The sequence below is a fragment of the Erythrolamprus reginae genome, chromosome 2 (assembly GCF_031021105.1).
Source record: "Erythrolamprus reginae isolate rEryReg1 chromosome 2, rEryReg1.hap1, whole genome shotgun sequence".
Classification (NCBI taxonomy): domain Eukaryota; kingdom Metazoa; phylum Chordata; class Lepidosauria; order Squamata; family Dipsadidae; genus Erythrolamprus; species Erythrolamprus reginae.
In genome coordinates, this window is record NC_091951.1 from 38,413,757 (window position 1) to 38,484,888 (window position 71,132).

A 71,132-nucleotide genomic window follows, 5' to 3' on the forward strand; every position below is an offset into this window, starting at 1 on the left:
CCTTCCTTCCCTCCCTCCCTCCCTCCCCCTTCCTTCCTTCCTTCCAAAGGTCTTCCTATTTATTTGATCTGCTTGTATAGATTTTTTTTTTGTCTTCACTTAGGGGCAGATTTTGGATGTTTTGAATGTTTTGAGCCGCGCAATCTAAATCAAGCAGGGACTGACGGTAAAAACAGACACCTTCCTGGAATGCTTTGTAAGCTTGGATGGGGTGGGGTCATAAAAAATCCTAAAAACAGGGTTCTTTTCCCTCCCTTGTTTTGAAAAGAGAAGTTGGATAATTTCTCTCTTTCCTTCCTTCCTTCCGTACTTCGTTCCTTCCTTCCATCATTCCTTCCTTCCCCCATCCCTCCCTTCTTCCCTCCCTCTTCCTTCATTCCTTCCTTCCCTCCCTCCTCCTCTTCCTCCCTACCTCCCTCTTCCTCTCCCTCCCTCTTCCTTTATTGCTTCCTCTTCCTTCTCTTCTTTCCTCCCTCCCTCCTCCTCTCTCCCTCCTTCCCTCCTTCCTTCATTCCTCCCTGAAGTAGACCCAGAGACAGGGTTTTGAGCAATCGGTACTTTTATTCAGCTCAGAGAACAAGTGACAGCTCAGCAAGGTAAAGTGACAATTCAGCGAGTACCGACTGACTCTGCCTGGAGAAACCGCTCCTTTTATATATTTGCGGTTCCCGCCAAAGCTAGAGCCGGCCGCGTCTGAGCCAATCAGGAGCGACTTCCTGCTTGGGCTCAGACAGCGCTGAAAGAGGAACAAACTATTTACAGAGTTACAAGGTAGCCATTACAGGATACAACACCCCTCCCCTCATAGTTGGACACATCCATCAAGAAAGCCATGTGACAAAGTCGTCCAATCGGTGGGGCCTCTGAGGAGCTCGCGCTGACCTGCGCAGTTCAATTTCTCCTTCGCCACTGACTGTGGAGGATGGCTCGCCGCTGTTCTCCCGGTGTGGCGGACTTGGCCTGGCGGGCCCAACGAAGGCTTCGGAGGACGAGGATGGTTCGGCGTCGCTGGATGGTTCCCCCTGGCCCGATAAGTCTCTTTGCGTGTCTCTTATTTCGGGCAATGTACAAAAGTCTGTTGAAGGGGGAGAGTCCATGTCAGCGGTTTGTGGCAATTGATTTTCTGTTCGCTTCCGAATGTGGTCTATGTGTCGTTTCCACAAACGACCATCCTCTAGTTTAACAACATAGGTCTTAGGTGCATTTTGCTTAACAATAATTCCCTTCATCCAGTTTACATTTCCATCAAAACTTTTTACATATACATTTTGTCCCAAATACATTTCTCTTTCAGGTTTTGTACACATTTGGTTATTATTAACACAGAACCTTGGGTTTAACCTGTCTAGTGGTGACCTCAACTTCCTTCCCATCAATAACTCTGCAGGGCTTACATGTGTGTGCGAGTTAGGGGTAATGTGTTGGGTGAGTAAGAATTGGTCCAAGTTCTGTTGCACATCCCCAGGGCCTGACCTGCGCAATGCCTCCTTTGCCACCCGTACGTAACGTTCTGCCAATCCGTTAGCCCAGGGCGAATAAGGCGAGATGAGGGCATGCCTGACCCCTAGGCCATCTAAGAACAATTCGAATTGCCTGGCTGTTAGCTGTGGCCCATTGTCAGACACTAAGAGATCTGGGCAACCATGGGATGCAAACAGTCTGCTCAATACTTTGATAGTGGCACTTGTGGTTATGTTGTTCATTGCTATTATTTCCAACCATTTGGAGAAGGCATCAACCACTATTAAAAAATACTGAGACCCCACTGGGCCAGCAAAATCAATGTGGATTCTAGACCAAGGACCCGCAGGCTGTTCCCACTCAGCCGGAGTTGTTTTGGGGGGACTGGGCCGTGACTCTTGGCACTGATCACACTTTGAAACCCAGCTTTCAATATCAGCATCCAGCCCTGGCCACCATAAATGCCCCCTTGCCAGGCTCTTCATCCTGACAATCCCAGGATGACCCACATGTAACAATTTGAGTACCTTTCCCCTTAGGCTTTTGGGGATGATCACTCTATCCCCCCACAGCAAACAACCTTTTACATATGATAACTCAAGTCTTTTGTTTTTAAAATCACACAATTCAGGTTTCACAACATCATTTTGCCATCCCTTTAGAACACAGTTCACCACTTGTTTAAGGATTTGATCTTGCTGCGTGTGTGCAGCTACCTCTTTTGCTGTGGTTAGTGGGTTTTCCTCGAGTTCTATCATTAACACATCTGTGGAAGGAACAGGGTCTTCCACTAAGTCTGTTATGGGGCATCTGCTGAGACCGTCTGCATGATTGATTTCCTTCCCCCCCTTGTGGGTGAGCTCATACTGATACCCTGAGAGGAAAAGAGCCCATCTGATTAGTCTTGGAGACATAAAGGTGGAGTGGGCTTGTTGGGGGCTAGCAGGCCTAGTAGGGGTTTGTGGTCAGTGACTAGCTCAAAGCTTCTTCCAAAAATGTAATTGTGAAACTTCTTTACCCCTGCCACTAATGCTAGAGCCTCCTTGTCTAACTGGCTATAATTCCTTTCTGTGCTGGTCATGGTTCTTGAAAAAAATGCTATTGGGGCCTCTGTCTTATTAGGTAGAACGTGAGCTAGAACTCCTCCTATGCCGTACGGCGAAGCGTCGCACGTGAGCCTAATGGGTAGTGAAGCACTATATTGGACTACTACACTTTTAGAAGTTAATAAATTTTTTATTTGAGAAAAAGCTTCACGTTCAGTTTTCCCCCATGTCCAGCGGGCTTCCTTCTGGAGTAAACGATGGAGAGGCTCTGCTACTGTTGCCTTCTGTTTTAAAAAAACGGAATAAAAATTAAGGAGGCCCAAAAATGCCTGCAACTCATTCTTATCTCGTGGCTCTGGGGCTTCTCTAATTGCTCTCAGCTTCTCTGTTGTGGGGTGGATACCTTCCTTATCTATTTTATATCCTAGGAATTCTATACTGTTGGTTCCCCAGACACATTTATCAGGCTTGATTCTTAAACCTTTGTCCTGTAACCTCTTAAGTACTTCCCTTATTCTTTTGTTTACTTGTTCCTGGTTTTCCCCTGCAATTAAGATGTCATCAAAGTATGGAATGGCCCCATTTACCCCTGACAATAGGCGTTCCATAATGCTCTGGAATATTCCTGGGGCTATGCTTACCCCAAACTGTAACCTCGTGCATTTGAAAGCCCCCCTGTGCGTTACAATTGTTTGAGCGTTTGCTGTTTGTTCATCGACCGGAAGTTGCTGGTAAGCTTGCGCCAGGTCGATCTTTGCGAACCTTTTCCCCTCCCCCAGGGAGTGTAGCAGTTGTTGCACAACCGGAATGGGGTAGGGGTGGTGTTGGAGTGCCTTGTTCAGGGTCGATTTGTAATCAGCGCAAACTCTTAAAGAGCCATCTGGCTTCAGAGGGGTAACTATGGGAGTTTCCCATGGCCCCTGTTCCACAGGGACCAAAATACCTTGGCTAATGAGTTTGTCCAGCTGTATGTCTAGTTTGGGGAGGAGCGGCAGGGGGACCCTGCGAGGTTTTAGTCTGATCGGTGGGACCTTGGGGTCAATAGAGAAAGATATAGGGGGCCCCTTATACAATCCCAGTGTGGGGCTGAACACTTCAGGGAACTCTTTCACAAAGTTAGGCATATCATAACAGTTTACATTACACACACCCGAAATCTCGATCCCCAGTGGTTCCATCCATGCTAAACCCAGAAGAGAGTGCTTGGCCCCTGTTACAATAAGCATGGGAAGGGTACATTTAACATTCTTGAAAGCGATAGGTACATTTGCTGTTCCCAAGACCGAGATTACTCCCCCCTGAAAGTCTCTAATCACCAAAGAGGTTTGATTTAGGTCAGCCTTAGATACATTAGGCATATACAGTTTAAATTTTTCCCAGGGCATGATGGTATATCTAGAGCCCGTATCCAGCTCCATTGAGCAAGGCTGGTTATTGAGTAACAGTGATATAACAATTTTAGCCCCTTTTTTGGTTGCCGTGTTATTCACGGAAAATTGAGTTACCTCTATAGTAGTCGCGGTTAGCGGTTGAGTAGTTCCTTTGACCCGCGTTGCGGAATGGTCTCCTTTCTCGCGCTTGGGGGGTCTGGTTTTGAGGTCGCTGGTATTGCGGTGTGGCAAATGTTTCCTCTGGCGCTGTTGCTCTGCATGCGATGGCGATGTGGCCTCTCCGGTTGCAACGGCGGCATGTAGCGTCTCGGAAGGGGCATCGATGGCGCTGGTGATTTCCCCGGCAGCCCGCGCAGGGGGCTGGGTGAGTAGCTCTCAGGTGTCTCGGCTGGTCTTGCACCAGGAGGCAGTTGTCTCCGCTGGGAATTTGTTGGCTGTTGTCTGTTTCCACGGCGCTGGGAGACGCGGAGTCGATTTTTGCAATGAGTTCTCGCCTTCCGTGCTCTTTCAATTCTCTCGCCGCTGCGTCGGCTGCTTCTGCGGTTTGCGCCAGTTTAATTACGGTTTGTAGGCTCGGCTCTTCTTCGATGAGGAGTTTATTTCTCACCGTGCTGTTTTTCATGCCGAAAACCAAGGCGTCGGTGAGGCGAGCTTCCGGGTCTTTAAACTTGCATTGAGCAAGTACCGTTCGAAGCCGCGTTGTAAACTGGCTGATCGACTCGGTTTCCCTCTGAGCCATCATGTGGAATTGATGCCGAAAAACCATGGCTGGTTTGGTCGGCTTGAAATGGCTCGCCAGTTTTTGTTGTAGGACGTCCCATGCTGTGGCTCTTGCTTGTTCCGGTTCGGTGAGAGTTTGGGCAAGTCTACGGATTTCTGCGCCGCAGTAGTTAAGGAAAATAGCCCGTCTGCGATCGGCTTCGGCGTCCTGCATTCCCGCCGCCTCGAGGAAGATCTCGAAGGTGGCCATGTACTCGTCCCATGTCGATTTCTCGGGATCGAAGAGTTCCGGAGCCTGGCCGATCTGGATTTTGTCCATGTTGCACGCGAAGTTTCTTCCGTCCGTTCGTCGCCAGTGAAGTAGACCCAGAGACAGGGTTTTGAGCAATCGGTACTTTTATTCAGCTCAGAGAACAAGTGACAGCTCAGCAAGGTAAAGTGACAATTCAGCGAGTACCGACTGACTCTGCCTGGAGAAACCGCTCCTTTTATATATTTGCGGTTCCCGCCAAAGCTAGAGCCGGCCGCGTCTGAGCCAATCAGGAGCGACTTCCTGCTTGGGCTCAGACAGCGCTGAAAGAGGAACAAACTATTTACAGAGTTACAAGGTAGCCATTACAGGATACAACACTCCCTCCTCCTCTGCTTTCTTCCCTCCCTCCCCACCCTCCCACCCCCTCCCTCCCTCCTTCCTTCCAAATGTCTTCCTATTTATTTGATCTGCTTGTATTGATTTTTTTTGCCTTCATTTAGGGTCAGAAGCAGGTTCTGGATGTTCTGAGCCGTGCAATCCAAATCAAGCAGGGAATGAAGGTAAAAACAGACCCTCCCTCCCTTCCTTCCTTCCTTCCTTCCTTCCTTCTGTCTTCCCTCCCTCCCTCCTCCTCTTCCTCCCTCCCTCCTTCTTCCCTCCCTCCTCCAATTCCTTCCTCTCTCCCCTCCTCCTCTTCCTTCCTCCTTCCTCCTCTTCCTCCCTCCCACCTCCCTCCCTCCCACCTCCTCTCCCTCCATCCTTCCTTCTTTCCTCTTCCTTCCTCCCTCCCACCTCCTCTCCCTCCATCCTTCCTTCTTTCCTCTTCCTTCCATCCTTCTTTCCTTCCTCTTCCTTCCCCCCTCCCTCCCTCCCCTCCTCTTTCTGCTTCCCACACTCCCTCCTTCCTTACATCCTTCCTTCCTCTTCCTTCCTCTTCCTTCCTTCTTCCTCTTCCTTCTTTCCTTCCTCCCTCTTCCTCCCTCCTCCAATTCCTTCCTCTCCTCCTCCTCTTCCTTCCTCCTCCCTCCTCTTCCTCCCTCCCTCCCTTCTTCCAAATGTCTTCCTGATAATCTGCTTGCATTGATTTCTGCCCCCTTCCTTCCTTCCTTCCTTCCTTCCTTCCTTCCTTCCTTCCTTCCATCCTTCCTTATTTCCTCTCTCCTCCTCTTCCTCCCTCCCTCCTCCAATTCCTTCCTCCCTCTCTCCTCCTATTCCTCCCTCCCTCCCTCCCCCCTTCTTCCCTCTTCCCTCCCTCCCTCCCAAATGTCTTTCTAACAATCTGCTTGTATTGATTTTTTTTTTGCCTTCATTTAGGGGCAGAAGCAGATTCTGGATGTTTTGGATGTTTTCAGCTGTTGAATCCAAATCAAGAAGGGAATTACGGTAAAAGCAGACACCTTCCTGGAATAATTTGAAAGCTTGGATGGGGTGAGGTCCTAAAAAATCCTAAAACAGGTTTCTTTTCCCTCCCTTGTTTTGAGGAGAAAAGTTGGATAATTTCTCTCTTTCCTTCCTTCCTTGCTTCCTTCCTTTCCTCCTCCACTTCCTTCCGCCCTCCCTCCCACTTTCCTTCCTTCCTCCACCCTCCTCTACCTCCCTCCTTCCTTCCGTCCTTCCTTCCTCCCCTCCCTCTCTCCTTTCTTCATTCCTCCCTCCTCTACTTTCTTCCCTCCCTCCTCTTTCTCCCTCCCTCCCTCCCTTCCTTCAAATGTCTTCCTATAGATTTGATCTGCTTGCATTGATTTTTTTTGCCTTCATTTAGGGTCAGAAGCAGGTTCTGGATGTTCCGAGCCGTGGAATCCAAATCAAGCAGGGAATGACGGTAAAAACAGACACCTTCCTGGAATGCTTTGTAAGCTCGGATGGGGTGGGGTCCTAAAAAATCCTAAAAATAGAGTTCTTTTCCCTCCCTTGTTTTGAGGAGATAAATGTTGGAGAATTTCTCTCTTTCCTTCCTTCCTTCCCTCCCTCCTTCCCTCCCTCCTTCCTTCCTCCCTTACTATCTCCCCTTCCTCCCTCCAACCCCCCCGCCTCTTCCTCCTCTTCCTCCCTCCCTCCCGCCTCTTCCTCCTCTTCCTCCCTCCCTCCCGCCTCTTCCTCCTCTTCCTCCCTCCCTCCCGCCTCTTCCTCCTCTTCCTTCCTCCCTCCCTCCCGCCTCTTCCTCCTCTTCCTTCCTCCCTCCCTCCCGCCTCTTCCTCCTCTTCCTCCCTCCCTCCCGCCTCTTCCTCCTCTTCCTCCCTCCCTCCCGCCTCTTCCTCCTCTTCCTTCCTCCATCCCTCCCGCCTCTTCCTCCTCTTCCTTCCTCCCTCCCTCCCGCCTCTTCCTCCTCTTCCTTCCTCCCTCCCTCCCGCCTCTTCCTCCTCTTCCTCCCTCCCTCCCGCCTCTTCCTCCTCTTCCTCCCTCCCTCCCTCCCGCCTCTTCCTCCTCTTCCTTCCTCCCTCCCGCCTCTTCCTCCTCTTCCTTCCTCCATCCCTCCCGCCTCTTCCTCCTCTTCCTTCCTCCCTCCCTCCCGCCTCTTCCTCCTCTTCCTTCCTCCCTCCCTCCCGCCTCTTCCTCCTCTTCCTCCCTCCCTCCCGCCTCTTCCTCCTCTTCCTCCCTCCCTCCCTCCCGCCTCTTCCTCCTCTTCCTCCCTCCCTCCCTCCCGCCTCTTCCTCCTCTTCCTTCCTCCATCCCTCCCGCCTCTTCCTCCTCTTCCTTCCTCCCTCCCGCCTCTTCCTCCTCTTCCTCCCTCCCTCCCGCCCCTTCCTCCTCTTCCTTCCTCCCTCCCTCCCGCCTCTTCCTCCTCTTCCTTCCTCCATCCCTCCCGCCTCTTCCTCCTCTTCCTTCCTCCATCCCTCCCGCCTCTTCCTCCTCTTCCTCCCTCCCTCCCGCCTCTTCCTCCTCTTCCTTCCTCCCTCCCTCCCGCCTCTTCCTCCTCTTCCTCCCTCCCTCCCGCCTCTTCCTCCTCTTCCTTCCTCCCTCCCTCCCGCCTCTTCCTCCTCTTCCTCCCTCCCTCCCGCCTCTTCCTCCTCTTCCTTCCTCCCTCCCTCCCGCCTCTTCCTCCTCTTCCTTCCTCCCTCCCTCCCGCCTCTTCCTCCTCCTCCTCCCTCCCTCCCGCCTCTTCCTCCTCTTCCTTCCTCCCTCCCTCCTCTTCCTCCTCTTCCTCCCTCCCTCCCGCCTCTTCCTCCTCTTCCTCCCTCCCTCCCTCCCGCCTCTTCCTCCTCTTCCTCCCTCCCTCCCGCCTCTTCCTCCTCTTCCTCCCTCCCTCCCGCCTCTTCCTCCTCTTCCTTCCTCCATCCCTCCCGCCTCTTCCTCCTCTTCCTTCCTCCCTCCCTCCCGCCTCTTCCTCCTCTTCCTTCCTCCCTCCCTCCCGCCTCTTCCTCCTCTTCCTCCCTCCCTCCCGCCTCTTCCTCCTCTTCCTCCCTCCCTCCCTCCCGCCTCTTCCTCCTCTTCCTCCCTCCCTCCCTCCCGCCTCTTCCTCCTCTTCCTTCCTCCATCCCTCCCGCCTCTTCCTCCTCTTCCTTCCTCCCTCCCGCCTCTTCCTCCTCTTCCTCCCTCCCTCCCGCCCCTTCCTCCTCTTCCTTCCTCCCTCCCTCCCGCCTCTTCCTCCTCTTCCTTCCTCCATCCCTCCCGCCTCTTCCTCCTCTTCCTTCCTCCATCCCTCCCGCCTCTTCCTCCTCTTCCTCCCTCCCTCCCGCCTCTTCCTCCTCTTCCTTCCTCCCTCCCTCCCGCCTCTTCCTCCTCTTCCTCCCTCCCTCCCGCCTCTTCCTCCTCTTCCTTCCTCCCTCCCTCCCGCCTCTTCCTCCTCTTCCTCCCTCCCTCCCGCCTCTTCCTCCTCTTCCTTCCTCCCTCCCTCCCGCCTCTTCCTCCTCTTCCTTCCTCCCTCCCTCCCGCCTCTTCCTCCTCCTCCTCCCTCCCTCCCGCCTCTTCCTCCTCTTCCTTCCTCCCTCCCTCCTCTTCCTCCTCTTCCTCCCTCCCTCCCGCCTCTTCCTCCTCTTCCTTCCTCCCTCCCTCCCACCTCTTCCTCCCCTTCCTTCCTCCCTCCCTCCCGCCTCTTCCTCCTCTTCCTCCCTCCCTCCCGCCTCTTCCTCCTCTTCCTTCCTCCCTCCCGCCTCTTCCTCCTCTTCCTTCCTCCCTCCCTCCCGCCTCTTCCTCCTCTTCCTTCCTCCATCCCTCCCGCCTCTTCCTCCTCTTCCTCCCTCCCTCCCTCCCGCCTCTTCCTCCTCTTCCTCCCTCCCTCCCGCCTCTTCCTCCTCTTCCTTCCTCCCTCCTTCCCGCCTCTTCCTCCTCTTCCTTCCTCCATCCCTCCCGCCTCTTCCTCCTCTTCCTTCCTCCATCTCTCCCGCCTCTTCCTCCTCTTCCTTCCTCCCTCCCGCCTCTTCCTCCTCTTCCTCCCTCCCGCCTCTTCCTCCTCTTCCTTCCTCCCTCCCTCCCGCCTCTTCCTCCTCTTCCTTCCTCCCTCCCTCCCGCCTCTTCCTCCTCTTCCTCCCTCCCGCCTCTTCCTCCTCTTCCTTCCTCCCTCCCGCCTCTTCCTCCTCTTCCTTCCTCCATCCCTCCCGCCTCTTCCTCCTCTTCCTCCCTCCCTCCCGCCTCTTCCTCCTCTTCCTTCCTCCCTCCCTCCCGCCTCTTCCTCCTCTTCCTTCCTCCCTCCCGCCTCTTCCTCCTCTTCCTCCCTCCCTCCCGCCTCTTCCTCCTCTTCCTCCCTCCCTCCCGCCTCTTCCTCCTCTTCCTCCCTCCCTCCCGCCTCTTCCTCCTCTTCCTCCCTCCCTCCCTCCCGCCTCTTCCTCCTCTTCCTCCCTCCCTCCCGCCTCTTCCTCCTCTTCCTTCCTCCCTCCCTCCCGCCTCTTCCTCCTCTTCCTTCCTCCCTCCCTCCCGCCTCTTCCTCCTCTTCCTTCCTCCCTCCCTCCCGCCTCTTCCTCCTCTTCCTTCCTCCCTCCCTCCCGCCTCTTCCTCCTCTTCCTCCCTCCCTCCCGCCTCTTCCTCCTCTTCCTTCCTCCCTCCCTCCCGCCTCTTCCTCCTCTTCCTTCCTCCCTCCCTCCCGCCTCTTCCTCCTCTTCCTTCCTCCCTCCCTCCCGCCTCTTCCTCCTCTTCCTTCCTCCCTCCCTCCCGCCTCTTCCTCCTCTTCCTTCCTCCATCCCTCCCGCCTCTTCCTCCTCTTCCTTCCTCCATCCCTCCCGCCTCTTCCTCCTCTTCCTCCCTCCCTCCCTCCCGCCTCTTCCTCCTCTTCCTCCCTCCCTCCCGCCTCTTCCTCCTCTTCCTTCCTCCCTCCCGCCTCTTCCTCCTCTTCCTTCCTCCATCCCTCCCGCCTCTTCCTCCTCTTCCTTCCTCCATCCCTCCCGCCTCTTCCTCCTCTTCCTTCCTCCATCCCTCCCGCCTCTTCCTCCTCTTCCTTCCTCCATCCCTCCCGCCTCTTCCTCCTCTTCCTCCCTCCCTCCCTCCCGCCTCTTCCTCCTCTTCCTTCCTCCCTCCCTCCCGCCTCTTCCTCCTCTTCCTTCCTCCCTCCCTCCCGCCTCTTCCTCCTCTTCCTCCCTCCCTCCCGCCTCTTCATCCTCTTCCTTCCTCCCTCCCTCCCGCCTCTTCCTCCTCTTCCTTCCTCCATCCCTCCCGCCTCTTCCTCCTCTTCCTTCCTCCATCCCTCCCGCCTCTTCCTCCTCTTCCTTCCTCCATCCCTCCCGCCTCTTCCTCCTCTTCCTTCCTCCATCCCTCCCGCCTCTTCCTCCTCTTCCTCCCTCCCTCCCGCCTCTTCCTCCTCTTCCTCCCTCCCTCCCGCCTCTTCCTCCTCTTCCTTCCTCCCTCCCGCCTCTTCCTCCTCTTCCTTCCTCCATCCCTCCCGCCTCTTCCTCCTCTTCCTTCCTCCATCCCTCCCGCCTCTTCCTCCTCTTCCTTCCTCCATCCCTCCCGCCTCTTCCTCCCTCCCTCCCTCCCGCCTCTTCCTCCTCTTCCTCCCTCCCTCCCTCCCGCCTCTTCCTCCTCTTCCTTCCTCCCTCCCTCCCGCCTCTTCCTCCTCTTCCTTCCTCCATCCCTCCCGCCTCTTCCTCCTCTTCCTTCCTCCATCCCTCCCGCCTCTTCCTCCTCTTCCTCCCTCCCTCCCTCCCGCCTCTTCCTCCTCTTCCTCCCTCCCTCCCGCCTCTTCCTCCTCTTCCTTCCTCCCTCCCGCCTCTTCCTCCTCTTCCTTCCTCCATCCCTCCCGCCTCTTCCTCCTCTTCCTTCCTCCATCCCTCCCGCCTCTTCCTCCTCTTCCTTCCTCCCTCCCTCCCGCCTCTTCCTCCTCTTCCTTCCTCCATCCCTCCCGCCTCTTCCTCCTCTTCCTCCCTCCCTCCCTCCCGCCTCTTCCTCCTCTTCCTTCCTCCCTCCCTCCCGCCTCTTCCTCCTCTTCCTTCCTCCCTCCCTCCCGCCTCTTCCTCCTCTTCCTCCCTCCCTCCCGCCTCTTCATCCTCTTCCTTCCTCCCTCCCTCCCGCCTCTTCCTCCTCTTCCTTCCTCCCTCCCTCCCGCCTCTTCCTCCTCTTCCTTCCTCCCTCCCTCCCGCCTCTTCCTCCTCTTCCTCCCTCCCTCCCGCCTCTTCCTCCTCTTCCTTCCTCCCTCCCTCCCGCCTCTTCCTCCTCTTCCTTCCTCCATCCCTCCCGCCTCTTCCTCCTCTTCCTTCCTCCCTCCCTCCTCTTCCTTCCTTCCTCCCTCCCTCCCGCCTCTTCCTCCTCTTCCTTCCTTCCTCCCTCCTCTTCCTTCCTTCCTCCCTCCCTCCTCTTCCTTCCTCCCTCCCTCCCCTCCCTCCCTCCCACCTCTTCCTCCCTCCCTCCTCTTCCTTCCTTCCTCCCTCCCTCCTCTTCCTTCCCTCCCTCCTTCCTTCCTCCCTTACTATCTCCCCTTCCTCCCTCCCTCCCTCCCTCCCGCTTCTTCCTCCTCTTCCTTCCTTCCTCCCTCCCGCCTCTTCCTCCTCTTCCTTCCTCCCTCCCGCCTCTTCCTCCTCTTCCTTCCTCCCTCCCTCCTCTTCCTCCCTCCCTCCCTCCTCTTCCTTCCTTCCTCCCTCCCTCGTCTTCCTTCCTCCCTCCCTCCCTCTCGCCTCTTCCTCCTCTTCCTTCCTTCCTCCCTCCTCTTCCTTCCTTCCTCCCTCCTCTTCCTCCCTCCCTCCCTCCCCTTCCTCCCTCCCTCCCTCCCTCCCTCCCACCTCTTCCTCCCTCCCTCCTCTTCCTTCCTTCCTCCCTCCCTCCTCTTCCTTCCCTCCTTCCTTCCTCCCTTACTATCTCCCCTTCCTCCCTCCCTCCCTCCCGCTTCTTCCTCCTCTTCCTTCCTCCCTCCCGCCTCTTCCTCCTCTTCCTTCCTCCCTCCCTCCCGCCTCTTCCTCCTCTTCCTTCCTCCCTCCCTCCCGCCTCTTCCTCCTCTTCCTCCCTCCTTTTCCTCCCTCCCTCCTCTTCCTTCCTTCCTTCCTCCCGCCTCTTCCTCCTCTTCCTTCCTTCCTCCCTCCTCTTCTTCCCTCCCTCCCTCCCCTTCCTCCCTCCCTCCCACCTCTTCCTCCCTCCCTCCTCTTCCTTCCTCCCTCCCTCCCTCCTCTTCCTCCCTCCCTCCCTCCTCTTCCTCCCTCCCTCCCTCCCTTCCTTCCAAATGTTTTCCTAATAATCTGCTTGTACTGATTTTGTTTGCCTTCATTTAGGGGCAGAAGCAGATTCTGGAGGTTCTGGATGTTCTGAGCCATGGAATCCAAATCAAGCAGAGAATGACGGTAAAAACAGACACCTTCCGGGAATGCTTTCTAAGCTTGAATGGGCTGGGGTATAAACAGTGATGGCAAACCCTTTTTGGTTCATGTGCCAAAAGGGTGTGTGTGCTTGTGCTGGAACACACGCATGTGCTCACTCTCATTCCCTCCCCCACCTGCATACACACAATCCCCCCCCCATTGCTGCGCATGCACCTAGGCCTCACTGAAGCCTGGGACAGTGACAAAATGGCCAAAAGAACAAACCGGATGTTCAGAAAAACGGACTTCCGGTTTGCCCATTGTGCTGTTTTTTGCACTCTAGAGGGTTCAGGGAAGCTTCCCTCAAGGCTGTGGAGGGCAAAAAGTCCTTCCCCAAGGCCAAAAATCAGCTGGCTACTGCGTACATGCACACTGGAGCTGACACAGGGCAACACCTCGCGTGTCCTCCAATATGGCTTCCCGTGCCATCTGTGGCATACTTGCCATAGATTCACCCTCAAGGTGTAGGGACTCCTGCTTGAGAAGGGGGTTGGACTAGATGACTTACAATGTCCCCTTTCCTTCGTTCCTAAAACCTCACTCAAAACCAACATTGCATCTTTGTAGAATTTCCCATGTCACATTCAAGACAGAAACTCTGCCATACAGTTAGAACCGTTATATGGATTTGCTACACATTCGTCCAATTTTCTTTTTAAATGTTTTTGTTTTGTTCTATGTGTTGTCTACATACATGTATTTAAATAAAATTTATTTTTTACTTTTTTTAAAAAAAGGACAGAAACTCTGCCACTGACTTTGGCACTTAGGGAGGAAAAATCCAGATCAGGGAGCCCTAGTATGACCTTTAAAGCCCTACATGGCATTGGACCAGAATACTTCTGGAACCGTCTTCTACCGCATGAATCCCAGCGGCCAATAAGGTTCCACAGAGTTGGCCTTCTCCGGGTCCCGTCAATCAAACAATGTCGTTTGGTGGGGCCCAGGGGAAGAGCCTTCTCTGTGGCGGCCCCGGCCCTCTGGAATCAACTTCCCCCGGAGATTAGAACGAACCCCATCCTCCTTGTCTTTTGCAAGTTACTTAAGACCCAGCTATATCACCAGGCATGGGGGAACTAAGATATCTCCCCCAGGCTTATTATATTTCATGTTTGATGTGCATATGCTGTATGGTTTTTAAATTGTTGAGTTTTTTAATATATTTTATTATTAGATTTGTTCCATTGTTATATTGTTTTTATTACTGTTGTGAGCCGCCCCGAGTCTTTGGAGAGGGGCGGCATACAAATATAATAAATTGAATTGAATTGAATATTAGGTGCAGTATCTGCCTAATAAGAAAACTGGACTATATCTGCTTGTATTGGGTGTGGCTGTGTTTCCTTCCTTTAGCGCCAAAAAGAGATTCTGGATGTTCTGAGCCGTCGAATCCAATGCCTGCAAGGAATTATGGTGAGATCAGATACCTTTCATTCCTAACATCCTTTTCCTCCCACTTAAGACTTAAGACCCAAATTGCATTGAAAGATGTTGAAAGAAAATGTAAGGTCTTGGCCACTCCAGATCCACTTGATTTGTTCTGTGGGGGGAAAAAACCTGACGGCCACATTAAAAAAAGACACCAGAGCTCCTGGGAAGCACCTTGACTGCCTTCTTCTGTGGTTCCTTGTGGGGGGAAGCGGAGATGAAAGATGTTCAGGGTTTATCTGTGGTGGGATCAGCAGGTGTGAGTCAAACCACAATCATGAACAGTCAACAAGTGCAAACACACCTCCCTTCTCCAATACAAAAGCTCTCTGGATGTTTTGGGATTCCTCTCCTAATTCCACTGCCTGATAGTTTTATATGCCAGCTGGAGCATAGAAAGCTGGAAGAAGGCATTTCTAAGATACACAAAAACGTCCTACAAATGAATAACCAATCATTTGGAGTAAATGTACAGCATCTTGTCATAAAGGCCAAATACTGCCATTAGTAGTGGCTGATTCTCTTCCTCTTCTACCTTCCTGTCTGGCTGATGTAGTGTGATATTGTGTGACTACAACCCTAAGGAATGGCAATGAAACCTTGATATTTTCCTGTTTTCTGTTTTGCAGTTCTCGTATCTAAGCGCGTTACAAAAAAGAAATTCATTATACCAGCAACTGTTGTGATCATAGTTTTGATCATTATTATAATTATATTGGCTGGTAAGTAATGAGGGATTCCTATTTCAAGATTTTGGAAGTAGTTTGCCCTTGTCTCTTTTCTAAGGCAGAGGGAGAAGGTCTGGGCCAAGTGTTAATACCACTTGATAAGGTCTTGCTAAGGCCACACCTGGAATACTGCATTCAGTTTTGGTCACCACGATTTATTTATTTATTAATTTATTTATTTGATTTTTATGCCGCCCTTCTCCTTAGACTCAGGGCGGCTTACAACATGTTAGCAATAGCACTTTTTAACAGAGCTAGGCTATTGCCCCCACAATCTGGGTCCTCATTTTACCCACCTCGGAAGGATGGAAGGCTGAGTCAACCTTGAGCCGGTGATGAGATTTGAACTGCTGACCTTCAGATCTACAAGTCAGCTTCAGTGGCCTGCAGTACAGCACTCTACCTGCTGCGCCACCCCGGCTCTTCATGCAAAAAGGATATTAAGACTCTAGAAAATGTGCAGAGAAGAGCAACAAAGATGATTAGGGGACCTGAGGCTAAAACATATGACGAATAGTTGCAGGAACTGGGCATGGCTAGTTTAATGAAAAGAAGGACCGGGGGGACACGATAGCAGTCTTCCAGTATCTCAGGGGTTGCCAGAAAGAAGGAGTCAAGTTATTCTTCAAAGGACCTGAGGGTAGAACAAGAAGCAATGGGTGGAAGCTGAACAAGGAGAGAAGCAACTTAGAACTAAGGAGAAATGTCCTGACAGTGAGAACAATTAATCAGTGGGACAGCTTGCCTCCAGAAGTTGTGAATACTCCAATGCTGGACGTTTTTAAGCAGATGTTGGATAACCATCTGTCTGAAGTAGTGTAGAGTTTCCTGCCTAATCAGGGGTTTGAACTAGAAGCACCGTTCCCCGTAAGCTGCGCCCGTGAGCAGGCGCGTACCCCCAAATACCCACGCGCGCGCCCTTTTCCATGGGTGCACGCTCCCTATCCACCTGCCAGCCCGCGGGGGGGGGGAGGCGCCGGCAGTAAAAGGAAAGGGAGCCGCGGCCGTCCCTGCCTCCCCACCATGCCTCCGGCCTCCTCGCGCCCATGGCTTCTCGGCCTGCTCCCCGCTCGCCCGATCCGCCCCCTCTCCTCCTCCTCCACCTCCTGCCTTGGCGCATGACTTTTCCCACGGCGGCGGTGGCGGCTGCGAGACGAAAGCACTGCCAGCCAGGGGGCTGCGAGAGAGTGCTTTCTCCGCGGGCTTCGGGAATGCCCGCCCCGCCCCTCTCGCAGCCCCTTTGCTGGGAGCGCTTTCATCCCAGACTTCCAGCAAGGGGGCTGCAGTAGAGGCAGGGCAGGTGTTCCCGAAGGGCAGGGTGATCAACTGTGAGGCGGAGCTCCAGAACTGAGGCATCGATGGCGAGGGGGCTGGGAGAAAGCGCTCTCCCAGCCCCCTCGCTGTCGGTGCCTCAGTTCCGGAGCTCCGCCTCACAGCTGATCACCCTGCCGCCGCCCCACAGCTACTGCCCAATGCCGCTGCTAAGAGAGAGAGAGAAAGGGGGGGAGAGATAGCAAGAGAGAGAAGAGAAAGAAAGAAAGCAAGAGAGATAGAAAGAAAGAAAGAAAGAAAGAGTGAGAGAGAAAGAAAGCAATAGAGAGAAAGAGAGAGAGAGAGAGAGAAAGAGGGGGAGAGAGAAAGAGAGAGAAATGACTCTTGATTTAAAGCATATGGTAAAAAGCACCCAAAAAATAACAGAGAAAAAAACCCCCAGCCTTTTGTGTGTGTGTGTGTGTGAACTCTTGAACCATTTCCAATAGCTCACCTCTAATTGGAAATGGTTCAAGAGTTCACACACACACACACACACACACAAGGGGGGAGGAGACAGGGATGGAAAAAGAGAAGATAATAATAGTAATAGATTTTGGTTTTGTTTTATTATTAATTTCTTTTAATAAAAAAGGGGAATTTTTTTCTTATTTATTTATTTATTTTTCTATTTATTTATTTTTCTATGCCGCCCAGTCCCGAAGAGACTGTCGCTCAGACACTATACTTTTCCACCCACACCAAAAAAAAATTAGAGGGAACATTGACTAGAAGACGCTGTTTTTATATTACTACTACTACTACTACTACTACTACTACTACTACTACTACTACTACTGTTGTTTGTTGCTGTTGTTGTTGTTGTTATTATTATTATTATTATTTCTTTGTCAAATACACTCAACAAAGATATTATAGCTTACAAACACATTAGAATCTCAAAGAAAAACACCCCCGATTTGGTGGTGAGGTATGAATGTTTGTCAGGTGGTGGGCACAATTCACAAAACACTTGTTTTATGTTGTGTGAGTCTATATTGTAAAAAAATCAGTAAAAATATTTTATATAAAAAAAGAATTTCAAAGAGAATAACACAGAGATCACTATCGAGTCAAAGAGTCTATCAGAATGAAACAACAGAGAGAATAGCAAAGGCTATCTCTAGCTCCCTCTTATGGCCACTTGCATCATTACAGCCAATCATAACGGCATTCATTTTAAAGCTATATTATATCAATCCATACAACCATACATTGCTGACTTGTTCATATATTACAACCCAACCCTTTATACAGAGTACTAACACACAATGAACTTCTGAAATTGATTGCATTAGCATCTTTCATGCCGCTTTAATTAGAACTCTGCCAGATACTTTCCCCAACTTACTTAACAAGCTCCCTGGTCCACACTTCACACTCGACACCTGCTAGGTCTACATAATACATTTTATCATACATTTGCTCTATGCGGATAAATGTAAAATGAACTTGCATTTACATATTCAGGATAAAAATCTAAAATTACTTTATAAAGTTATATACACGTTTGGTTTTCAGAAGTGCTCAGTTAGTGACCACTTATTTGGCAGCTGTTCCCAGTTATGGCAACCCTGAATATGGAGACTTATGACCAGTCCCTGAGGTTGTGACTATCACAGCAGCCTCACAGTGATTTGATTGCAATTTGTTGCTGGGCACCTAGCCTACATTCACAACTGGCACAGCACTCCACAGTCAACCTGATTGCCGTTTGTGACCTCCATAGCCAGCTTCTAATTAGCAACATTGTTGGGAAGTGAGCCAGAAGTCTCAAGTCGGGTCATAATAAGATTGCACTTAAGAACAGATCATGATTTGCTTAACAAATGCAGCTGAAACTGACAAATTACGTAATTGTTGTCCTAAGTTGAGCATGATCATGTGACACACACCCCTCACACACACTTTGCAACAATGTTGTAGCCATGCAACATTGTTTCCAAATGTAAAATAATGCACTTGGGGAAAAGGAATCCTAAATGTGAGTACGTATTGCATTGGCAGTTCTGTGTTAGCAAAAACTTCAGAAGAGAAGGATTTAGGGGTAGTGATTTCTGACAGTCTCAAAATGGGTGAGCAATGTGGTCGGGCAGTAGGAAAAGCAAGTAGGATGCTTGGCTGCATAGCTAGAGCGATAACAAGCAGGAAGAGGGAGATTGTGATCCCCTTATATAGAGCGCTGGTGAGACCACATTTGGAATACTGTGTTCAGTTCTGGAGACCTCACCTACAAAAAGATATTGACAAAATTGAACGGGTCCAAAGACGGGCTACAAGAATGGTGGAAGGTCTTAAGCATAAAACGTATCAGGAAAGACTTAATGAACTCAATCTGTATAGTCTGGAGAACAGAAGGAAAAGGGGGGACATGATCGAAACATTTAAATATGTTAAAGGGTTAAATAAGGTTCTGGAGGGAAGTGTTTTTAATAGGAAAGTGAACACAAGAAGAAGGGGACACAGTCTGAAGTTAGTTGGGGGAAAGATCAAAAGCAACGTGAGGAAATATTATTTCACTGAAAGAATAGTAGATCCTTGGAACAAACTTCCAGCAGACGTAGTAGATAAATCCACAGTAACTGAATTTAAACATGCCTGGGATAAACATATATCCATCCTAAGATAAAACACAGGAAATAGTATAAGGGCAGACTAGATGGACCATGAGGTTTTTTTCTGCCGTCAGTCTTCTATGTTTCTATGCAATTGCCAGTTGCAACTGGTAGATGAGTTTTACCTCCATTTACAGGTGAATTCACTTGGTTTGCTTAAAAAACTCCTGTAATTTCAGTTTAAGTGATGTAGCTTCATATTAACTATTCAGACTTATTTTTCAGTATTGTAGTTAATTGTTTTTCTTTCAATTGTAGTTAAAAAACCAGAACCTTGTCCGCTTTGTCCTCGCCTTGTAAGCCAAGGGGTTGTCTGCCCAGATTTCTGGATTGGATACAGAGGAAAATGTTTCTATACATCAAAAGAAGAAATGAATTGGTTTCTCAGTTTAACGACCTGTTCTTCATTGAATGCCTCCTTGGCTGTGATTGATACTCAGGAGGAATTGGTAAGGAATAAGGGGACATCATAAAGAATTGCAGAGGTTGCCCTGGCATTCATAAATGTACAGTAAAAAGCAATCCTATTACTTTTACTACTATGATCTATAGCAAGTATGTCAAACTTGATTTCATTGAAGGCCACATCAGGGTTGTGTTTGACCTCAAAGGGCTAGGAGGGGCATATTCATGGTGGGCGTGTCCATGGTGTCCATGACATTGGACTTATGGTAGGGCTCAGGACTTCCCTGAGACCCTCCCCAATGCGTTTGTCATTAAATGCACATGAGGTACCTCATTGTGTGCCAGAAGAGCACGCGTGGCCTAGTGCAGGCCATCCAAGGCCTCCATTTATTTAGTTAGTTATTTAGTTATTTAGTTATTTAGTTATTTAGTTATTAATTAATTAATTAATTAATTCATTCATTCATTCATTCATTCACTTACTCACTTACTCACTTACTTTCTTTCTTTCTTACTTACTTACTTATTTATTATTTTTATTTATTTATTAGATTTGTATGCCGCCCCTCTCTGCAGACTCGGGGCGGCTCACAGCAACAATAAAACAATGTACAACAAATCTAATAATTTAAAAAACACTAAAAACCTTTTATTATAAGCAAACATACACACAAACAAACATACCATGCATAAACTGTATAGGCCCGGGGGAGATGTCTCAATTCCCCCATGCCTGACAGCAGAGATAGGTTTTAAGGAGTTTGTGAAAGGCAAGGAGGGTGGGGGCAGTTCAAATCTCCGGGGGGAGCTGGTTCCAGAGAGTCGGGGCCGACACAGAGAAGGCTCTGTCCCTGGGTCCCGCCAAACGACATTGTTTAGTCGACGGGACCAGAGAAGGCCAACTCTGTGGGACCTAATCGGTCGCTGGGATTCGTGCGGCAGAAGGCGGTCCTGGAGATATTCTGGTCCGATGCCATGAAGGGCTTATTTATTTATTTATTTGTTTGTTTATTTGTTTATTTATTTATTTGTTTGTTTGTTTGTTTGCTTGCTTGCTTGCTTATTCATTCATTCATTCATTCATTCATTCATTCATTCATTCATTCATTCATTCATTTATTTTATTTGCCACTCATTCCAAAACGGATTCAGAGCGGCTAACAACAGTTATAAATACAACAATAGTAAAACAGAAAAACCCAATAGAAATATAACAATTAAAAATCAACAATGTAATAAAAACGATAATATCATTAAAAAAACATGCATACATTACAATCAATCGAGTACTAATTCCAGGCCTGCTGGAAAAGCCAGGTCCTAACAGCTTTCTGGAAGACCGGTAGGGAGGAGATAGTGTGGATTTCTGGAGCCAGTTGATTCCATAGAGTCTGAGCCACCACAGAGAAGGCTCTTCCCCAAGGTCCTGCCAACTGACATTGTTTGGTGGACAGGAACTGGAGAAGGCCGACTCTGTGGGCCCTTACTGGCCGCAGCGAGGCATGAGGATGGAAGCGGTCCCATAAATAGTCTGGCTCTGAGCCATTTAGGACAACTGAGATACTTCATGTTTCCCTGAGGTCTCCACAATTGGTTCCCCCCACCAACCCGCCCTGCCAGGTCTTCACAGACTGGGCTTGTTTGCTATCCTGCCAGATTCCACTTACTCCTCCCACCCCATTCCCCATGGATTATTTACATTTGAAGAGCTCCAATCCCTCCAGAAGAGGATGATCCACTAGGCAAGAAGTCAGTCTTTTATTTAGATGATGGCAAAGCTGTAAGAATATGTAATCTAAGGAAAACATTTTCACCAGCTTCTGAGTAAAAGACTTTGACTTGGGGCCCCAACTTCAGTGATTGAGGTAGCTGCAGCAGCCAATCAACGAGGAGCTTGCTTCCTTTGTCTTCTGACTGAGATGAGACAATATCTATCTATCTATCTATCTATCTATCTATCTATCTATCTATCTATCTATCTATCTATCTATCTATCTATCTACCTACCTACCTACCTACCTACCTATCTATCATCCTAAATCCAACTAATTTAATTTAATAGTCTTAAAAAATATATTTAAAAAGCAGTATTTATTTATTTAATTGCATTTGTATGCCGTCCCTCTCCGAAGACTCCGAGTATATAAGTGCAAGTGCTATTGCTATTGCTAAAGAGAAAAATTATAATTGCGGTCCTTTTAAAAAATCTTATCATGACATCCAACTTAATTGGCTCTCACTTTTGTGATTGTTGTGTTTTTTCTGAATTTTAATAGTCAAACGTGGCTAACTGTTTTGTAATCTTTGACTCCCTCCTGTGGCCAAAGATCAGATCTTTTAAATAACACACTTGCAGGTCTGAAGATGCATCTTAGCCAATCAGGCTCAATCAAAGTCAAAAACCTTTTATTCATTTCATTGAATTTCATTTCAAAGTCTTGGGTAGGGTACATTTCTTGTGGTCCCATGCATCCCACCCTGACTCAGTTGCAATGGCAGCCTGGCTGCTTCCCTTAGGAACATAGAAACATAGAAGACTGACGGCAGAAAAAGACTTCATGGTCCATCTAGTCTGCCCTTATACTATTTCCTGTATTTTATCTTACAATGGATATATGTTTATCCCAGGCATGTTTAAATTCAGTTACTGTGGATTTACCAACCACGTCTGCTGGAAGTTTGTTCCAAGGATCTACTACTCTTTCAGTAAAATAATATTTTCTCATGTTGCTTTTGATCTTTCCCCAACTAACTTCAGATTGTGTCCCCTTGTTCTTGTGTTCACTTTCCTATTAAAAACACTTCCCTCCTGGATCTTGTTTAACCCCTTAACATATTTAAATGTTTCGATCACGTCCCCCCTTTTCCTTCTGTCCTCCAGACTATACAGATTGAGTTCATTAAGTCTTTCCTGATACGTTTTATGCTTAAGACCTTCTACCATTCTTGTAGCCCATCTTTGGACCCGTTCAATTTTGTCAATTTTGTCAATTTTTCTTTTCACCAGGCTCCCTTGCACGAAGTTTGCCAGCCAAATACCGGGGAGAGGCTGTAGTTTTAATTTTATGATCTTGTACTGATAACATAATTTGACAAAATGATTAATTTTGGCATTTAATAGTCGGGCTGAAATAACGGAAACCTTTATCTCCAATATTAAATGAGGATTTTATTATATCTTATTTCTCTTCTCCTAGGATTTTTGGGTACGCCATTTCCAAACATTTCATTATTGGATGGGTCTGTCAAGAGAGGTTAACGAGGTCTGGAAGTGGTCCAATGGCACAGAGTTTAAAAATCAGTAAGTGTGTTTTATTTGTTTGTTTGTTTATGGGACTTATAGAATTAATAATATTAACAACAACAACAACAATAATAATAATAATAATCATAACAAACTCAGCTGCTTCAAAAAGATCACACAGACTGACTACAAGCATAGACATGGTGTTGTGGCACAGATGATCCACTGGAACTTGTGCCGGAACTGCCATTTACCAATGGCAAAGAAGTGGTGGGATCATAAGCCCGAAAAAGTGGTCGAAAATGAGCAAGCAAAACTACTGTGGGACTTCCGACTTCAGACTGACCAAATTCTGAAGCATAACACACCAGACATTGTGATTGTGGAGAAAGAGAAAGTATGGATAATCGACATCGCAATCCCAGGAGACAGCAGAATTGAGGAGAAGCATCTAGAGAAATTAGTGAAATACGAAGATCTGAAAATCGAGCTGCAACGACTCTGGCATAAGCCAGTGAAAGTGGTCCCAGTGGTACTTGGCACGCTGGGCGCAGTACCAAAGGATCTCAGCGGACATTTGAAAACCATCGGAATTGACAAAATCTCCATCTGTCAATTGCAAAAGGCCGCTTTACTGGGATCGGCAAACATAATTCGCCGCTACATCACGCACTCCTAGGTGCTTGGGAAGCGCCCGACTGGTGATGAAATACGAAATCCAGCATAGTGATCTCGTTTGCTGTGTTGTACTGATATAATAATAATAATAATAATAATAATAATAATAATAATAATAATAATAATAATAATAATTTATTAGATTTGTATGCCGCCCCTCTCCGCAGACTCGGGGCGCCTCACAACAATAATAATAGCAATGTGCAATGTAACAAATCTAATATATAAAAGAAAGTATCTAAAAACCCAACATTTAAAAATCATGCAACAGAAGCATACCATACATAAAAATATATAAGCCTGGGAGAAATATCTCAATTCCCCCATGCCTGGCGATACAGGTGGGTCTTAAGCAATTTACAAAAGACAAGGAGGGTGGGGGCAGTTCTGATCTCTGGGGGGGGAGTTAATTCCAGAGGGCCGGGGCCACCACAGAGAAGGCTCTTCCCTTGGGGCCCGCCAAATGACATTATTTAGTCGACGGGACCCGGAGAAGGCCAACTCTGTGGGACCTTATCGGCCACTGGGATTCGTGCGGCAGAAGACGGTCCCGAAGGTATTCTGGTCCGATTTATAGGCTTTATAGGTCATTACCAACACTTTGAATTGTGACCAGAAACTGATCGGCAGCCAATGCAAACCATGGAGTTTTGGAGAGACGTGGGCGAACCTAGGTAACCCCATAGTAGCTCTCGCGGCCGCATTCTGCATGATCTGAAGTTTTTGAACATTCTTCAAATGTAGCCCCTTTTAGAGAGCGTTGCAGTAATCGAACCTTGAGGTGATGAGGGCATGAGCGACTGTGAGCAGTGACTCCCGGTCCAAATAGGGCTGCAACTGGTGCACCAGGAGAACCTGTGCAAACGCCCTCCTTGCCACAGCTGAAAGATGATGTTCTAATGTCAGCTGTGGATCAAGGAGGATGCCCAAGTTGCGGACCCTGTCCGAGGGGGGCAATAATGGACGGACAGATGGGATTGTCCTTGGGAGGCAAAACCCACAGCCACTCCATCTTGTTGGGGTTGAGTTTGAGCTTGTTGACACCCATCCAGATCCCAACAGCCTTCAGGCACTGGCACATCACTTTCACTCCTTCGCTGACTGGACATGGGGTGGAGATATATAACTGGGTATCATCTGCATACTAATGATTCCTCACCCCATGCCCTTGGATGATCTCACCCAGCGGTTTCATGAATTGTTTATCTATTCAAGCATTTATATCTTGAGTGGGTTCCTCCCGGTTCAGACCGGTTCATCCTGCTGGTGATGTAATGATAACATCACTGAACAATATTGATTGGTGCTGGTCCATGGGTGCCATCATTACCAGAGAAGAAGCTACACAGGATTAGGTGAACCACTGTGAGCAATGCTGTTGCAGTGGGTTCTGACACTTAAATCATTAGAGATGAGTACTCCAAGGTCCATCTAGTTCAGTGGTTCTCAACCTTTCTAATGCAGTGACCCCTGAATACAGTTCCTCATATTGTGGTGACCCTCAAACATAAGTCTAGTGCCAATTCTCCCCACAGAGCTTGAAGCTGATTGGCAGGAAGGTCGGAGGGACTCCCCTCCACTGTCATTGACTGATTGGTCGGATTGTAAAAATATGTCTCAAGGTGCCAGAATAGAAGCTTTAGTTCCTCACACCATGGGAAATTTGTCTTTTCCCAGAGTCTTAGGCGACCCCTGTGAAACCGTCATTCGACCCCAAAGGGGTCCCGACCCCCAGGTTGAGAACCACTGATCTAGTTTATATTTTATTTTTCTGATTATTTTTGCCAATGTGTAAGACTTAGCATTTGTTGATTGAGATTTGAAGTTGCCATTTGTTTGACCATTCTGATTCATAGACAAGGTCTTTTTGAAGGGTTGTAGTATTGTCGGTGTTGTGGAATAGTTTTACATCATCTGCGAAGAGGACGCAGTTGCTTTTTATATTATTACAAATGTCATTTATGTAAAGAATAAGGAAAGTTAGTCCTAAAACACTGCCTTGGGGAACACCACTGTTAACAGATATAGGCAGAGGTGGGCTGCTAAGGTGGAATGGTGATGTGTGCTCGTTCCTGTGGCTCTGAGTGCTAGCAGACTCCAGCGCAATTATGCTAGTGCACCTGTGCAGGTAGCAAAATCTGCACATAGAATCAAAAAATCATGCTGGAAAATGGGCGCACCTACATCTCCCCATGCAATTTTGCTATCTGTACAGGTGCACTAGCATAATTGTGTCACCATTCCACTTTAGCAGCCCACCTCTGGGTACAGGGTTTGATAAAGCATTTCCTATTTTGACTAGCTGTCTGTTTGACAGTCACACAATTATCCTTTTGTGCAGGGGTCCAGAAATGCCATAAGATTTTAGTTTTAGAAGTAGTTTGTCATGTACCACTGAGTCAAAGGCTTTGTAGAAATCTGGGTAAATTGCGTCTATTGCTTTGCCCTGATTGAGTTGTGTAGTCTATATGTTTTTACAGTGAAGAAGTTGCAGATTGCAGGATATTTTTTTTCTAAAACCAAATTGTTTGTGAGAGAGCAGGTTGTTTGTCTCTAAGTGAAGGGTAATGGATTGGATTCCATGACTCCTGCCAATTTTGATATTTTTGTAAATGGAGAGAAGCAGCCCAGATGGTCATAAAATTAAAGGACCCCCCTCCCCAAAATGGGCTTTCTATAAGGCAATATTTTCCAGACAGCAACTTTAAGAACTCTTCAAAGATTCTCCAGTGAACCATGCTGGCTAGGAGATTCTGGGAGTTGAAGTCCACCCAACTCCTTCCAAGAATGAGATATGCCTCCAAATGATAGTGTTCTGCTTTGTGTGTGTGCATGTGTTTACAGTAATACCTCTAGATACGAGCTGCTCCACATGCGAGTATTCCAAGTTACGAGCGGAGAGGTAAGCAAAATTTCTGTTCTACACACGAGCTTAAATTCAGGATACGAGCTGAGCATCCACTAGGTGGCGCAAGAATTCCATTTTTTCCAGTTATCTCCGGGCGAAAAGCCAAATCTAAATGCATTGGTTCGAGATGTGAATTGATCGACATACGAGGTTGGTTCTGGCACGAATTAAACTCGTATGTCGAGGTACCACTGTATTTATTTGCCCTCAAGTCATGTATCCTCCAGACACATTTGTCAGACAAAAGTAATTCCAATCAATTTGATCCAGTGCACCCTAGAGGTTCAATATTGGCTGAAGTTCTCTATGCCCTAAATCTGGGAATCGTCTTCAAAAGATGATTACTGCAATGCTAATTTCTGCCCTCAGTTGTCACTGTACAGAAAATAATAACTCCTTGTCCTTTTTGCAGGTTTCTTGTGAGAGGAGAAGGCTTCTGTGCATATATAAATGGAAAAGGGGCTGATAGCACCTTATGTTCCATGGAGAAACATTTTCTCTGCAGCCGGCCAGAAAGTTGTAAGAACATAAGAACATAAGAAGAGCCATCAAATCAAGGTACAACGAAGACAGAAATAAACAGTGATTTCAAAAAACAAATAATCCAGACCTGACGAAAAGCTAATCTCCAAAATATACAAACATCTCTTGCAACAACAACTGATAGAGGAAGAAGTCAGGGGCACCATGATCACATGGGCCCAGAATTTTGAATACGCTTATAAACCCAGATGAGTGGGGAAAATTATGGACATCAAAATACAAACTAATACTTTCAGTACCACACAAGAGAAATTTATATAAAATATTTTATAGGTGGCATCTCCCGCCGGCCCGATTAGCTAAAATGTACCCAAGGCTTTCACCGAAATGTTGGAAGTGCAAAGAAAAAGCAGGAACATATTTCCATATGTGGTGGACGTGCCCAGTGGCTAAGAAATTTTGGAATAGCAAATGCATAATGTTGAATATAATACATTTATAATACATAAATAAATAAATAAATAAATAAATAAATAAATAAATAAATAAATAAATAAATAAATAAATAAATAAATAAATAAATAAATAAATAAATAAATAAATAAATAAATAAATAAAATAAAGATAGTAAAATCTACATTCTGGATAAAAAGGACCACTGGTTTGAAAGAGGCCACCTACCTTAAAATTTGACAGAAGGGTAGGGATAAGGCACCACCTCTCTCCTGCCTACCACACAGCACTTTCAGCAGTTCCTCTTTTAGGGAGGAAAAAGGTGCATCTTATACTCCGAAAAATACAGTACATGCAATCAATAAAACAAGGACTGTACATAAAACAATATCGGACCTCTGAAAAGTATAAGCATGCATATGTACTCAGTACTTGGTTTGGGTCCCTTTTGCAGCAACTGCTGCCTCAATGCGGCGTGGCATGGACGCTATCAGCCTATGGCACTTTCTGCGTGTTATGGAAGACCAGGATGCTTCAATAGTGGCCTTCAGTTCTTTTGCATTGTTCAGTTTCATGTATCTCATCTTTGTCTTGGCAATGCCACATAGATTCTTTATGGGGTTCAGGTCAGATGAGTTTGCTGGCCAATCAAGCACAGTAATCCCACGGTCATTGAAGCAGATTTTGGTGCTTTTTGCAGTGTGGGCAGGTGCAAAGCCTTGCTGGAAAGTGAAGTCAGCATCCCCATAAAACCTGTCTGTGGATGACATGGCTCCCCAAATCAACACAGACTGTGGAAATTTCACACTGGACTTCAAGCATCCTGCAGGGTATGCCTCTTCATTCTTCCTCCATAGTCTGCGTCCTTGCTTTCCAAATGAGATGCAAAAGTTTCCAGTCTGTCTTGATTTGGGGAGCCATGTCATCTGCTGGTGTTGGTCCACTGTGCTTCATTAAGTCCAGGGTCAATGCAGCTGACTACCAGGAGATTTTGGAGCACTTCATTGATGGGGATACTGACTTCACTGGAGATATCAAAAAGGTTTTCTGCAAACATCCTCAGCAAATGTAATTTCTTTGGGGTTGATGGAGAGAAGCCCCACCTGTCGACTCTCCTGGCCTACTAAGGACTTCTATTTTGGATCAGTGTCACATCACTCTCACAACCAGAAGATAGTCCCCATTTAATTTGCATTGATGGACTCACTTGCATGGAAGACAGGGCATATCGAAAGGTCAAGCGCCGAATGACACAAATCGCTCTCCTCCCCCAAACTGTAGGCTGGAATATGAGCCTCATTCCCACATAAGAAAAAAAAAGTCTCACACACTTCAGGTATAAATAAAGGGATGGAGGCATAGGAGATATTGTAATCCTTTTTGCAAGTAAAAACAGGAGAATTTAATGGCGTTGGGTGTTTACTTGTCTGAAATGGTGTAGGGTGTACTGCTTGAACATGCTATTGATCTAAAAAACCTCTATTCTGATGTTTTGACAGCATAAATTATAGCGAAAGAAACTGCAAACTTTTAATCTTAGCTTCCTTTGTAAATTGCAATAGTGCTTCTCAGCTTCGTTTGCACTGTTGTCTGGAAATCACCTATAGAAGCACTATAGAACCAAAGATTTCCTCATTTCACAGTATAACCGCAACTGTATACTTTGGCAGTCTAGACCAACAACACTTCCGTTAGTCATATGCAGGCGTATTAAGAATGCCTCACGTACACATAGCCCATCTATTTTGGATTGCAATTGACCATGGATGCTGATCTAGTTTATCAAGAAATAAAGTCTCCCGAAGATTCCTCATCCAGAAGAAGAAGTGGGAAATTAGATGTTATTCAACAGGCAGGTAAGTAAGTCCATTTATTTCAGGCAGCCTCTCAGACTGAGAAAAGTGACATGTTTTCTGAAAAACACTCCATTTCAGTTTCTTTTAATAGCAGTTTAAAGGAAAACGGAAGCCCACATGGACAATGGGAGGTGGGTGGGCAGATGAGGATCTAAATTTAAGTTGCCACTTGGCTGCGAAGCTCACTCTGACTTTGATCCAGTTATAATATTTCCCACTTGAATTTCCTTCTGAAGATTTGTTACTGTGCAGATAACAGAGAGAGACCCAGTACAGATGCTGTGTTTAGTTTGTGGAGAAATTATGATACCAACAGAAACAACTGCACTATCCAAAATATTACTCAGGATTTATTGCATCTTCTGAAATAGAAAACAGAAGAAAGCTCTTTGAATTGGAAGTCTTGCAGTTACCTTTGTTACCAAGTAACATACAAAAGTTAATCTCAGCTTGGGAAGACTTACTGCAGTCAATGACATAGAGCACTGCAGAACGAAGACCTCTATCAGGCATAGAATAGAATAAAATAGAATAGAATAGTATGGACTAGACTAGACTAGACTAGACTAGACTAGACTAGACTAGACTAGGCTAGAACAGAACAGAATAGAATAGGAGTTGGAAGGGATCTTGGAAGTCTTCTAGGCAGGAAACCCTATACCATTTAGATAACCAAATGGTTATCCACAGGGGTGGGTTCACACTGGTTCGGGAGAACTGATAGCGACCCGCTGGTGACATCACAATGATGTCACCAACCTGGTTTGGTCAGTGCTAGTCTGTGGGCAGCATCTTTTATCCCCCTTCTGAGCATGTGCAGAAACCAAGTCTCCAGCACTGCACATGCAGTCGCCATCTTCTTTCGGGCTTTTAATTTTTTAAATTTTTTTTGCCACTGCACATGCATGCACATTCAAGGCACGTGAACACCCATGAGCTGCACCCATATGGCAGGCGTATTAAGAATGTCGCAAATCTTCTCTTTCCTCACTTTGTCTTTGCAGGCTCAGGCTATTTGCTGATATTCAGCCTTAGTTATGTGGCTCTTTTTCCCCACTTTTTATAGTTGTCCTTTTTGTGAAGGTTCATTGGGAATGTGAATCTTTAAAAATCTTATAGGAACCCAATGGAGCAAGGTATCAAGCTGCAGTGCCTCTAGCAGTCAAAATGGGGTGGGGGCTGCATGCAATGCCCACGTGCCCCATTTTTGGTTTGGATTGCCTCCTGCACCACTCTGCCAATGAAATTAGGTATAGGGGGCCCACACACATTTTGGCTGGCAGGTGCTGCAGGAGTGTCCATCAACTCTCCCCCTCCCCCTCCTGGCCGGCCCATGGAGGAGAATTACAATGCTAATCTGACCCTTGAAGAAATCCAGTATGACACCCATGCTCTAAAGCTGACCATTGTTCTGAATGTCTGTTGTTCATCCATTCACGTCTGTCTCTTGCAGGATCTTTGCTCAAAAGGCAGTAGAATAGAGATCTTCCTCTCTATGTTTTTCTGAGCCCCCTCTTTTTTCATTTCATTTCATTTCATTTCATTTTTTCATTTCATTTTCCTGCTACTTTCATTATAATTATTTCATGTGTGTGTGCAGTTATGTATTATGGCTATTGTGCAGTTATGCATTGTGTGTATTGATAAGACCACGTTATTTGGGAGCCACTTATCTCCCAGACTTTTTGCCTTTCCAGTAAGAGGGGATGTACTTCAGATCCCTTTGACTGTAATGCAGGATTAGGAAGGGAATCGAAAGTAAGTTGGTAAGTGTTGTATTGCCTCTGTACAAATCTATGGTGAGACCACACTTGGAGTACTGTGTACAGTTCTGCTCACCGCACCTCAAGAAGGATATAATGGAACTGGAAAAGGTGCAAAAAAGGGCAACAAGAATGATAAAGGAAATGGAGCAACTCCCTTATGATACCAGGTTGCAACGCCTTGGTTTCTTCAGCCTTGAAAGACGGTGTTTAAGGGATGACTTGATCGAAGTGTATAAAATCATGCATGGGATAGAAAAGGTGGATAGAGAAAAATTATTTTGTCTATCACACAATACTAGGACAAGGGGGCACTCCCTAAAGCTCATAGGTAAGAAAGTGAGGACAAATCAAGAGAAATATTTCTTCACCCAGAGGGTCGTTGGTTTATGGAATTCACTTCCAGAAGAGGTCGTGACAGGTGTCAGCCTTGATAGCTTCAAGGCAGGATTAGACAGTTTCATGGATGCCAAGTGTATCGGTAGTTATTGAAACGGATGTCCATGTTGGTTGAGGCAGGCAGGATTCCCTTGAGTACCATTTGTTGGGGGTAAGGGGAAAGGGAGGGTTCTGCCTTCTGTTTTTGCTCAAGATCCTCATGGACAATTGGTGGGACACTGTGTGACACAGAATGCTGGACTCGATGGGCTTTGGCCTGATTCAGCATGGCTCTTCTTATGTTCTTATGTTTGTAATATAAGCAAATGAAAATTTACTTGATGAAGGCTTGGAATATCACGTGTCAGATGCCAGAAAACCAAGGAAACTGGTTTTGCTTGAATTTTGCAGATCACCGGTTGTGCCCTCATTGGCACTGGATTGTGCTGCGGTTTTCCTGTGCTTTGAATGTTCTCTTGGTGCTGGCCTTGATACGGATAGGAGTTCACGGTGAGTATTGTTGAAGCAGAGAGCATGATGGGGTTCCGTAAATAACAATCGAATTTATTGAGCTTTTTAATCAAAGATCAAAAATCATCACTTCTAATAGAAGTATAGCTAAAGCAGCTTTGTTTAAAGGAGAATATTTGTAGCTCAGGGTTGAAATGATGGATCTTTGATGCTCTCGGAGTTTGGCTGTTTTGTTGCAGTCACCAGTGTTGAAGGCTAGAAGTCAAGAGTTCTACTCCCACCTTAGACATGAAACCCAGTTTGGTGACTATGAGCCACTCAGTCTCCCTCAGCCCAACCTACATCACAGGATGTTGTTGTGGATGAAGGAAAAATCCATTGTGTATAAAATAATTTAAGTTTTATTTTAAGAATATCAGTATTTGCTGTCTGTAGTTTCTGTCTTTAACAAGATAAGGATTTCCTGTTTTTCCTTATCTTGTGACTGTCATTTTGGGATCTGTTTTTAACAAGATAAATGTTTGCTGTTTAACAAGATAAATGTTTGCTGTTTACCCAATAAACCATATAAGGTATTATTCATCTCCAGGAGAAAGAAACAGGATGTGGACCATATTTGGGCAAGGAATTCTGTGTACCCGTGATAGGTTGAGGAATTCTATGTACCTTTGTGATTTGTAAAACCTATATAACCTGCTCTTTAGCTTCTGTACAAGTGTCTCTTCCCTTATGAAGAGTACCCGCTTTGCAAACCGTTTTTGGTATACCCAGAGAGAATAAACATTTCTGTTCTCTTTGTCCAAACGTCTCGTGTGAACTTTTTCATAAAATTTCAGCGCACAAGGAGAAAATAGAAGAAGGAAGAAGTATAGAGTGTGTTATTTGACAAGATATTTATAAAAATAATAAAGGCAGGACCTCAAAAAAATAATAAAGTTTGCGAGAGGCTATCAAAAGGTGCTAAATGGAACCTTGAATATTATTATGAATCCTTGGCAGAATTCAGATGGGATTCTTTCTTTATCCAGAATACAATATCTGAGATATTGTGCAGTTTTAATTATGAAATTATAATTCTGACTTAATGTTTTAATAGGTCTGGGATGCAGTTCCTTAACAGTGAGAAACAGAAGCTCACAAAACTCCCAGGAAATGACTGGAATTTCAAATACACATCAATGCAAACAAGATGAAAACAAAACAAATAAAGAATTAGAAGAAATCAGGACTTGTCTAAGGCTATATTTCTGTGAAGCTACATATCCACTTACAGGTAACTCTTTCCATTTTAAAACTGAAACGTTCTTGTGACCCTTGTTATAATTTTCTCAGAAATCTTTATCTCCAAATATGTCTAGCATCTCTTATTGATTGTTTAATTGCATTTTTGGAATGCCCATCTCCCTCAAGGAGATATCATCTATCTCAGGGGTGGGTTCCTCCCAGTTCTGACCAGTTCGCCCACTGGTGACATTACACTGATGTCACCAAACCAGATCAATTGGTGATAGTCCATGCCATCTTTTTTTTTTTAATGAATTTTTTTTCTTCTGTGCATGCACGGAAGCCGAATTTCTGGCATTCAGTCGTTATCTTGTTTTTGGCCACGTGGAGGCAGCTGCTTTCATGACAAACCATTTTTCTCTATATGTTACATTTTACTGGTAAAGAAATAAAGGGCGACTAGTACAGATCTTTATCAAACTATTTAGTTCTCATCAGCTGGCCATACCCTTCTTGGACTTAAACTTGGGCAGCTTGCCTAGGCCAACCTCTAGGCAAAGGAAGAAGTGAACTGGCAGCGAAGTAAGTTAGAATCCACCCCTGAGATTGATCTGTCTATCTATCTATCTATCTATCTATCTATCTATCTATCTATCTATCTATCTATCTATCTATCATCTATCTAATCTATCTATCTATCTATCTATCATCTATCTATTTATCATCTATCATCTATCATCTATCTATCTATCTATAATCTATCTATCTATCTATCTATCATCTATCTAATCTATCTATCTATCTATCTATCAATCTATCTATCATCTATCTATTTATCATCTATCATCTATCTATCTATCTATCTATCTATCTATAATCTATCTATCTATCTATCATCTATCTATCTATCTATCTATCTATCTATCTATCCATCTACCTACCTACCTACCTTTCTATCATCTATCTATCTATCTATCTATCTATCTATCTATCTATCTATCATCTATCTATCTATCTATCATCTATCTATCTATCTATCATCTATCTATCATCTATCTCAATATATATCTATATCTATATCTTTCTATCTCTATATCTATATTTAGAGACAAATGATATTGTTAGTCGATTTGTGTCAATATTTTTATAGTTTTTTAAATAGTTTTTTTCTTTTTTTTCTCTTGTTAAACTAAAATAAGAGTGCATTGTTTTATATAACTGCATCCACAATAAAGAGAGTTGGAGGTAACCTTTTTTAATGTTATTTTTCCTCTGTTTTTAATTCCCTTCTGAAACCTTCCCTGTTGTTTTCCTCACCCACCTTTTCCTTTTTATTGTTATATTTTAGCCCTTTTATGAAATTTAATAACATTCTTTTTTAAAAAGAACATGCTAATCTATGCAAACCATGAAACCTAAGCAAAGCATGAAATTGAATGAATGAATGACCCCAACCCACTAAAATATAGCAATTTTTAAATGGAATCCCCTCCTTACCTTTCCAGAGCTTGAAATATAACGGTAGAGTTGATGACAGACATGGTTTTTTAAAAGTAAAGATTTGTTTTATTTTTTAGGGAATGGATCCTGCAGTGTGTGTCCTCTAACCTGGCTTCCGTATGAGGACAAATGCTACTGGATTTCTACTACAATCCAGACCTGGAACGAAAGCTACAAGGACTGTGCAGCAAAAAGATCTCAGCTATTGGTTATTTCTAGTACAGGACAGCAGGTAAAAGAATTTGTCACAGATTAGGAATCTTTCTTACTTTTTCTATTTTTAATTTGAAATAAAACTATTTCAGTGGTTAGATTAGCATTTACCAGCAGTTTTCAGGTGATAGTTCAGAGCACAGGTGTCAAATTCGCTGCATAATTTTGATGTCACATGACACATTGATATCACATGATGTCACATTGAGCTGGGATAGGCATCACCTGCATGGTCTGTGGGCCCCCAATTTAACACCCCTGCTTCAGAGGAAGTGGGATTAGTCAAATGAATAGATAGTAGGAACCTTCCCTCATGGATGTTTACATTGATCTTACTTTGATGTACTCCATCTTTTTCTATCTGAAGGATAAGCAGATAGGGTGAAATCCACTTGTTAGAGTTCCCCACCACATCAGAAGCACAACTGGCAAAAGGTCAGAGAGCTGTTTGGGCAGTTAATTAATTTGGAATAATTTAGAATGGAATAACAAAGTTGGAAGGGACCTTGGAGATCTTCTAGTCCAGCCCTATACCCTTTCAGAAAAATGGTTGTCCAATCTCTTCTTAAAAACATCTAATGTTGGAGCATTTACAACTTCTGGAGGCAAGTTGTTCCACCGATTAATTATTCTAACGGTCAGGAAATTTCTCCTTAGTTCTAGATTGCTTCTCTCCTTGATTAATTTCCACCCATTGCTTCTTCTTCTGCCCTCAGGTGCTTTGGAAAATAACTAGAGTCACTCTTCTTTGTGGCAACCCCTGAGATATTGGAACACAAATCCTTCTTTTCATTAAGCTAAACATTCCCAGTTCCTGCAACCGTTCTTCATATGTTTTAGCCTCCGGTCCCATAATCATCTTTGTTGCTCTACTCCGCACTTGGAATCTCAACATCTTTTTGACATTGTGGTGACCAAAACTGAATGCAGTATTCCAAGTGTGGCCTTACCAAAGCGTTATAAAGTGGTATTAACACTTCACGTGATCTTGATTCTATCCCTCTGTTTATGCAGCCTAGAACTGTGTTGGCTTTTTTGGCAGCTGTTGCACACCCCTGGCTCATATTTAAATGATTTTCCACTGGGACTTCTAGATCCCTCTCGCAGTTGCTACTATTGAGCAAGGTATCAGATATACACTACTTGTGCATTTTGTTTTTCTTGCCTAAATATAGGACCTTACTTTTTTCATCATTGAATTTCATTTTGTTAGATGGCGCCCAATATTCAACTCTTTAACACAATCTCAGTAATAGGACACATTGAGGGGTACCAATCACCATTCTTGTAATGAAAATTAAATGATATTTTATAGGAGTTCATCCAGGACATAATAAAGGACGCATGGATTGGGCTCACATTCAAATTGCCAGAGGAGAAGTGGATGTGGATCAATGGCCTACCATTAAACCAAACACGGTGAGTGTTCAAGAATCCATGGAAGAAAACCTCTGTAATGTAGTGGTTTTTTTAAAAAGGAGAGAAATATATATAATTTAGACACCTAGAGGCACTAGAAGCATCTTAAAGAGATTATAGGGTCAGCTTTCACTTCATCAATGAAAGAAGCACACCAGTAGAACTGTGAAAAAGCTATGCTTAAGACATCCCTTATACTTTATTATGTCCTGGATGTGGAGGTGGGTTTCTCCTGGTTTGGACTGCTTCTCCCAAACCAGTAGCAAACTGCTGGGGATGTCACAATGATGTCATAGAGATGGTCGGTGCTGGTTCTTGGGTGCTGCCATCTTTTTCTTTGAATTTTTTTTAAAAAAATTTCCAGCTCCCCCCCCCCTCCTTCTCTACATTTACAGAAGGTGACTTTCTAGCACTGTGCATGTATCATCATCTTGTTTTGGGTGGTTTTTATTATTGTTGTTATTATTGTTGTTATTGTTATTATTGTTGTAATAATAGTAATAATTAATAATAATAATAATAATAATAATAATAATAATAATAATAATAATAATAATGTTGTGGTTAGCTCTGGCCCAGCTCCTGCCCCAAGGACTGTGGATGTGGGGGAAACATCCACATGCTGCAGGCTGTTTTGCTCCTGGTGGAATCTGCTGATGAAGGCTCCTCTGACCAAGAAGACATGAGTGACAGGGAGGAGGAGAGTGTGGCAGACAGCTCAGAAGGAGATCAATTATCTAGCTCCTCCTTGGATTCAGAACAAGAGTTAATGATACAGCCACGCATGTGGAGAGCGATGCATAGGCAACAACAACTGAGAGATTATTATCAAAGAAAATGAGGTCACCTGTGGTTGGGTGGGGATGTGGTAGTTTGAAGTTTAAATTTGAAGTTTAATCAGATTTGTATGCCGCCCCTCTCCGCAGACTCGGGGCGGCTCACAGCAATAGCAATACAATGTAAGACAAATCCAATATTTAAATTAATTTTTAAAAAAACCCCACAAGTTAAAACCAATCATACACACTAGCGTACCATGCATAAATTTTATAAGCCTAGGGAGAAGGAACATGTCAATTCCCCCATGCCTGACGACAGAGGTGGGTTTTAAGGAGCTTACGAAAGGCTAGGAGGGTGGGGGCAACTCTGATATCTGGGGGAAGTTGGTTCCAAAGGGTCGGGGCCGCCACAGAGAAGGCTCTTCCCCTGGGTCCCGCCAAACGACATTGTTTAGTTGACGGGACCAGGAGAAGGCCAACTCTGTGGGACCTAACTGGTCGCTGGGATTCGTGCGGCAGAAGGCGGTCCTGGAGATATTCTGGTCCAGTGCCATGAAGGGCTTCATAGGTCATAACCAACACTTTGAATTGTGACCGGAAACTGATCGGCAACCAGTGCAGACTGCGGAGTGTTGGTGTGACATGAGCAAATTTAGGAACGCCCATGATAGCTCTCGCAGCTGCATTCTGCACGATCTGAAGTTTCCGAACACTTTTCAAAGGTAGCCCCATGTAGAGAGCATTACAGTAGTCGAGCCTCGAGGTGATGAGGGCATGAGTGACTGTGAGCAGTGATTCCCGGTCCAAATAGGGCCGCAACTGGTGCACCAGGCGAACCTGGGCAAACGCCTCCCTCGCCACAGCTGAAAGATGTTTCTCTAATGTGAGCTGTGGATCGAGGAGGACGCCCAAGTTGCGAACCCTCTCTGAGGGGGTTAGTGACTCCCCCCCCAGGGTGATGGACGGACAGATGGAATTGTCCTTGGGAGGCAAAACCCACAGCCACTCCGTCTTATCCAGGTTGAGCTTGAGTCTGCTGGCACCCATCCAGACCCCAACAGCCTCCAGGCACCGGCACATCACTTCCACTGCTTCGCCGACTGAACAAGGGGTGGAGATGTAAAGCTGGGTATCATCTGCATACTGATGATACCTCACCCCATGCCCTTGGATGATCTCACCCAGCGGTTTCATGTATATATTAAATAGTAGGGGGGAGAGGACCGACCCCTGAGGCACCCCACAAGGGAGTAACCTAGAGGTCGACCTCTGACCCCCCACTAACACCGACTGCGACCGACCAGAGAGGTAGGAAGAGAACCACTGAAGGACAGTGCCTCCCACTCCCAACCCCTCAAGCCGGCGCAGAAGGATACCATAGTCGATGGTATCGAAAGCCGCTGAGAGGTCAAGAAGCACCAGGACAGAGGATAAACCCCTGTCCCGGGCCCGCCAGAGATCATCCATCAGCGCGACCAAAGCAGTTTCCGTGCTGTAGCCGGGCCTGAATCCTGACTGCTGAGGACCTAGATAATCGGCTTCTTCCAAGGACCACTGGAGCTGGAGTGCTACCACCTTCTCAACAACCTTCCCCATAAAGGGAAGGTTGGAGACTGGTCGATAGTTGTTGAGAATGGCTGGGTCCAGGGAAGGCTTCTTGAGGAGGGGGCGCACAAGTGCCTCCTTGTAGGGATCCGGGAAGGACCCCCTCCCCAAAGAAGCGTTGACAATCTCCTGGACCCAGCTCCGTGTCACCTCCCTGCTGGCCGAAACCAGCCAGGAGGGACACGGATCCAGTAAACAGGTGGCGGAACTCACAGCTCCAATGGCCTTGTCCACTTCATCAGGTGTCACCAGATCAAACTCTTCCCAGACAGGTGGACAAGTACGTGCCCCAGTCACCTCAACTGACTGGGGCACGTACTTAGTAATTAGTGAGGCTGCTATAAATAGCAGCCTGTGGGTTTGGCCATTGTGGAGGATTATCTGATCCTTGTGTTTCATGACTGCTTTACTGACTTTGACCTTTTGTGTGCTGATTTTTCCCCACTTTGAAACTAAACCAGAGCAAAGTGTGTGTCACTTTGTGAAAGAAGGACTGTGAATTGCCTCACAGCTGCAAGCTAAGTATCACAGAACTGATAAGGGACTTGTACAAATTATCAGTTTGTTTGGAGACCAGTGCTCTTTGCTATACAAAAAGAGGGCTTAGTTTAAGTGAATTTTCATTATAAAGAACATTGTTTTGAATTTTCAAACGTGTGTGTGTCTGAAATTTGTACCTGTGAATTTTTGGGAGGATTCTACCAGAGAGCCCGACAGAACAAATAATAATAATTATTATTAATGTCATCATCATCATTATTATTATTATTATTATTATTATTATTGATTTTTGGGCACTGCACATGTGTACATGCGCCCATGTGGCACAGGAGGAAGTAAGCCAGCAGCGAGGTAAGTTAGAACGCATCCCTGTACAGGATCCATGGCTTCATTATTTTGGCTTTCTGCTGTTGTTGTTCTATATTCATTCACTTTGTATGCTGTCCAAGTCCCTATTATTAGGGCAAAGCAGGGGAGGGGGGGGCTCACAATTAAAAAATGTGGCTAGCATTCTTTCTGAGAGTCATTGAGGCCACCTGAATAGTGCAAATGGGTCCGGAACCTTCTATGAACTGGTGAAAGGACTGTGTTGTTGACTGGAGATACTGTAGGTGGCGTCATACCTCTCTCCATCTGTTTAGGGAGGACTCTTCAATCTTAATGTGCATGGCCTCTTTGATCCAAAGGAGTCAAAGTCTCTTTCAAACCAGTGTCTGCTCTGTCCATAATGTGGACTTTGCTCTCTTCAAAGAAGTAGTTTTGTCTTTCAAATGCAGATGGAGTGGTCTAACACATGGCAACTCCAAATCTCAACTAGCAAATGACCTGTCCTACACATTGGGAAGAAGAATCTGAACTCCAAATACGAACTGAATAATCAAATTATCACAGATAATCCCCACTCGGTTAAAGACCTTGGTATACTAATAATAAAATATTTAAGTGCCATGGCCCACTGCAACAACATAGCCAAGAAGGCTTCAAGAGTTGTAAACCTAATCCTACGTAGCTTCTGCTCTGGCAATCTCACACTACTTACCAGAGATTACAAAACTTTTGCGAGACCCATCCTCGAATACAGCTCATCTGTTTGGAACCCATATCGCATCTCAGACATTAATACCCTTGAAAATGTCCAAACATACTTAACCAGAAGAGCCCTTCACTCCTCCACTCGAAATAGAATACCCTACGAGACTAGACTTTCAATCCTGGGCCTAGAAAGTATTGCCCACAAGATCATATGCTGCAACGTCCTGTCTGTCGGCAACTACTTCAGCTTCAACCACAACAACACAAGAGCACACAACAGATTTAAACTTAATATTAACCGCTCCAAACTTGACTGTAAAAGATATGACTTCAGTAACTGAGTTGTCGAAGCGTGTAATTCATTACTGGACTCCATAGTGTCATTCCCAAACTCCCAACACTTTGCCCTTAGATTATCTACGGTTGACCTATCCAGATTCCTAAGAGGTCAGTAAGGGGCGAGTACAAGTGCACTAGAGTGCTTTCCGTCCCCTGTCCTATTGCTCTCCTATATCTCCTATACCTTTCTTCTATTCCTATATCTCTTCTTCTATTCTTTCATTGATATGTTCTATTACTATATCTTCTTTTCTATTATTTCTTAGATATATTTTACTATGAGTATCTCCTCTATAACCTTCATCATGTATTTTACTATGCGTATATAGATATATACCCACTAAAACCCTCATTGCGTATTGGACAAAATAAATAAATAAATAAATAAATAAGTGCTAAATCCTATCCTGGTAGGTTTGTTCTCCTATGTTGTGCCATGTATTTGTGAAGTGATTGTTTTGTTTCTCCAATGTACAGATCTGTATATAAGTAGTGGGTTCTAAAACCCATTGCTACCATTTCGTGTGCATGCGCAGCGCTTCGTAAATAATATAATGCTAAAATTATAACACTAATACAGATTTAGAAAACGGTTTGGGTAATGTGCTTTGTTAGTTTTTTAATGAGTTTTATTGTCCATTTTTAATATCTGCCATTACATTAAACTCTCCAATTATGTGAAATCCTTCATTTTGTAATTCTATTATTTATTTTTATGTATTACATTGTAAAATTCATATTAATCTGGTAATTCTGTATACAGTATTCCTAATTTTTTAGTTTGGTGTGGATGTCTTATAATAATATTACATTGTATCAAGTTTTTTGAGTTTTATAAAATTTTTGCTTCTCTTTTTTGGTGCGTTGAGTGCACCAAATGCACAAACCCACAGTGACTTTTAATGATTTCAGAGAGTCAGTTTGATCTAGCCGTTTAAAGCAGCAGGTTAGAAACTGGGAGTGTGAATTCTAGTCCCTCCTTAGGCATGAAAACCAGCTAGGCGACGTTGAGCCAGTTTTTGTCTCAGCCCAGCTCACTTCACAGGGTTGTTGTTATGGGGAACATAAGAAGCTGAAGGAGAATTGTATATGTTCCCTGCCTTGCTTTACCTATAAAGTAAGGCAGGATAAAGGCAGGATAAAATTCTAATGATTAATACAATATTTTGCTTCCATAGCTTATTGCAGCTCCAACAACAACAAAGGTTCTGGTTTACTAAATGTAACATATTTATCGAGGCCTCACCTTCCTACATCATACCATTTTGCATGTGTTTGTGTATCTTTTGTGTGTTTGTGTATGTGTGTGTGGGGGGGGGAGGCTGTAAAAGGCAGGTGTCTCTGTTGATGGAACAGGTGGCTCTTGTTTATCTTTTTTTCCTAAACTGAAAGTCCTTTTCTCTTTTCCTTCCCAGATTCCGAAGCTTGAAGGCTGACTGTGGTACAATAATAAAGAATGGAATTTCCTCCGATATGTGCACTTCAGAGCATCATTGGATTTGTCAGAAACCATCTGTATTCATCTGAAGATTTGACTGTAGAAATTTAAAAAAATTTCCCCCTCACCTTGTAAATGTTGGCTGCCTTTTTCAGCAATGGCTATTCCACCCCAGAGCAAAGAAGTGCTATGTGAGGAAACGGCTACTAAATCTTTATACCAGCCTGTTGTAGATGAGAAAAGTAGCATAAAAGGAAGTTGCTTCTAAATGAAGATGGTTTAGTGGTATCCCCTGCCCATTAAAAATAATTGAACCCATTAAAAGCCCTATGCACACTCCTATTATATCACTTTAAAAATAGAGTTCAATAAATAACCTGTTTTTCCCAAAATTAGACATCCCCTGATGATAAGCCCAATTGGGCTTTTGAGTGCAATAAGGCAATAAGGCCAAGTGCTTATTTCAGGGTTCAAAAAATAATATAAGACAGGGTCTTATTTTCAGGAAAACACAATAAAATAGAATAAGTTATAGTTGCATCTTAAATATAGTCTGTCATATGAAAAAGAAACCAATGGTTATCTTTAGAGATATGGTGGTTGTTTCTACTATATCTATTTTTTTCCTCCCACCGCACGATATCTTCAGTTTCAGATATATAATTTTCATCTGTCTTACTCTGCCCGCATTAATTTCTGAGACAGAAAAGCTTCTCTATGGACAGGCCTATTCAATCAAGATGAACAACACTGGACTCCCACTCCCCATCATTTCTCCCCATTGGCTATCCATGAAAACTAGATTCCCAATTATTATCACCAGTGAAGGGCTATCAAAATTTTTACTACCACACTGTGGGCGTGGCTTATGCAGGACGCCCTGCATTTTCTTTCAACATCTTTCAGTGCAAATTGGGTGCTCTGGGGTGGAGCTCCATCTTTGCTACCCCACTGCGTTACCTCCCGTCCGGACAGTAGCCCACCCCTTGATTGTCACCCATCCCTTTAATAATAAAAAAATCATAATACAGATAGACCCTCATTTGTGGCTTATGACTAAGGTGTCCAGATTGTAACATTGCTAAAGAGAGACACCATTGACCGGAGGAGGGGAGGGCGGCCAGGGAGGGCGCGTATTGCTTATATTTCGCTTATAATCTGAGAATCTTCAGTTCTAATGATAAGCTTCTCATGCATGAGAAATGAAGCATTTCCAAAGGGGAAAAACCAAGAAAGTCACATTGGTTTTTTTTTGGAAAAAGCAGTTTTGCCACAACAGTGCCACTTCTCTTGAACAGTAGGCAGAATTCTGCTGGCTCTTAATGAATAGGCAAACTATTCAGTGTAAACACAACATGTCACATCTCAATGCCTAAACACATCTAGGGTGGATAAATTGTTTCACCCTTTTATTACCTATTTTAACTTGTATCCCCAGTCTGTCTTTTACATATTTCCTTTTGGTAGTTGAATATGCTTAAACCACATTAAGTAGGATACCTATTTTCAAACTCCATGCTAAAGAAACTTTCCAGCATCTGAATATCTAATCTGAGGCTTTTGTAGCTGCTATGGAGAATTACCTGAGGATTGGGAAAGAAGTGATGGTGATGTGGTTTCCCTCTTCAAAAAAAAAAAAGGGGGGGGGGTAAACAGACCCAGGAAACTTGAGACCAATCAACCTAACATCAATCCCTGGGAAGGTACTGGAAAAGATAATCAAAAAACAGATATGGTGTTTTAAAAGCCAGCATGAGTTTGTTAAAAATAAATCATTCCAAACCAATCTTATTTCATTCTTTGATAAAGTAAATAAATTACTAGACCAGTGAAATGCTGTGGATATAGTATACTTACATTTTAGTAAGGCATTTGATAAAATAGACAACAATCTACTTCTTGGTAAGCTACAAAAATGTGAAATAGACAACATCACCACCAGACAGATTTGTAACTGACTGACAAACCATACTCAATGAGTAGTACTTATTGGTACTACATCCACATGGAGGGAAGTAAGCAATGGGGTACCACAAGGTTCCATCTTAAGGCCAGTGTTCTTCAATATCTTCATAAATGACTTGGATGAGGGTATAGAAGGAGAACTCATCAAATTTTCAGATAACACTTAGCTGGCAGGAATAACCAACAGCCCAGAAGACAAGCTCAGGATCCAAAAAGATCTTGATACACTTGAACGACAAAATGAAATTTAATGTGGAGAAAAGCAAGGTTTTACACAGCAGAAAAAACCAAAGATACGGAGTACAAATTAGGTGGCTCAAAAACAATAACTGTGAGAGAGACCTTGAAGTCCTGGTGGATGATTGCTTAAATATGAGCTAGCAGTGAGTGGCAAAAACTGAAAAAGCTAATGCAATCCTTACTTGTATAAACAGGCACACAATCAAAATTACATGAAGTATTAATACCACTTTATAAAGCCTAAATACAGCATCCACTTTTGGTTACCACATTACAAAAAAACCATTGGCTGCCGATCAGTTTCCGGTCACAATTCAAAGTGTTGGTCATGACCTTTAAAGCCCTACATGGCTTTGGACTAGACTACCTCCAGAACCGCCTGCTACCACACGAATCCCAGCGACCGATAAGGCCCCACAGAGTTGGCCTTCTCCAGGTCCCATCGACTAAACAATGTCGTTTGGCGGGCCCCAGGGGAAGAGCCTTCTCTGTGGCATCCCCAGCCCTCTGGAACCAACTCCCCCCGGAGATTAGAATTGCCCCCACCCTCCCTGTCTTTTGTAAACTACTCAAGACTCATTTATACCGCCAGGTATGGGGGAATTGAGATATTCCTTCCCCCTTGGCCATTACAAGTTATGCATGGTATGTCTGTGTGTATGTTTGGTTTTATAATAAGGTTTTTTAGTTGTTTTATTATTGGATTGTCACATGCTGTTTTTATCATTTTTGTTAGCCGCCCCGAGTCTACGGAGAGGGGCGGCATACAAATCCAATAAATATTATTATTATTATTATTATTATTATTATTATTATTATTATTATTATTATTATTATTATTATGTTGAGTGCAAAGAACAGAAACTAAGATGATTAAAAGGCCTGGAAACAAAAGTATGTGATGAATGGCTGCAGGGTTTGGGTTTGGCTAATTTGGAGAAAAGAAGGACTGGGGTGGGGACACATGATATCTATAAAGAATAGGGGATCAAGTTATTTTCCAAAGCACCAGAGGGCAGGACAAGAAACAATGGATGGAAACTAATCAAGGAAAGACTTAATTTGGAATCAAGGAGAAACTTCCCAACAGTGAGAACAATCGACCACTGGAACAGCTTGCTGTCAGAAGTTTTTGGTGCTTCATCATGGGAGGTTTTAAAGAAGAGACTGGACAGTCACTTGTTTGAAATAATATAAGGCTATGATGGTGCACCTAGGGCAGTGATGGCAAACCTTTTTTCCCTTGGGTGCCGAAATAGTGTGGGTGCGCGCTATTGTGCATGTGTGAGTGCCCACATTCATAATTCAAGGCCTGGGGAGGACAAAAACAGCTTCCCCTGCTCCCCAGAGGCCCTCCGAAGGCCAGAAATGGCCTGTTTCCTGTTGTGGTTAGCTCTGGCCCAGCTCCTGCCCCAAGGACTGTGGATGTGGGGAAGACATCCACATGCTGCAGGCCTCTTTTGCCCCCGGTGGAGTCTGCTGATGAAGGCTCCTCTGACCAAGAAGACATGAGTGACGGGAAGGAGGAGAGTGTGGCAGACAGCTCAGAAGGAGATCAATTATCTAGCTCCTCCTTGGATTCACAACAAGAGTAAATGATACAGCCATGCATGCGGAGAGCGATGCATAGACAACAACAACTGAGAGATTATTATCAAAGAAAATGAGGCCACCTGTGGTTGGGTGGGGCTGTGGTAATTAGTGAGGCTGCTATAAATAGCAGCCTGTGGGTTTGGCCGTTGTGTTTGGTGACTGCTTTGCTGACTTTGATCTTTGTGTGCTGATTTTTCCCCACTTGGAAACTAAACCAGGGCAAAGTGTGTTTCACTTTGTGAAAGAAGAAGGACTGTGAATTGCTTCACAGCTGCAAGCTAAGTATCACAGAACTGATAAGGGACTTGTATAAATTACCAGTTTGTTTGGAGACCAGTGCTCTTTGCTATACCAAAAGAGGGCTTAGTTTAAGTGAATTTTCATTATAAAGAACATTGTTTTGAATTTTCAAACGTGTGTGTGTCTGAATTTGTACCTGTGAATTTTTGGGAGGATTCTACCAGAGAGCCCGACAGAACATTTCCCAATTTCTGGTGGGCCCTGTAGGCTCGTGTTTCACCCTCCCCAGGCTCCAAAGGCTTCCCTGGAGCCAGGGGAGGGTAAACCCCCCCTCCCCATCTCCCCCAGAGGCTCTCTGGAAGCCAAAGAACACCCTCCCACAGCCTCTGTGGAAGCCTGAAATCAGCTGGCCGGCACACATATTTACATTGGATCTAACCTAAGGCAACAGCTCATGTGACAGCAGATATGGCTCCGCATGCCATCTCTGGCACCCATGTCATAGGTTCGCCATCCCTGGTGTAGGGTTTACTGCTTGATCATGGAATTGGACTAAACAACCTCTAAGGTCCCATCCAGCTCTATCCTGAGGGTTTGACAGCACAAATTATAGGAAAAGAAACTGCAAACTTTTAATGTGAGCTTCCTTTGTAAATTGCAATCGTGCTTCTTAGCTTCATTTGCACTGTTCTGGAAATCACCTATAGAAGCACTACAGAACCAAAGAGTTTCCTCCTTTCACTGTATAACCACAACTGTACATTTCAGTAGTCCAGACCAACAACACTTCCTTTAGTCATATGAAGGCGTATTAAGAATGTCTCATTTACACATAGCCCATCTATTTTGGATTGCAATTGACCATGGATGCTGACCTGGTTTATGAAAATGTCAAGTCTCCCGAAGATTCCTCATCCAGAAAAAGAAGTGGAAAATTAGATGTTGTTCAACAGGCAGGTAAGTTCCTTTATTTCGGGCTGCCTCTCAGACTGAGAAAGGCATAGAAACATAGAAGACTGACGGCAGAAAAAGACCTCATGGTCCATCTAGTCTGCCCTTATATTATTTCCTGTATTTCATCTTACAATGTATATATGTTTATCCCAGGCATGTTTAAATTCAGTTACTGTGGATTTACCAACCACGTCTGCTGGAAGTTTGTTCCAAGGATCTACTACTCTTTCAGTGAAATAATATTTTCTCACGTTGCTTTTGATCTTTCCCCCAACTAACTTCAGATTGTGTCTCCTTGTTCTTATGTTCACTTTCCTATTAAAAACACTTCCCTCCTGAACCTTATTTAACCCTTTAACGTATTTAAATGTTTTGATCATATCCCCCCCTTTTCCTTCTGTCCTCCAGACTATACAAATTGAGTTCATTAAGTCTTTCCTGATATGTTTTATGCTTAAGACCTTCCACCATTCAAGGCAACATGTTTTCTGAAAAATAATCCATTTCAGTTTCTTTTACTAGCATTGTAAGTGAAAACAGAAGCCCAAATAGCCAATGGGAGGTGGGTTGGCATATGAGGATCTAAATTTAAGATGCCACATGGCTGTGAAACTCACTTGATGACTTTGATCCAGTCATAATATTTCCCAGTTGAATTTCTTTCTGAGGATTTGTTACTGTGCAGATAACAGAGAGAGACCCCATACAGATGCTGCATTTAGCTTGTATTAGAAAACAGAAGAAAGCTCTTTGTATTGGATGTCTTGCAGTTCCCTTTGTTACCAAGAAACCATAGAAAAGTTAATCTCAGCTTGGAGAAACTTGATGTTCTCTTGATGGCTGAGGATCTTCTCAGCTGTGCTTTGGATGAAGAATAAAGATTGACATTAATGCGAGGGTGGGCAGGGGGGCTTTTTCAAAAGCACAGGATGCAGAGAAACCATCTAAACCCGGGGGGAAATGCCAAAAATTATGTCATCATCGGACTCCTACTGGTTGCAACTCTGGACAGCACTGGTAGGAACCCACCACTGCTTCATGTGGATATAGTTCCATTGAGGACTACATGTTGAGTGTGGTTGGTCAGCGAGTTATGAATCCAGCTGGAGGTATTATGACCACAACATTTCACTGGTTCACTAATTTAATCACTTCATCAAAAATGCAATAAAATTTGTCTGGTGTGATTTCAGGCTCATTGGTCTGAATGTTTCCTGGATCCATCTGGTCCTGGTGATTTGAACATGTTTAGGGTAGACAGGTGACCACTCAGCCTTTTTCTTCCCTATTGTGTTTGTAATCTGCTTTTTGAGGTGCTGTTTTTGATAGGTTGGACTGTTTTTTCCCTTTGTGTAAAGACAAATGCAAAAAACTTGTAAAATAGTTCTGTTTTCTCCCTTTTGCTTATCACCTTCTTGCCACTTTCTAACACCAATATACCAATTATTTCCTTGCTTTTTTCCCCTTGCTTTTAACATGTTAACATGGTTATTTTTTACTTTTGTCGTAAGCCTTAGTTCATTATGAGTCTTTGCTTTCCTTACTTCGTCTTTGCAGGCTCGGGCTATTTGCTGATATTCTGCCTTAGTTATGTGCCCCTCTTTCTACTTTTTATACTTGTCATTTTTGTGAAGGTTCATTGGCAATGTGGATCTTGAAAAATATTACAGGAATCCAATGGAGCTAGGTATCAAGTGCTATTTGTATTTATCTGCTTTGTGCTAAGAGATATGCATCTCCTATGGTTTTACAGATAAAATTCTAAGAGCTGCCAATTTATTTATTTATTTATTTATCTATCTATCTATCTACCTACCTACCTACCTACCTACCTACCTACCTACTTACTTATTTATTTGATTTGATTTGTATGCCGCCCCTCTCCGTAGACTCGTTGTTCTCCCTAAAGCAGGGGTGTCAAATCTAAGGCCTGCAGGCCACATCCAGCCTGCGGGGTGCTTAAATCTGTCCCACGGGGCCAGCCTGGAAATAGCAAAGGACTGTCCTGTGGTGCTTCTAGCAGCCAAAACAGAGTGGGGGGGCACACGCAATCCCTACATGTCCCATTTTTGGTCTGGACAGCATTCTGCAGCACTCTGCCAATCAAAATGAGGTGCAGGAGGCCCAAACACGTTTTGGGTGGCATGTGCTGCAGGAGTATCCATCCCCTCTCCCACAACCTAGCTGGCCCAGAAAGGAGAATTACAATGCTGAATTGATCCTTGAAGAAATCCAGTTTGACACCCACACTCTAAAGCTGTACATTGTTCTGAATGTCGGTTGTTCATCCATTAACATCTGTCTCTTGCAGGATCTTTGCTCAAAAGGCAGGAGAATAGAGATCTTCCTCTCCATGTTTTTCCGAGCCCCCTCTTTTTAAAATTTCTCTGTTACTTTCATTATAACTGCACAATACACATAATACATAGACGAATGCAATTATGCACAATGAATGTATTATGTGTATTGTGCAGTTATGCATTATGTATGTTGATAAGACCATATTATTCAGGAGTCACTTAACTCCCAGATTTCTGCTTTTTCAGTAAGAGTGGATGTACTTCAGATCCCTTTGAATTTAATATAAGCAAGTAAAATTTTACTTGACAAAGGCTTGGAATATCATGTGTCAAATGTCAGAAAACCAAGGAAACTGGTTTTGCTTGAATTTTGCAGATCATCGATTTTGCCCTCATTGGCATTGGATTGTGCTGTGGTTTTCCTGTGCTGGGAATGTTCTCTTGGTGGTGGCCATGATACTGATAGGAGTTCACAGTGAGTATTGTTGAAGCAGAGAGCATGACGAGGCTGCATAAATAAGAATCAAATGTACTCAGCCTTTTAATCAAAGATTAAAAGCATAACTTCTAATAGAAGTGTAGCTATCCAGCATACAAACCGGAAACATTAAAGTGTATAAAATAGTGTTTACTTTAGAAAATATCATAGTCAGGTTAAACAGTCTGGTCATTCACATTCAAATCAGTTAATAACTCTCAATACAAAAATATTACAAGCCTTACTTTGTCTTATCAGACATACATTATAGTTTACAAATACAACAAACACAGAGCTTACTACATCAATCACAGTGAATCAGCAAAATGAGCAGAGAGAGCAGAGAGAGAATCATGCTTTCTGGCTTCCTCTTATGGCAATTTGAAACACTACCTCTTAAAGATATAGTACTTCAATACAATACAATACAATACAATACAATACAATACAATACAAACAAACATTCATTGTTACCTTGTTTATATATTGCCAACCCAACTGTTTGTACATAGTACTAACATACCACAATGTCCTACCTGTCAATGAATATTTCACCTTCAACTGCAATAATACACCAACACACAATAGATTCAAACTCAATGTAAACTGCTCCAAATTCAGTTGCAGAAAATACAACTTCAGCAACCGAGTGATCAATGCCTGGAATACACTCCCTGACTCTGTGGTTTCTTCCCCAAACCCCCTGTCGACCTCAACCCATTCCTAAGAGGTCTGTAGGGGGCTGCATAAGCGCACCATTGTGCCTACCATCCCTGTCTTACTGTCCAATACCTACTATCTTGTACATGTTTGACTAAATGAATGAATGAATGAATGAATGAATGAATGAATCAATCAATCAATCAATCAATCAATCAATCAATCAATAATCAATCAGGTAATCCCTGTTTAGAGACTACTTGTTTGGTGATTTATACTCAGTTAGGACAGTGATGAAAAAGCAACTGCACAACCACTTCTCATATTGGTGCAGAATATAACATCAGAGATACTATAGAGTTCTTATTATGCAATCTACTGTAATTCTGGTTAATTCTCTTATAGGTCTGGGTTGCAGTTTCTCAATAGCACTAAACAGAAGCCCACAAAACCCAGAGGAAATTAATAGCATTTCAAACACACATCAGTGCAATCACCTTGAAAGCAAAACCAATAAACAATTACAAGGATTCAGGTCTTGTGTGAGACACCATTTGTGTGATGCTGCAGATGCAATGAAAGGTAATGTTTATTTTGAGCTCAAAACTTCCTGTGACCTATGTTATAATTTCTCTGAAATTATTATCCCACATTATGTCTGTTATCTTTTTTTCCATCGTGGCCATTCTGACCAACCAAAACTATTTACTAAGCCTGCATTACTATTACTGCTAGTTTTTTCTCATCGTTCCTATCACTCATCTCTTTCCACTTATGACAGTATGAGTGTAATTCGTTGCTTGTATTCTTAAGCTTTTTATTATTATTGATTGCTTCATGATTGCTTCTTTGACCCCTCTGACAAGCATTAAGTGTTGTACCTCACGATTCTTGACAAATGTACCTTTTCTTGTATGTACACTGAAAGCATATGCACCAAAGACAAATTCCTTGTGTGTCCAATCATACTTCGCCAATAAAGAAGTCTATTCTATATTTTCTGCTTTTCCCCTAAACTCTAATAGCTCTTTGTGCTTGTCCTGCCTCTTTCTCAGAACTATCTACGGTACTTCGAGTAGGATCTACTGACAATTAGGCAGCAACAAACTGCTAAGCCTTGAGGGAGTCACAAAACAGGACAGGAAGGCAGTCTGGTTGCAGTTAGTCTTTTCTGTAGTCCTAACTACCCATTGAAGTCTGTACCTGTCCTTCTTGGTTGCTGTGACAAACCAGACAGTTATTGAGGTACAAAGACAGGCTCAATAATGTGAATTAGCCACCCTGAGACCCATTGGGATTGGTCTGAAGGCAAACTGCCCTCCCCCAGTGGGCCGACCTCTAGGGAGGCACAGGATGCCATAATTGCCACATCAAAATGAAGCAACGGAGAAAATTTTCTCAATGAGACGACCTCGGTTGAATCAAGATCGCTCCTTTTATTGTATTTCACTTTTCCTGACATGTGGTACAGAATAACCAATTCGCGAACGTCACATACATTAAGCCATCCCCCAACTACCATTCACTCATGCGCTGTATAAGGCAACCTCCTCGTGACTTCCTTATAGATAATTAACGGAAGCTCCATTCTTTGCCTTTTCCTGGATTGTGTGTTTACTGGTGATTAGCAAAGGAATGAGAGTAAGGCATATATTTCCTTATATGGAAGTTAGCTATACATTATCTTCATGCTGTATATCAAGTTAATTATTTTCCACATGGTCATGGATTCTGCAACTTGCTTACTCAGCCTGGATTTTGCTGCTTTTCATAGAGGAAGAATAAGGTTTATACAGCACCCATTAGGCTAAAACATCACCCTTCAGCAATATTCCATCCCAAAGTTCAGTGCCTATGAACCTATGATTACAACATTGGTCGGCATAGATGTCGAATGAATGAATGAATAAGTAAATAAATTTTAAAAGATTTATTTATCCCTTTAGAGAATAGAGCCTGCCGCATGTGCCCTAAAACATGGCTTTTGTATGAGGACAAATGCTACTGGATTTCTACTTCAATCCAATCCTGGAACGAAAGCTACAAGGACTGTGTGGCAAAAAGATCTCAGCTATTCATGATTTCTAGTACAAGAGAGCAGGTAAAAGAATTTGTTGCAGGTGAAGAATCCATAACTTTCTTATTTTTTCTATTTTTATTTTTAGATTGCAGTGGCTCAGCTAGGGTTTACCAGCAGGCTTTATGTCAGCGGTCCCCAAACTACGGCCCCTGGGCCGCATGCGGCCCACTGAGGCCATTTATCCGGCCCGCGGGTGAGTGACAGGAGCACATCTAATTTTCCATGAATAAAATGCGGTATTTTGTTAGTAGCTAATATCAATCATCAAAAAAGTTGCAAAAGTTTTTTTTCTAATTTTGTCATCCAGTTACATTCTTTTTCTTTTAATTAAATTCCTTTCTCAAAAAAGTACACCACCAATTATATTTCTAACTTATTAACCATTATGCCAAAATGCTTCCTTCTTTCTTTATACATTTTTCTATAAGCCAAGAAAACCTTGTATTGCCAATCAGATGTTAACAAAAGAAAATTAAAAGCAAAACATAAACATATATGAATTTCAGACTTTTCTCCCCCCCCCACTCTAAATAGTACGTTCCCATTTTGTTTTTAACTTTAAAATAAGGTATGTGCAGTGTGCATAGGGATTTGTTCATAGGGTTTTTTTTATAGTCCGGCCCTCCAACAGTCCAAGGGACAGTGAACTGGCCCCCTGTGTAAAAAGTTTGGGGACCCGTGCTTTAAGTGATACTTCAGAGAAAGTGGCATCAGCCAAATAAATACATAGTATATAGCTTCTCACATGATTGTTTCTTGATTCTTTGATGCTTAATTGTCATCTACTCAAAGGATAAAGAAAACCTACTCATTAAAGTACTTCACTGCTTCAGTGGCACATTTCATTCAGTAATAGGACAGGGTAAGGGATTCCAGAAGTCATTTTTGTAATTAAAATTAAATGATATTTTGTAGGAATATCTTCAGAACATAATAAAGAATAAAACAACATGGATTGGGCTTACATTCAAATTGCAAAAGAAGTGGATGTGGATCAATGGCTCACCATTAAACCCAAGGATGTGAGTATTCAAATACCCATGGAAGGAATCTTTTGGATGTATTGTTGTTTGCAGAACAAAGTAAAAGAGAGAGATGTATGGATAGTGTCCAAGTAATTTTTGTATGATTGTAACTGCCCTTTTTAAAATAACTTTTTATGGGGTTTTAGTTTTAGATAATGTTTTAGTTTTAGATAATGTTTGACTTCTTTTTATTTATTTATTTATTTATTGGATTTGTATGCCGCCCCTCTCCGCAGACTCGGGGCGGCTAACAACAGTAATAAAACAGCATATAATAATAAATCCAATACTAAAAACAGTTAAAAACCCATTATTATAAAAACCAAACACACATACAGATATACCATGCATAAAATTGTAAAGGCCTAGGGGGAAAGAGTATCTCAATTCCCCCATGCCTGGTGGCAGAGGTGGGTTTTAAGCAGCTTACGAAAGGCAAGGAGGGTGGGGGCAATTCTAATCTCTAGGGGGAGTTGGTTCCAGAGGGCCGGGGCTGCCACAGAGAAGGCTCTTCCCCTGGGTCCTGCCGAGCGACATTGTTTAGTTGACGGGACCCAGAGAAGATCCACTCTGTGGGACCTAACTGGTCTTTGGGATTCGTGCAGAATTTTTATCGCTTTGTATCTATTTATATTGTATCTTTATTATTGTTGTAAGCCACTCTGAGTCCTTCAGGATTGGGCAGCATATAAGTCATATAAATAAATAAATAATATACCCATAGCAAACAGAATTCCGAGGCAGGTAGATACCTCAAACAACAATTTATTTGGATATATCATATTGACACAGACTGGTGAAACCTGACTCTAAAGATTCCTTCAGATTTTACCTAATTTAAAGTAAAAGTTTTCCCTTCCCCAACCAAACAATCACATGGTCCAATCAGGGTGCTATCTAGTTGCTTGGCAGCATCACTCCTCTTCTCTTTATCCACCTGTTGGAATGTCCTTGGTTCCCAGGGGAAAGGCTGCAAACCCCAGCTATCTCTATTCGCCCCTCCCTTATCCTCATCTCCATTGTGACAACACTGAAGCCTCAAAGATGGCCTCAGTCAGGCCAAGCTTCAGAGTTGACAAAGAGTATAGACCTGGGATGGCACAGTGGTTAGAGTGCAGCAGTGCAGACTACTTTGGCTAACTGCTAGCTATAGTTCAGCAGTTCAAATTTCACCTCTGGCTCAAGGTTGACTCAACCTTCCATCCTTCCGAGGTGGGTAAAATGAGGACCCAGTTTGTTAGTGGCAATATGCTGATTCTGTAAACAGCTTAGAGAGGGCTGTAAAAGCACTATGGAGCGGTATATAAGTCTAAATGCTATTGCTATAGATATTAAATGTCTTATGGAATCCGGAAGCATTTTAAACTGATTATAATGTCAACTTTCATTTCATCAATGAACAAATTACTTCAGTACAACTGAAAAGCCCATATTTAAGTCAGGAACTGTGCCTTTATTTCATTACTTTTGGCTTTCTGCTACTGTTAGAAATTCTTTCTTCATTCATTCACATTGTAGACTCCCAAACTCCTAATCACTCGGAGAGGGGGCATACAAATACAACCACTTTAGAGAAATAGATAAAGAATAGATAGGAATAAACGATGGCAAAGATGGCACAAAGGCTATCTATTATTATTAGAAGTCATGATGGCCAGTGAGTGAAACATCCATATGATCTGAGTACTTACTATCCCACATTCCTATTCTTCCCTATGCTATCGTTAAACAAATTATCTCCGAGACCACCTTCTGCTGCACGAATCCCAGCATCCGGGGAGGTTCCACAGAGTTGGTCTTCTCAGGGTCCCGTCAACCAGACAATGTCGGCTGGCGGAGCCTAGGGGAAGAGCCTTTTCTGTGGGGGCTCCAGCCCTCTGGAGCCAGCTCCCTCCAGAGATTCGCACCGCCCCCACCCTCCTTGCTTTCCAAAAAAGTTTGAAGACTCATCTTTGCCCCCAGGGCTGGGGCCATTAGATTTCTCCCCTCCCCCGACCAACACATGTATTTAGAATAAATTATTGATTGAGTGAATGATAATTGAATGTTTTTAGTTTCTGGGATGTTTTTTAAGTCTTTTAACTGTTATTAATTGGATCAAATTGTTTTATTATGTATTCTATGTTTGTTGTGAGCCGCCCTGAGTCCACAGAGAAGGGCGGCAATGAAATGAAATGAAATGAAATGAAATGAAATGAAATGAAATGAAATGAAATCAAATCAAATCAAATCAAATCAAATCAAATCAAATCAAATCAAATCAAATCAAATCAAATATCAAATCAAATCAAATCAAATCAAAAATAAAAAAATAAAAAAAATAAAAAATAAATAAAAAAATTAAAAAGTAAATAAAAAAATAAATAAAATAAATAAAAAAATAAAAATAAAAAATAAAAAATAAAAAAATAATAAAAAAATAAAAAAATAAAAAATAAAAAAATAAAAAGCAAAAAAATCGAATCAAATCGAATCAAATCGAATCAAATCGAATCGAATCGAATCGAATCAAATCAAATCAAATCAAATCAAATCAAATCAAATCAAATCAAATCAAATCAAATCAAATCAAATCAAATCAAATCAAATCAAATCAGCCATTAAGTGGAGCATGGGGTGCCTCGGGGATCCTGGGGGCCTTGGGAGACATATTGGAAGGCCTACTCTGAGCCCACACAGCCTTCTCTGCCATCTGAGGCAATTCCACTCTCTTCCCCCTGTGGTCCATGTAGGCCTTGGCCCTGCTTCCTGGCCAACCGGACCCCACACCTTCCTCCACATAAGTTTCTCTCTGTGTGTGAGAGGGACGGAGATGGTTGTAAAAGGCAGGTGTCTCTGTTGATGGAACAGGTGGCTCTTGTCTACCATTTTTCCTGAACTGAAAGTTCTTTTCTCTTTCCCTTTACAGATCTCAAAGCTTAAAGGGTGACTGCGCTATATTAGGAAAGAAGGGAATTGCCTCCGATATGTGCACCACAGAGAATTACTGGATTTGTCAGAAACCGTCTGTATTCATCTGAGGATTTGCACGCAGAAGTAAAAACAGAATCCCCCTTCCCCTTGTAAATGTTGGCTGCCTTTTTCAGCAATGGCTGTTCCACTGCAGAGCAAAGAAGGAGGTGCTATCTGAGGAAACAACTGCTAAATCATTCTACATGCGCAGAAGCAAACCATCGCTAAAATCTCGCACGCACCTGCATCCCCTCATAAGATTTTGCTTCCTGTGCATGCGCAGAAACAAAACCTCACTCGAACACGTGCGCAGCTCAATTTTCACCGGTACTAACCTGCTACTGTGCTAAATCCTTATTCCATCCTGTTGTGTTCTGTCGAGCTCTTTGGTAGAATCCTCCCAAAAATGCACAGATACAATTTCAGACACACACACGTTTGAAAATTCAAAACAATGTTCTTTATACCGAAAAATGCAAATAAATGAAGCCCTCTTTTGGTATAGCAAAGAGCACTCATCTCCAAACAAACTGGTAATTTGTACAAGTCCCTTATCAGTTCTGTGATACTTAGCTTGCAGCTGTGAGGCAATTCTTTCTCAAAGTGAAACACACTTTGCTCTGGTTTAGTTTCCAAGTGGGGAAAAATCAGCACACAAAGATCAAAGTCAGCAAAGCAGTCATGAAACACAACGATCAGATAATCCTCCACAATGGCCAAACCCACAGGCTGCTATTTATATCAGCCTCACTAATTACCAGAGCCCCACCCAACCACAGGTGGCCTCATTTTCTTTGATAATAATCTCTCAGTTTTTGTTGCCTATGCATCGCTCTCCGCATGCGTGGCTGTATCATTAACTCTTGTTCTGAATCCAAGGAGGAGCTAGATAATTGATCTCTTCTGAGCTGTCTCCACACTCTACTCCTCCCTGTCACTCATGTCTTCTTGGTCAGAGGAGCCTTCATCAGCAGACTCCACCGAGGGCAAAACAGGCCTGCAGCATGTGGATGTCTCCCCCACATCCACAGTCCTTGGGGCAGGAGCTGGGCCAGAGCTAACCACAACAAATATCTATATACACCATCAGGGTAGACATAAGCAGCTGAGGCTGAGGCTTCATCTAGTGGTGGCAACATTTACCTCCAGTCCTGACCAGGATTAGAAATCGGGACCATATTTTAACTGCGGCTAGGATTATATATGCGAAAAATTGGAAAGGGGAGAACATCCTCAAAGAAGAAGAAGTTATCACAAAAATATTGAATTGCGCCGAGATGGATATGATGACAAGACGCTTAAATGATCAAGAAGATACGAAATTTTATGAAACGTGGAACAAAGTTTATATATGGATAAATAAGAAAAAAATAGTAGAAAATTAAGATATAAATGTGTAATTGTTGTAGTAAGGATAAGATCTTTCTTAGGTTAGAGTAGCGTTAGATAAATTAAGTTTGGTACAGAAACATAGTAGAATTAGTTTATATATTAAGAATTATTATGACAAGGATTCTTTTTTAAATGACAAGTTTTCTAATATGCAATCATATATTCAATTATGTATTCTTTTTTTTGTATCGAAATTTATACTTTCAAGATAAGCGGGGAATATACATCCCCACCTTTTTATGTTGCATGTACGTATGTCTGTTTGTCTATTTTATGAAAAATTAATAAAAAGATTGAAAAAAAAAAGAAATCGGGACCATGGGGAGGCGTAGCAGCTTCAACTACTCGTTGCAGCTACACAATGATAAGTGCGCGGCAGCCCAAGCAGGGACCTTCCTGGGTGTGGATGAGAGGCGGCCTGCTATTGGTTCATCACTAGTGGTCAAGATGAATCCTAGAAGGTGATTGGTCAGTGAGCATTCCCTGTGCCTCCACAGGAGATAAGAGAGGCCACCTGTGTTTGGGTGGGGCTCCAGTAATTAGAGCTGCTGATATAAATAGCAGCGTGCTGGTTTGGCCGTTGTGGAAGATTATCTGATCATTGTTTCTTCAGGACCGTGCCTTGCTGTTTCCAGACTTTGTTTGTTGATTTTTCACGACAAGCAAAGTGTGGGGATTTCACTTCGTGGAAGAAGGAGGGATGTGACGTTCCTTCACAGCTGCTAGCTAAGTACTTAAGGACTGATTAAGGGGATTGTACAGACGACCAGGTTGTTTTGGGACGAGTGCTCTTTGCAATACAAAAAGGGTGCTTTGTTTCTTTTGAATTTTTGTGATAAAGAACATTGTTTTGAACTTTCATGGGTGTGTGTGTCTGATATTTGTACCCTTGAATTTTCGGGAGACTCATACCATAGAGCCCGGCAGAACAATATTTACATAGTCTTTTTCATTAACATATTTAGTTATTATTCATTGATATAATTGTTCCATTTTAATATAGTTAAGAATCATCATATTTACACTACTAAATTAATTATTTATCGGTTTATTTTGCTTTCTCTTTTCAAGCCAATTATATAATTTGTTCCAAATTTCATAGTATTCCGAGTCCTCCTTTTCATTTAATTCCATCGTCATTTTGTCTAATTCAGCACAGTCAAGAATTTTCTTAATTATTGTATTTTCAGTTGGTATATCTCTTTGCTTCCAGGATTGTGCAAGGCTGATTCTAGCTGCCATAAGTATATGCAATATAATATAATATTATTTTTTCTCAGTTTTCAGGTCTAGTATTCCCCATCCTCACCAACTAGCTGCACTGTCAGTAGCAGTAGCAATAGAAATAGCATTTAGATTTATATACCACTTCACGGTGCTTTAGAGCCCTCTCTAGGCAGTTTACAGAGAGTCAGCATATTGTCCACAACAATCTGGGTCCTCATTTTACCGATCTAGCCACTAGTAAGCTAGCCACTCCCACTCCTTCACACCCACCAATCCTCACCAACCCATCTGCTTCGACTTGGCCACATTCACTGATCTTTACCAAACCGGCTGCTCTGTGTCTTCCCATTCCACCCTCCCTAGCACAGTCTTTTTCTAACTACAGATTTCAAACAGCCCTGGAAGACTTCAACCTTCTCAGGTATGGTCCTCTTTGATCTTGGTGCTAATGAGTTTTAAGACCTTCAGGTAACTCTTACTAGAGTTGCAGTGAACAAATATGAAGTGTGGGGGGAGGGGAGAAGATAGTAAATACCAGACAGAAATAAAAGGAAAAAGGAAAACCAGGAAAACAGACTACAAAGTTCTTCATTTAAATGAAATGCTTGTCAGTAGAGCACGCATTTGCTACTGCAGAAAAGTTTGTGGATAATAGATGGCTCCAATGTAAATGTGGGGAGATAGCCTAGCAAATATCTTTAATGTCCTGATACTCATAGCCTGGCTTTCTTCAATATTGTTGTCAGAGGAATCAGTGCATAAAAAATAGTGTCGTGAAGAATAAAAGAAACAATATACATTATTGGAATAAACAAACTATCATTGTTGAGATCGTTCCAAGTAAAAGTTAAGTCCCCCAAACCATCCCTTGGAAAGAAAGGAAAGAAAGGGAATATTTGGGCAAACTTTCTATGAAAAGACTGAAAATGGGAAGTGGGGAATTCACCATTTTCCAGGAGCATATATATATATATATCACTTGTTTTTGCTGAACTTAAAAAAAAAATTTTTTTTAATAATTTTTTTTATTGATTTTATAGGTTTACAAAAAACAAACATATAACAGTGCACAGTGCATGTGCCCATCACCAAACAACACACACACACCGTCACCCCCACCACCCCTATAGGAGGATTCAAAGACTTTTAAGTTATTTGTCTATCTATTGATCCTTGGCTCTATCTTGAACGCTTTTTTTACTAAAAGAGTGATTGTAGTTTATTTTTCGTATTTACATCACAGATTCTACTTAACATATAATCTTTTACCTTGTTCCATCACACCATCAGCTTCTCTAGTTTATTCTCATCAAAATTATTTAATCTTGTTTCCATAATTTCAAAATGTATGTAATCCACCATGTACCAGTACCAATTCTGTAGTGTCCATTTTGTAGAGTCTTTCCATCCTAATACTATCACCGCTTGAGCACTTTCCAATGCTACAGTTTTAATTTCTTTAGATTCTCCTAGTTCCCTATATTTAATTAAGATTGCTGTTTCTTTTGTAATTATCCAATTAATGTTTAACATTTTATTAATTTCATTCTGGACTACCTTCCAGAATTTCTGTATTTCTGTACATTCCCAGATCATGTGCATAAAGATTCCTTTTTTCTGACATCCATGCCAGCATTTACCCTTCTCTTTCCCCTGGAAGTATTTTTAAAATTAAGGGAGACTAAACCCCTCGTCTTACGAACAACTCGTGATACGAACCCGGGGTTCAGAAAAATTTTGCCTCTTCTTACGAACTTTTTTCGAGTTACGAACTGGCGTTCGGACACTGCTGGGAAGCCACGCGGCTGTTTTAAAAGGTCACAGCCGGGCGGCGGGGCTTCCCAGAAGCCTCCCGAACGCCGGTTCGTAACTCGAACAAAGTTCGTAAGAAGAGGCAAAATTTTGCTGAACCCCGGGTCCGGTTCGGGAGGTTGCTGGGAAGCCCCCCAGGCCGGCTGCGACCTTTTAAAACACCCGCGCCACTTCGCAGCTGTCTCCCGAAGCCGAACGCAGAAGTTCGGCTTTAGCGTTTGGCGTCAGGAGACAGCTGGGAAGCGGCGCGGGTGTTTTAAAAGGTCGCAGCCGGCCTGGGGGGCTTGCCAGCACCCCCCCAAACCCCGAACTTTTGCCGAACCTCCGGGTTCGGGGTTGGGAGGGTGCTGGCAAGCCCCCCAGGCTGGCTGCGACCTTTTAAAACACCCGCGCCGCTTCCCATCTGTCTTCTGAAGCCGAACGCTAAAGCCGAACTTCCGCGTTCGGCTTCAGGAGACAGCTGCGAAGCAGCGCGGGTGTTTTAAAAGGTCGCAGCCGGCCTGGGGGGCTTGCCAGCACCCCCCTGAACCCGGGTTCGGGGGGGTGCTGGGAAGCCCCCCAGTCCGGCTGTCACCTTTTAAAATGGCCGCGCGGCTTCCCGCTAAAGCCGAACTTCCGCGTTCGGCTTCAGGAGACAGCTGCGAAGTGGCGCGGGTGTTTTAAAAGGTCGCAGCCGGCCTGGGGGGCTTCGGAGGGTGCTGGGAAGCCCCCCAGGCCGGCTGTCACCTTTTAAAACAGCCGCGCGGCTTCCCAGCAGTCGCCGAAAGCCGTTTTTTTGCGGGGGGGGTTTTGGTTGCACGGATTAATTGACTTTACATTGTTTCCAATGGGAAACAATGTTTCGTCTTATGAACCTTTCGTCTTACGAACCTCCTCCTTGCACCAATTAAGTTCGTATCATGAGGTATTACTGTATATATCTATATATATATCTATATCTATCTATCTATCTATCTATATATATATATATATATCTATATATATATATATATTTGTTTTCGTAAATTTTCACGGGTATATGTATGTAGATTGTTCTGAGTTCGGGTTTTGCCCTGTGTAATGTTTTGCATGTCTATGCGACGTTTCGGTGAAATCACATTCACCATCTTCAGGCTGGAGTTCCAATCTTTGTGTTGTTGTAAATGTAAATTTCATTTACAACAACACAAAGATTGGAACTCCAGCCTGAAGATGGTGAATGTGATTTCACCGAAACGTCGCATAGACATGCAAAACATTACACAGGGCAAAACCCGAACTCAGAACAATCTACATATATATATATATATATATATATATATATATTTATGTATCAACTGTTTTTATATATTTATGTATGTTTTTATATATATATGTATGTATCACATGTTTTTGCTGATATATATATATTTGTTTGTTTGTTTGTTTTCGTACATTTTCACGGGTACAGGTATGAAGGTCTTGCTATATTCCGGTTTCTTCCCGCGTAGGATTCAGTTTTATAATCTTTGACTTCCTCTTGTGTTCAAAGAGCAGATTACTGGCAGGTCTGAAGTTGGAAGAAAATGGTCTCACCCACAACTGGAAGTATTCATTCTCCCACAACAAGCACCTCACAGTTATCTCATTATCAAGGCCAAAAAAAGAGAACATATTCCAGACTTCTATATTTTGCCTCATCACTGGCACTCCCTCTCTGGTCATTTAACACTGATATTGTCTCTAAAATGGTGCACTCTACAGAAAGGAGTAACACACCATGACCAAACAGGATCTCTTAATCAATAAAGGTAAATTGTCAAAATAGGGTCCTTAAGACATAGAAGGCATGATGTAATCTCTGCTTGAGAAATTGTTGTTTAAAAAACTGTTGGTTTCCTGTTGTCAACAGGCTGCTTGCATGTGCTCTGGTGGTGCAGTGGTTAGAGTGCAATACTGCAGGCCTTTTTCTGCTGACTGCTGGCTGACTCGGCTTCTTCCAGTTAAGCTTTCCTTGTGATCAGGATAGAATAGAGTAGCGTAGCGTAGCGTAGAGTAGAGTAGAGTAGAGTAGAGTAGAGTAGAGTAGAGTAGAATAGAATAGAATTGGCCAAGTGTTATTGGACACACAAGCAATTTGTCTTTGGTGCATATACTGTCAGTGTACATGAAAGAAAATATACATTTGTCAAGAACATGAGGTACAACACTTAATGATTGTCATAGGGGTCAAATAAGCAATAAGAAAACAATCAATATTAATACAAATCTTAAGAATACAGCAATAATAATAATAATAATAATAATAATAATAATAATAATAATAATAATTGAAGAGTCTGAGGCAGCTCGGGCTTTTAAAACGGTTCCTTTATTCAGCTCTTTTGACAAGTGACTCCAGCAAAGGAACGCGTCTGAATTTTACACAGTGACAGACGCTCCTTTTATACACTTAGGCTTCCTGCCGAAAACCAACTATCAGCGTCTTAGCCAATCAGGCACTTCTTCTATTTTCCCAACTATTTACATGGAGTATACAGATACTCAACACCCCTCCCTCCTTAGTAAAAAAAAACCAGTTCACACTGAAAGCCATGTGACAAAGTCCTCCAATCGGCTAGGTGTGCGTGCAATCCTTTCAGACCTGCGCAGATCATTCGAGTCCTGGCAATAGGCCGAAGAGGAGGTCAGTTCGCTAGTAGCTCCACTGGCAGTCCAGGGCCGTGGCTGTGGAAAGGCCCCCAGTGTCGAGTCTGCAGGCACAACACCGACCTCCAATGAAGAAGAAGGCTCGACATCGCTGGAGGAAGACCGGCGGCTTGGTGAGTCAACTTGGGAGTCCATTACATTTTGTTGCGCATTGTAGTCTAGCGAAGGGGAATAATCCATGTTAGTGTCTCGGGTTGTTGCGGTGTTAGAAACAGGTGTGGACTCTTGGCGCCTTCGTAAATGGTCGATGTGCCTTTTTCACACTCAGCCATCATCCAAACGGACATAGTAGGTTTTAGGCACGGTTTGTTGTACAATTGTTCCTTTTACCCAATTGAGTCCACCATCAAAGTTCTTTGCAAATACATTCTGCCCTAATTACAGATTTCTTTCTGGACATATAACAACATCTTTAGATTCACAATACATAGGATGGAGTCTATCTATTGGGGATATGAGTTTTCTCCCCATCAGGATCTCAGCAGGGCTTCTTTGAGTGGAAGCGTTTGGGGTGATGTGCTGAGTCAACAAGAATGGGTCCAGGTGTTCTTGCACCTCCCCTGGACCTGACCTGCGCAAAGCCTCTTTTGCCATGCGCACGTACCTCTCTGCCAATCCATTAGCCCAGGGGGAGTAAGGTGAGATGAGGGCGTGCCTAACCCCTAACTGATCTAAGAATAGCTCAAATTGCCTGGCTGTTAATTGAGAACCATTATCTGACACCAACATGTCAGGACAGCCATGAGTTGCGAAAAGATGGCGCAGGGCCTTAATTGTGGCACTAGTGGTGATGTTACTCATGGCAATAATCTCGACCCACTTAGAATATGCATCTACAATTATTAAGAAATATTGTGACCCAATTGGGCCTGCAAAATCAATATGAATTCTTGACCCTGGTCCTTTGGTGTTGTCCTAGGGGGGTTTGGCCTAGACTCTTGGCATGGATCACAAGTGGCTACCCATTTTTCAATTTCTGCATCCAGTCCTAGCCACCATGTGTCCCCTGGCCAAACTCTTCATTCTTACGATCCAAGGATGCCCCATATGCAAAAGCTTTAAGACCTTGTTCTTTAAGCTAGAAGGAATTATGACTCTATCTCCCCACAAAAGGCATCCTTTCAGATAAGACATTTCTAGTCTTTTGCTCTTAAAATCCTTCAACTCATCTCCCTGGCCTTCGTTATGCCACCCCCTTAATACACAGTTAATTACTTTTTGTAATAATGGGTCTTGTTGAGTGTGCACAGCTACCTCTTTGGCTGTTGTTATTGGGTTTTCTTCCAATTCCAAAATTAATACATCTGCAGCCGGGTCTGGATCTTCTACGGTTATTGTCATGAGGCATCTACTTAACCCATCTGCGTGGTTAATTTCTTTTCCTCCCTTATGCTTAAGTTCGTAATTATATCCTGCTAAAAAAGTGTCCATCTAATTAGACGTGGTGACATAAAAGGAGGTGTGGGCTTATTGGGCGCTAAAAGGCCTAATAAAGGTTTATGGTCTGTTATTAATTCAATCTTTCTACCAAAAAGATAATTGTGGAATTTTTAAACCCCGGCCACTAGGGCTGATGCCTCTTTGTCTAATTGGCTGTAATTCCGCTCGGCGTTAGATAAGGTTCTAGAAAAGTATGCTATTGGGGCTTCTGTGTCATTTGGCAATACATGTGCCAAAACAGCGCCTACCCCATACGGTGGCGCATCACAGGTTAGTCTTACAGGTAGCAAGGTGCTATATTGGACCACTACACTGTTTGATGTTAAAAGGTTTTTTATTTGAGAGAAGGCTTCACGCTCAGTTCTCCCCCAGGTCCAAGGAGTTCCCTTCTGTAGCAATTTGTGGAGAGGCTCGGCTGCTGTTGCTTTCTGTTTTAAAAAAACAGAATAGAAATTTAGAAGGCCCAAAAATGCCTGTAATTCTGTCTTGTTTTGTGGTTCAGGGGCTTCTCTAATGGCTTTTATCTTGTCTGGTGTTGGATGGATGCCCTCTCCATCAAACCTGTAGCCTAAAAATTCTACACTGTTGGTTCCCCAAACACATTTATCTGGTTTGATTCTAAGGCCCTTTTGCTGTAGCCTTTTTAAGACTTCTCTAATTCTTTGGTTTAACCGAGACTGACTTTCCCCTGAAATTAAAATGTCATCAAAGTAAGGGATTGCGCCTTTTATCCCTGCTAAGAGCCTTTCCATAAGGCTCTGGAAGATTCCAGGGGCTACGCTTACCCCAAATTGCAGCCTTGTGCATTTAAATGCACCTCTGTGTGTGACTATTGTCTGTGCGAGGGCAGTTGGCCCATCGACAGGTAGCTGTTGATAAGCCTGGGCCAAATCGATTTTGGCGAATACTTTCCCTTCCCCCAGGGAATGAAGCAGTTGTTGAACCACTGGGATACGGTATGGATGGTGTTGTAGGGCCTTGTTAAGCATTGACTTGTAGTCAGCGCAAACCCTCAGTGAGCCATCTGGCTTCAAAGGAGTCACTATGGGAGTTTCCCAAGGTGCTTGGTCAACAGGGACCAAAATGCCTTGACTAATAAGTTTGTCCAGCTGTTGATCTAGTTTTGGAAGGAGAGGTAGGGGAACCCTATGAGGTTTAAGCCATACAGGGGGAACTTTAGGGTCTAAAGAAAAAGATACAGGTGGTCCATTGTAAGACCTCAAGGTGGAGCTAAAGACATCAGGAAACTCCTCTAGGAAGTTAGGAGTTCCTTGTGAGCTGATATTGTAAATACCAGAGATTTCAATTCCCAGGGGAGCCATCCACTGTAAACCCAAAAGGGAGTGCCTAGCTCCCGAGACCACAATTAAAGGTAGCATACATTGTACAGATTTGAACAAAATTGGTACATCAATTTTCCCTAGTACAGGAATAATTCCCCCTTGAAAATCCTTAATAACCAAAGCAGTTGGTTTCAGAGTAGCTTGGGTTAGATGAGGCATATACAATTTTAGTTTTTCCCAAGGCATTATAGTATATCTAGATCCAGTGTCTAGTTCCATCTGGCATGTTTTTTTGTTAAGGAGCAGTGAAATCACAATTTTGCTCACGTTTTTAGTAACCGTGCTATTAATTGCATTGTCAAAGTAACCTCGTGCGTAGTCTCGGTTGGTGTTTCTGTAGTTTCTGCAGCCAGGAAAGCGATGATTTCGGTTGTTGCACGGCTGGGCTGGTTGACCCTTGTAACGGGGAGGATGTTGAGAAGAGAAGGAGTCCTCTGGCATGGGGGCTCTGCAGGCTTCCCGGAACGGGCACTTCAAGCGCGGATGGTTTCCTCTGCAGCCGGAACAGGGAAAGACGGGGCGAGGTTGTCTAGGTGGCCTCGAGGTGTCATGTTGGAGCAGGAGACAGTTGTCCTCGGAGGTGGCAGGTAGACTGTGGTCGTCTGGAGACTCGGCTTGGGAGTCGATCTTTGCGACGACCTCCTTCTCATCGTTTTGTTTGAGTTCTTTGGCGGCAGCTTCGGAGATTTCCGCTGTTTGGGCTGTCTTGATGACAGCTTGTAGAGAAGGCTCATCTTTGGTGAGGAGCTTATTTCTGACAGTTGCATTTTTCATGCCAAAAATCAGGGCGTCGATGAGCCGAGCTTCTGGGTTGTCAAATTTGCACTTTGACAGCACGGTGCGAAGACGGGTGGCATACTGGTTGATAGTTTCGGTGTCGAGCTGGCTCATTCTCAAGAATTGATGCCGGAAAACGATGGCTGGTTTTGTGGGCTTGAAGTGGGCGGCGAGCTTGGTCTTCAAGATATCTCAAGTCACGGAGTTTGCCGGTAGCGGATCTGTCAAAGTCTGGGCGAGATCGTAGATCTCCGAGCCGCAGTAATTTAGGAAGATCGCTCTCTTCCTGTCGCTTTCGGCATCCTTCATGCCCGCAGCCTCGAGGAAGATGTCGAATTTCGAGATGTAGTTGTCCCATGTGGATTTCTCTGGATAGAAGAAGTCAGGAGCTCTTCTGACAGGCAAGTTGTCCATGGTGGAGAGCGTAGATCCCACCTTTGTCGCCAGTGAAGAGTCTGAGGCAGCTCGGGCTTTTAAAACGGTTCCTTTATTCAGCTCTTTTGACAAGTGACTCCAGCAAAGGAACGCATCTGAATTTTACACAGTGACAGATGCTCCTTTTATACACTTAGGCTTCCCGCCGAAAACCAACTGTCAGCGTCTTAGCCAATCAGGCGTTTCTTCTATTTTTCCAACTATTTACATGGAGTATACAGATACTCAACAACAACAACAACAACAACAATAATAATAATAATAATAATAATAATTTATTAGATTTGTATGCCACCCCTCTTGGGGGCGGCTCACAACAATAATACAAAGAATATTATAGTAAAACAAATCTGATATTAAAAAACATATAAAACCCTATCATATTTAAAAAACCAAACTACACATTCATACCAAACATAAAACAAAATATAAAAGAGCCTGGGGGAAAGGTGTCTCAATGCCACCATGCCTGGCAGTATAAGCGAGTCTTGAGTAGTTTACAAAAGACAGGGAGGGTGGGGGCTGTTCTAATCTCCGGGGGAGTTGATTCCAGAGGGCCGGAGCCGCCACAGAGAAGGGGCCTGCCAAACGACATTGTTTAGTCGATGGGACCTGGAGAAGGCCAACTCTATGGGAACTTATCGGTCACTGGGATTCGTGCGGTAGCAGGCAGTTCTGGAGGTACTCTGGTCCAATGCCATGTAGGGCTTTAAAGGTCATAACCAACACTTTGAATTGTGACCAGAAACTGATCAACGCAAGCCACGGAGTGTTGTAGAAACGTGGGCGAATCTTGGAAGCCCCACGATGGCTCTGACGGCTGTGTTCTGCACGATCTGAAGTTTCCGAACACTTTTCAAAGTGTAGAGAGTATTGCAGAAATTGAACCTTGAGGCGATGAGGGCATGAGCGACTGTGAGCAATGACTCCCTGTCCAAATAGGGCCGCAACTGGTGTACCAGGCGAACCTGGACAAACGCCCTCCTCGCCACAGCTGAAAGATGATGTTTCAATGTCAGCTGTGGATCAAGGAGGACGCCCAAGTTACGAACCCTCTCTGAGGGGGTCAGTAGTTTCCCCCCCCAGGGTAATGGATGGACAGATGGAATTGTCCTTGGGAGGCAAGACCCACAGCCACTACATCTTGTCTTGGTTGAGTTAAACAAGTTAAAGCCATACAGTCATAAATGGGGGGAAATGGGTGATAGGAACGATGAGAAAAAACTAGTAGTAATAGTAGTTTCAGACAGATTACATTTTGAACGTTTTATATATAAGTAGTCCTCAAATGACGACCATTTGAAGTTACAAATGACCCGAAAAAAGGGGACTTACGACCCAGATTCAAAGTTCCAATTGCCAGGCACCCTCCACAATAAGTTCATGTGTTTGGCAACACAATCTTGCACTGTACCGCAGTGATATGATCATGTTTTATGATGCTTTTGCAAAAAATTGGCCCTTCCAGATTTTGGCAAAACCACACCCCTAGTGAATCATGGATTTACTTAACAACTGTGTCATTAGCTTAATGACTTTAGTGATTCATTTAATGACTTCTGTGCTTTGCTTAATGACCACTACATAACACTGCACGACATATTTTTTTTTAATGACTGTTACAACATACAATGGGCAGGCTGTGTTACTCTTGAATATCAAGGAGTATCTTAAAAGAATCTGCTCTCTTAAGTCTATAACAATGGGAAAGGTTAAAGGAAAGAGAAAAAGAAGATGACCAACAATAAGATATATGGTCAATTGGAAGACCTGAAAGACAATGTTGGAGATGGATCCTCCAAGAGAAGGTGATATCTATGTAATCAGTAAGAGTAAAATCAGTCAGTCGAGGTGACTGGAGCCCGTACTTGTCCACTTGTCTGGGAAGAGTTTGATCTGGTGACACCTGATGAAGTGGACAAGGCCATTGGAGCTGTGAGTTCCGCCATCTGCTTACTGGACCCGTGTCCCTCCTGGCTGGTTTCGGCCAGCAGGGAGGTGACACGGAGCTGGGTCCAGGAGATTGTCAACGCTTCCTTGGGGAGGGGATCCTTTCCATCATCCTATAAAGAGGCGCTCGTGCGCCCCCTCCTCAAGAAGCCTTCCCTGGACCCAGCCGTACTTAATAACTACCGTCCAGTCTCCAACCTTCCCTTTATGGGGAAGGTTGTCGAGAAGGTGGTGGCACTCCAGCTCCAGCGATCCTTGGAAGAAGCCGATTATCTAGGTCCCCAGCAGTCGGGTTTCAGGCCCAGTTACAGCACGGAAACTGCTTTAGTCGCGTTGATGGATGATCTCTGGCGGGCCCGGGACAGGGGTTTATCCTCTGTCCTGGTGCTTCTTGACCTCTCAGCGGCTTTCGATACCATCGACCATGGTATCCTTCTGTACCGGCTGGAGGGGTTGGGGGTGGGAGGCACTGTTCTTCAGTGGTTCTCCTCCTCCCTCTCCAGTTGGTCGCAGTCAGTGTTAGTGGGGGGTCAGAGGTCGACTCCGAGGTCTCTCCCTTGTGGGGTGCCTCAGGGGTCGGTCCTCTCCCCCCTGCTATTGAATATCTACATGAAACCGCTGGGTGAGATCATCCAAGGGCATGGGGTGAGGTATCATCAGTACGCTGATGATACCGAGCTTTACATCTCCACCCCATGTCCAGTCAACGAAGCAGTGGAAGTGATGTGCCGTTGTCTGGAGGCTGTTGGGGTCTGGATGGGTGTCAACAGACTCAAACTCAACCCGGATAAGACGGAGTGGCTGTGGGTTTTGCCTCCCAAGGACAATCCCATCTGTCCTTCCATTACCCTGGGGGGGGGAAACTATTGACCCCCTCGGAGAGGGTCCGCAACTTGGGCGTCCTCCTCGATCCACAGCTCACATTAGAGAACCATCTTTCAGCTGTGGCGAGGGGGGCGTTTGCCCAGGTTCGCCTGGTGCACCAGTTGCGGCCCTATCTGGACCGGGACTCACTACTCACAGTCACTCATGCCCTCATCACCTCGAGGTTTGACTACTGTAATGCTCTCTACATGGGGCTACCTTTGAAAAGTGTTCGGAAACTTCAGATCGTGCAGAATGCAGCTGCGAGAGCAGTCATGGGCCTACCTAGGTATGCCCATGTTTCACCAACACTCCGCAGTCTGCATTGGTTGCCGATCAACTTCCGGTCACAATTCAAAGTGTTGGTTATGACCTTTAAAGCCCTTCATGGCACTGGACCAGAATATCTCTGAGACCGCCTGCTGCCGCACGAATCCCAGCGACCGATTAGGTCCCACAGAGTGGGCCTTCTCCGGGTCCCGTCAACTAAACAATGTCGGTTGGCATTCCCCAGGGGAAGAGCCTTCTCTGTTGCGGCCCCGGCCCTCTGGAACCAACTCCCCCTGGAGATTAGAACTGCCCCTACTCTCCTTGCCTTTTGTAAGCTCCTTAAGACCCACCTGTGTTGTCATGCATGGGGGAACTGAGACATCTCCCCCGGGCATATACAATTTATGAATGGTATGTGTGTATGTATGTGTGTTTAGAAAATGGGGTCTTTTAAATGTTTTTAGTAGAAATTTAGATTTGTTGTAAACTGTTTTTTCACTTTGTTGTGAGCCGCCCTGAGTCTGCGGAGAGGGGCGGCATACAAATCTAAATAAACATAAACAAACAAACATAAACATCTAGGTAATCATCAATTAATTTGATGACAAATAACCAAATAAAGATATTATTTGCATAAAAGCTACCATAAATATTTTTTATGTTGATGAGTTATTAAGAAATATTTGAGGAAGGCTATCATTATAGAAACATAGAAACATAGAAGTCTGACGGCAGAAAAAGACCTCATGGTCCATCTAGTCTGCCCTTATACTATTTTCTGTATTTTATCTTAGGATGGATATATGTTTATCCCAGGCATGTTTAAATTCAGTTACTGTGGATTTATCTACCACATCTGCTGGAAGTTTGTTCCAAGGATCTACTACTCTTTCAGTAAAATAATATTTTCTCATGTTGCTTTTGATCTTTCCCCCAACTAACTTCAGATTGTGTCCCCTTGTTCTTGTGTTCACTTTCCTATTAAAAACACTTCCCTCCTGGACCTTATTTAACCCTTTAATATATTTAAATGTTTCGATCATGTCCCCCCTTTTCCTTCTGTCCTCCAGACTATACAGATTATGAGTAACAAAAACTAATATATTCCCGTTGA

At 44.1% G+C, this 71,132-nt stretch overlaps 3 protein-coding genes across 3 annotated transcripts; all 3 read left to right on the forward strand.

Moving 5' to 3' along the window:
* The first annotated feature begins 14,228 nt into the window (after nt 1-14,228).
* On the forward strand, nt 14,229-26,451 carry LOC139159370 (C-type lectin domain family 2 member D-like). The gene is made up of 5 exons (XM_070736689.1): nt 14,229-14,268; nt 14,641-14,733; nt 18,924-19,114; nt 22,268-22,371; nt 26,313-26,451. The coding sequence occupies exons 1-5, from the start codon at nt 14,229-14,231 to the stop codon at nt 26,437-26,439; spliced, it is 555 nt and encodes a 184-aa protein (XP_070592790.1). The 3' UTR covers nt 26,440-26,451.
* Nucleotides 26,452-28,598: 2,147 nt separating this feature from the next.
* LOC139158365 (killer cell lectin-like receptor subfamily B member 1B allele C) lies at nt 28,599-41,443 on the forward strand. The gene is made up of 6 exons (XM_070735668.1): nt 28,599-28,692; nt 31,245-31,343; nt 32,401-32,577; nt 34,106-34,260; nt 35,557-35,660; nt 41,332-41,443. The coding sequence occupies exons 1-6, from the start codon at nt 28,599-28,601 to the stop codon at nt 41,441-41,443; spliced, it is 741 nt and encodes a 246-aa protein (XP_070591769.1).
* A 4,812-nt stretch (nt 41,444-46,255) lies between these two features.
* LOC139158367 (killer cell lectin-like receptor subfamily B member 1B allele C) lies at nt 46,256-55,909 on the forward strand. The gene is made up of 6 exons (XM_070735669.1): nt 46,256-46,349; nt 49,023-49,121; nt 50,190-50,366; nt 51,731-51,885; nt 52,780-52,886; nt 55,798-55,909. The coding sequence occupies exons 1-6, from the start codon at nt 46,256-46,258 to the stop codon at nt 55,907-55,909; spliced, it is 744 nt and encodes a 247-aa protein (XP_070591770.1).
* Nucleotides 55,910-71,132: the final 15,223 nt, after the last annotated feature.

Coding starts and splice junctions, on each gene's coding strand:
- LOC139159370 (XM_070736689.1), top strand. CDS start 14,229: ATGAAAGATGTTCAGGGTTTATCTGTGGTGGGATCAGCAG. Junction 14,269..14,640: donor ATCTGTGGTGGGATCAGCAG/GTGTGAGTCAAA, acceptor TCTGTTTTGCAG/TTCTCGTATCTAAGCGCGTT. Junction 22,372..26,312: donor GGCACAGAGTTTAAAAATCA/GTAAGTGTGTTT, acceptor TCCTTTTTGCAG/GTTTCTTGTGAGAGGAGAAG.
- LOC139158365 (XM_070735668.1), top strand. CDS start 28,599: ATGGATGCTGATCTAGTTTATCAAGAAATAAAGTCTCCCGAAGATTCC. Junction 31,344..32,400: donor GATACGGATAGGAGTTCACG/GTGAGTATTGTT, acceptor ATGTTTTAATAG/GTCTGGGATGCAGTTCCTTA. Junction 35,661..41,331: donor CTACCATTAAACCAAACACG/GTGAGTGTTCAA, acceptor TTTCCTTCCCAG/ATTCCGAAGCTTGAAGGCTG.
- LOC139158367 (XM_070735669.1), top strand. CDS start 46,256: ATGGATGCTGACCTGGTTTATGAAAATGTCAAGTCTCCCGAAGATTCC. Junction 46,350..49,022: donor AGATGTTGTTCAACAGGCAG/GTAAGTTCCTTT, acceptor TGAATTTTGCAG/ATCATCGATTTTGCCCTCAT. Junction 49,122..50,189: donor GATACTGATAGGAGTTCACA/GTGAGTATTGTT, acceptor ATTCTCTTATAG/GTCTGGGTTGCAGTTTCTCA.